This window comes from Trachemys scripta, chromosome 3, assembly GCF_013100865.1.
Source record: "Trachemys scripta elegans isolate TJP31775 chromosome 3, CAS_Tse_1.0, whole genome shotgun sequence".
NCBI classification, from domain to species: Eukaryota; Metazoa; Chordata; order Testudines; family Emydidae; genus Trachemys; species Trachemys scripta.
Window position 1 is genome coordinate 194,334,441 of NC_048300.1, and position 72,089 is coordinate 194,406,529.

The 72,089-nt window shown below is 44.0% G+C and overlaps 1 long non-coding RNA gene across 2 annotated transcripts; it reads left to right on the forward strand.

Annotated features, from left to right (window-relative positions):
• Positions 1 to 5,938: 5,938 nt before the first annotated feature.
• Positions 5,939 to 44,197, forward strand: LOC117875413. Of its 2 annotated transcripts, none has more exons than XR_004645269.1 (3): positions 5,939 to 6,125; positions 36,826 to 36,940; positions 41,969 to 44,197. It is a non-coding gene; the product is annotated as an uncharacterized LOC117875413 (long non-coding RNA). The 2 variants fall into 2 exon arrangements; XR_004645268.1 differs by lacking the exon at positions 5,939 to 6,125 and adding an exon at positions 34,251 to 34,401.
• Positions 44,198 to 72,089: the final 27,892 nt, after the last annotated feature.

Here is a 72,089-nt window from a genome sequence, read left to right on the forward strand (position 1 = left end):
CTTTGTAGCAGCAAAAGCCTGAACAAAAAATAAAAAAGGTAGTTTTGAGGGTGGAAATGTTTTGCCTTGAGCCTCTAATCGCAAGCAGGATTTCCAATTTCCTGTCTAAGCAACAAACTTGTTAAATCTTTCAAAACTGCTGTTTCAGGAACTCTGCTCTCCCACGGATACGTTTGTTTCTTGCTTATGTCCATCTCTTCGAAAACTAAGGTCGCAGTGGCACAACATGCGCGGTACACTGGAGAAGAGCTCCAGGTGCCCAATGCGGTTTGCTGTTGACACTGCTCAGAGTGCTGCATGATGCAGCTTTGTAGGGATGCCTATATTGTGAAGACGGTAACTTCTGCACATGCTACTATAGCGAGGTACCATGTGCTCCTGGATTTTGTGGGAATCTGCTGTGGCAGCCTGGACATTTTGTGGCAACTTTGTTTAAATGAATTAGTGAATTAAATATGAAAATAATTGATTCCATTATTCCAGTACTCCTCAGTTGCCTTGGTTGATATGAAACTGAATTTTTATTTTATGCTGTCCCTTCATTTTCTGTTTTAGATGTGCCAAAGATTTTTGCATTGGCAACACATAATTGTATCATAGGAGTGGGCAGAGGGAAGCTGGAAGATTGGTTTCTGGGGAACACACAATGAAGGTTGTGGCAGCTGGGGAGGAATGGGAGATGGTTTGGGGTAAGCACGTTAGCTGTATAAAATGATCAGCAGTAAAACAGTTAACAAGGTTAGAACTTAAGAATGGTCATATCGGGTCAGACCAAAGGTCAAGCTACCTCAGTATCCTGTCTTCTGACAGTGGCCAATGCCGGGTGCCCCAGAGGGAATGAACAGAACAGGGAATCATCAAGTGATCCATCCCCTGTCACCCATTCCCAGCTTCTGGCAAACAGAGGCTAGGGACACCAGCCCTGCCCATCCTGGCTAATAGCCATTTCAAGTGCCACCATCAGAGTTCAAGAAGTGAGAATGAAATGAATTGGGCAGTTCACACCCCTTAAAGATAGTGGGTGAAATCTTGGCCCCGTTGAAGTCAATGGGAGTTTTTCCAATGACTTCAGTAGTGCTAGAATTTCGCCTACTGTTTTGGGCTGTATTCCGTCTCAGAAAGACATCATGTATCAGTTTACATGTGCTGCTTCTTCGAGTGCTTGCTCATGTTGATTCCATTGTAGGTGTGCATGCCCCCACATGTGGCTGTTGGAGACTTTTGCCTTAGCCCTACCCATAGGGCCAGCTGTGGCGCCCTCTGGAGAGCCATGCTCATGGCGCGGTATATCAGGCGCTGCCAGCCCAGCGCCCTCTGTTCCTTCTTATCGCCCATGGTGGTCAGTCAGAGCGCTTCTGTCCCTTGCTTTGCAAGTGGTCAGCGGTTTTTCTTCTGGCCTGCTAAACCCAGGGTTGTGAGTTCAGTCCTTGAGGGGGCCATTTAGGGATCTGGGGCAAAAATCTGTCTGGGGATTAGTCTTGCTTTGAGCAGGGGGTTGGACTAGATGACCTCCTTAGGTCCCTTCCAACCCTGATATTCTATGATCTATGATTACATCCACAGGCAGGGCAGCACCAGGTCTTTGGCCCTCATTCGGGAAGTGCTCAATCTTTGGGGCTTTTGTGTGCGTCACAACATTCATCTGGTGGCCGCCCACCTGCCCGGAGCCAAGAACATCCTAGCGGATCGCCTCAGCAGGATCTTCTCGTCTCGCCACGAATGATCACTCCACCCGGAGGTGGTCAGCCTAGTCTTCCGAAGGTGGGGGACTCCCCAGATGGACCAATTTGCATCCAGATAGAACAGGAAGTGCCGCATGTTCTGTTCTCTGCAGGGCAGGGACAAGGGCTCCCTGTCAGACGCCTTCCTGATCGTGTGGTCAGGAGCGCTGATGTACACCTTCCCACTGGTGCCGCTGATCCACAGGGTCCTGCTCAAGGTGAAGTGAGACAAAGCTTTGGTCATCCTCATAGCCCCAGCGTGGCTTTGTCAGCACTGGTTGGCCATGCTCCTGAGTTTTTCGGCAGCCACCCCATTACAGCTGCCTCTTCGGCTGGACCTACTGTGCCAGAACTACGGCAATTGCTGCATCCAAACCTGGCAGCACTGCACCTGATGGCCTGATTTCTGTGTGGCTGAGTGGGGAGGAGCGGCAGTGTTCTGCCGGGGTCCAGCAGGAAGCCCTCCACCAGGGCTACCTACATATCAAAATGGAAGCGGTTCACGTGTTGGGCCACGATTCACCATATCCGAGTGGAGGAGGCCCCCCTGCAGGATATCTTGGACTATTTGCTACACCTGAAGCTCCGGGGCCTGTTGCTGTCCTCGATCAAGATGCAACTGGTGGCCATTTCAGCTTTCCATCCTTCGTTTCAAGGCAGGTCGGTCTTCGCCCATCCCATGACGGTGCAGTTTCTGAAAGGTCTAGAGTGCCTTTACCCGCATATCTGATACCCGGTCCCTCTTTGGGACCGGAACATGGTGCTCTCCAGGCTAATGGGGGGGCCCCCCTTTTCAGCCCCTGGCTTCCTGCTCCCTTCTGTTATCCTGGAAGGTCTCCTTTTTGGTTGCTATGACCTTAGCCTGTAGGGTGCCTGAGAACAAGGTGCTCATGTCAGAGCCCCCGTATAGGATCTTCTATAAAGACAAGGTCCAGCTGTGTCTGCACCCAGCCTTTCTGCCCAAGGTCATCTCCCATTTCCACACAAGTCAGGACATATATCTTCCGGTCCTTTGCCCAAAGCCTCATGTGACGGATGTGGAGTGCAGGCTGCACATCTTGGATGTTAGGTGGGCTCTGGCTTTCTACATAGAGAGAACAAAGCCATTCGGTGAGTCTATGCAGCTGTTTGTTGCTGTTGTGGACCGAATGAAGGGTTGTCCAGTATCCACCCAGCGGACCTCATCCTGGATCACGGCTTGTATCCGCTACTGCTATGAGCTGGCCAAGGTGCCCCCGCCATCGATTTGTGACAGCCCACTCCACTAGGGCGCAGGCCTCGGTGGCGCCTTCCTCACTCAGGTGCTGATCCAGGAAATCTTCCGTGCCGCGACCTGGTCTTCTGCTGCTGTCTACCTTCCCCTAAGCCCCTCCCCAAGCCACCAAACAGTTATTTGGCTGCGCCTCCAATCAGCTGTTCGGTGGCACCCCTGATTAGCTGATGGGGGCACCACCCAACAGCTGTGGCTGATGGGTGTTGAGCACCCACTAATTTTTTTTCCATGGATGCACACGGAGTCCACGCCTATGGTTGAAAACAACATTTTTTGTTTAAATGAAAGCATAGCTTCTAGAGCTGGGTTCTGAGACTGAGTATGTGGCCGGGATGGCAGACAACATAGAATGGAAGGGTAGTCTTTTAATAACGAGAGTGCTGCAGAGCTCCAAATGAACCGTTTCCCAGCCAGAAATTACTTGCTTAATGAACTCAAAGAGTGAGTTCCTGGCTCCCAACCCTGTTCTCAGACCTCTGGGCAATGCTGCATCTCTTGTGATGTCACTTCCTTTCTCTCCATATTTTCATCCTTTTTCCGCTTCCCAAAACAAAGAGTTCAGCCTCCTGCATCCATTGTCTGTGTAAAGCCCAGCGATATGATCGATCGCCTCAACCTTACACAGAATGTCCATCCTTGTCTTAATTGTTCTAGTCTGTCTCACAGTTTGGCTACCAGTGCAGGTTCTGTGTCCTATAAAATTGAATTACTGAGACTCCTTTGCCTCCCCTTTCTTTCTGCCCTCCTTGTCTGTTCTTCATCTTTTCTCAGTGCTTTCAGGGCAAGTATTCCTGTGCGTGAGCCGAGCCTAAATGGGGCTAATTAAAAACGATGTAGGATTTTTTCTGAGGGTAAACCATGGCATTCCCATGCTCCAGTGCCACATTTTAAACCATGGAAAGTACGGGTTTAGCCTGAAAGCCGGAGGGAAAAGGCACTGTTCAAACACATGAGTGTATAGCAAAATCTGTACAAATCCCTGACTACACAGTGCCCATTGTTCCAAAGAAATCACAAATATTTTCTTTTCAGTGTGTTAATTTTTTTTAGAAACGACTGTATTATTATTGCCGTAAAAATGCTGACATATTTTATGTAGCGCATCAAAGATGGTGTATTCATTTTGCAGAACTGAATAGCATTGCTCTGGCCAATTGTTCAATGCAGCATTTTGCTGCGTTCTCTGACATTGCTTCATAAAGATGTTTTCATGATGCTTGATTCAGTGTGAATCCCAATAAGGGCTGACTTCCCAAGAAGGCAGGAAGGCAGCTCATAATGCCAGACTTGGCAGGTCTTGTTTAGTAGCCATTAGATATGACTTCAGATCATTTAAATCCTGAAAATAATAAGCACCTGCGCTGGTTGAGGTATCCCAGGCTGGCATGTTTCTGTAGACCTGTGTTCTGTGAATTGATTTGCCCATCAATTAGGATAAGGCAGTGCTGGGGGACATGTAGGCAGGGAGTTAAGGAAGTAGGGCTGGCAGGTTCAGTATTCTGGCACACACAAAGCTGGCAGAGAATAGAACGAAAGAGTCTGCTGTCAGCCGTGGTTAGGGTCGTCGTGATATCCATGTGTTCCCTTGGCACAGTGTAAATCCACAGACTTGCATACCTTGCAGCCAGAACACGAAATCCTGTTGCCAGTCGAATGAGATTTTGGATAGAATTTCTTATTGTAATTGGCTTAGCTTGAATTCATATTTGTACATGAAAATTTTTCATGGTGAATGCTGGCAAGGAAAAGCAGAAAAGCAGTTGCAATCTGGAAATGTAGTGTTAGAATCTTCTCTAGAATTGTAGAGTCTATTCTTGAAGGTAAAGTTTTGATATATGGGAAGAAAATGGTCTCATCTTGTGACATTTCATCAGGATATTGAGTGTCACGTAATTGTCATTAAAAGCTACAATGCACCAAGGTTTTTCTTCTAGTATGGAGATAGAAATGTGATTCGTCTTTATCAATTGTATTTTATTAAGTTTGCAGATATCGTGGAAAGAGAATCTGTTAATGATGAAAAGAAATGGCAAGCAAATTAATGCTTAGGAGGAACTTGATTGGCATTTTTATAAAATATTGGTATAATTTTGTTTCAAGGAAAGTAAAACTAAGTCATACATGAGAGCCTAAAAAAGATAGCGTAAAAAAAAGTGTGAGGCAGTTTTGCACAATCTTTTAAAAAAGTAAATATCAAAATTTTAAAATAGAGGCTTGTTTACAAGTGATCTGAGAGTTTTCTTTACATGTCAAGACCTGAGTTCAGGGTTCTGTTTTTCCTGATGCAGCTGGTGACACCACTGACTCTGAAGTACACTAGCGTAAGGAATGCCACACTATGCATTATTTTAAGGTGCTTGTGATGCATTTGGAGTAGTCCTGTAGTAATTAATGAATACTGTATGTTGGGCTGGTTGTGATTTTCTGAATTATTGTCTTGGTTTAACTTAATAGGAGATTGTCAGGAAAAAAAACAGGTAGGAAGGACAAGAATGGGGAGACAGGCACCTCCCTGCAAACACTTGAAAGTCATTAAAGGACAAAGTCAGAACTATTAGTTTTGATTTTGCTTCCTCTTCAGCCAACCTACAAAACTGGTTTTGATCAGGACAGAAAAAGGCCCACAAACACAGAAGGTGAAAAGAACTCTGGCAGGATAAAAAGGGACTCTTTCTCAAAAGGGGCTGTAGTCATTTGTGCCTACGTTACATCACAGGATGGGAGGGTTTTAAGTAAGATAGATGTATGCAAATGGTTAATTTGAAAATCCTTTTTCTCTGCAAGCTTTTTTTTCCCTACTGCTAAAATAAACAATACTTTGGTTTAAAAAGGCAGTGTGATCCCTGGATACTTCTGGTCACAGAGCCCGGAAGGGAAGAACTACAGGTGCCAGAACTCAGTCAGACCTCGTGCAGGGTGAGAATGGTTGATGCGCAGGGTAGGGCTAAGTGTGTGTGAATTTCAGACTTTCACCCAGGAGAAGTAAAGGCACTCAGCCTAACACCTGAGGGGGTGTGCTCAGAGAGATGGGAAAGGAGACAGAGGAGCAGCTAGCCCTGTAACCATGACGGTGTTGATGACACAGTCTTCTGTAGCAGAAGAAATATAATCCTGAACTCTGATCTTGGCTGGTAAGTAAGCAGGAAACTGATTTTTCGGTGGTGGTTTTGTACATTTCAGGCATACTTATCTATAGTCTCAATAATTTGGGATTTTAAACTGGTTTGACTTTATTTATAATAAGGAATTCAGTGCACCGTTTCAAATAGAAAGGCTTTTAGATTCCTATGTATGAGACAAATTTAAGTATTCAAAAAGAAAGAGGGCAGGACTGGCTGTTTTAAAACCAAGCTCTCCTAACCATTGCAAGTGATCGTGTCAATTATTTCAAAAGTCTGGTAACAGTGAAGTAATGAAAAGGAGATTTGATTGCTGAGGCAAATGTAATTTACACAGCATTAAGTTCTGTCCAGAGTTGCATTCTAAGTCAGTAGATTGCATTCTTATTGTGGTTTCCATTGCTTTGCTACAGAGACATGCAGCCTTATTACTATTCAGGTCAAGTAGTCGGGGTACAATAATATACCACCTACTGCTCCCTGACAGCTATAATTTCCATCCAGATTAGAACAAAATGTCTGCATACAGAAGCATATAATTACTCTGGCTATTGATTATTAGTTGTTTAGAATATAGACAGTGAAAAATAGTGGTGGAGTTTGTATGTCTCCTATTCATTGCAACAGGTTTGGGAACTTGACCTCCCCTCCAGAAGACAACAAAGTTTGTCCCGTAGACTGAACAGTTCACAGTTCCTTTTAAATGACCCTGCTGCAGAGGGAGTTTCTCTCTCTCTCTCTCTCTCTCTTAATATTCTGAATCTGTGTTATCTTTCTTGGAAGAAGCTAATAGCAGGGTTAGGGCTCGTAGGATTTAGTGTCGCTAGATAAGTCATGTTTTATCTGTATATAATATATTCCATTTAGGCCTTGTCTGCAGTAATTCTCTCGCCACTGGTCTAGTACAGATGAAGCTCAACCAACGATAACTGAGCAAGTACTCAGGTAGAGGAAGGGTGACTTTATGAACATGCCGTCTAGAGCCCCTTTAGAGCAGTGCTTCCACTGTTACTAGATAAATGGCGAGAACAAAAGGTTCTGTAAGTGCAGCCTAAATGCTATAGGCCTAAAGAAGAAGGTTTTAGTAGAAGAGATCAGTAGGGCTGATAACTGAATTCTGCTTTTCAGAGTTTTATGTGCTTTGATCCTCACTCTGTTTCTGAAAACAAACTCCTCTTAATTCTGCGCTCACAGAACATTCCTCGTCTCCTGAACTTTTCAACAGTGTAAGTGGCTGCAGAGGACTGGTAGATTTGAAGTTGTTTTCTTTCTGTTCCAAAGATATGCTAGGGGAAAAAAAATCCCATGTTACTTTAAGCTTCTTAAGCTCAGCTCCTGACTATGGTCCTCAGCATTGTCTTGCGCACACCTTACAGGTACCCGTCCATCTATATTGTCTAACCTGTTAGCTCTCCTTAGAAATCCTTTACCACTTCCATGAGAGACTCTGTGAATTTACCCAAACAGTGTAAGAGCTCAAGGACTCTATTAAACAACATTTATTAGAAATAGCGAGAAAAATCACATTAACATAAAATAAATGGTCTGAAATCGTAACTAGTCTTTAATGGGGGGAGAGCTATTATGGCTAGGCATAGTCTGTGAAATTACACTGTAAAAGAAAATGCATCTGTCTCTTTTTGGTTTCAGTCACCCAACCTTTCAAGCCTTCTCTATGCCAGAGAAATGAACCAGTGGAGAAGCGCTGGCATACATACCAATGGGTCTACATGAGCCACTCTATTTTGGGTATAGGTTGTCTGCAGTTTTGCCATGCATCCAAGTTAGTGTTGAATGACACATGTCAGTTGAACTAAGGTCTGCATACACATCCCACAGTTCCTGAAAGCAGGGACATATTTAAACCGTAAAATAAACAAATAACATAGGCCCTGTCTACAGTAAGGAAATAGGCACCGGTGTAACTACACCAATGTAGTTACAATGGATCTGATTCCTAATGTAGACACACTGCACTGGCACAAAGCAGGGTTTACACCAGTGTTTCTTAATTTGGTAACATGCCAAAATAAACTGTGCCAATGCAGTATCTGCATTACAGGATTGCCTGGCCCCTGCCCCAAAGAGTTAAAAATCTAATTTCAGACACAATAAGTGAATGTAGCAAATCATAGGAAGGAAGTATAGGGAGGAAAGCAAGGGTAGTAGTAATAGGAACATGTGGTCGCATTGCCCTGTTCTCTGCATGACTTGATGGTTCTAGATCGGTGAAAAGGGTTTTTGTTTGTTAGCTTGCTTTTAAAATATAAGTAATTAAATAGCAGCAATCCCCGTAGTCCTCTCTGTAGCTGTTATCAGTTTCTAATTTTTTTTATAAGCATCATGGTTGTTGAGGAGGGACTGAAGGAGTGGCTTTATGGACTAGTTCCCTTTGCATCTTCCGCTGAAGAATTTTGGCCACTGTCAAAGGGAAGGGACTCGCCTAGATGGACCACTGGTCTATTTTGATATGGCAAGTTAGTCTCTGCCAGAATATTGCTGCATGTTGTGGCATTTGATAGGGTGAGATATAGAAAAGGACCAATAGAGGGGGCTATTTCTGAGTCTAAGTTTGAGTCCACCCCAATCCAAGTAAAATCTTCATTATGGCTATTCATCGTTTATGTGCAGCATAACATTACCATAAAAACCACCTCTGATGCTAAATAAGGTCAGAGATCAAGCAAAATTTTAGTATTTGCATTTACTCATTTATGTGAAGCATGTTAGTGTCACAGGAAAATACATCAATTACGTTGAAAAGTCTTCTTGTATATCCAAGTCCCCCATCTCATTTAGATAAATGACGGTTGAGTGTAGCAATAATTTAAGGCAATTGTAACCAAAAGTCCTGCTAAATATGATTTGTTTGCAGTGGGATGGTTGCAACAAAATAAGCACGTCGTTTATGACTAAAAAGATAGGATGAATGCAGCTTTTAAATCTCTGACCGAGGTACAGTTCGCTGTACTCTTCAGAAGTTCTCTAGCTAGTCACTGCTGCTCAGATTGTTGTCCAGTTTTTGTTTTTTGTCCTGGGCAGCTTCTTCTGAAGGGTTTTAAAGCAATTGTTTTCCCTTAGAGAAAACATTAGGGTAAGAGCTGCTAAAATTTATGCCAGTGGCTTTTGGAATTCATGCATTAGTATGTCGACCTAGGCCCCATGTAAATGTACAGAATTAGGGTGCAGTGTTTCTGTGTCATCTGAAAACAGACATATGCTAGATCATAAATTGGATCGAAAACCTTCTTTACAGGAAATAAGAGGCTTGGGTTATCTGGCTTCTTCTGTTTAAAATTTCATTTAATGGCCATAAAAGGTAGGAGCTTGGAGTAAATCTTTAAACTCTAGATTAGTGATTTCTGAGGTGATCAGTTGTCTCCTAAAACAATGCGGCAAAAACATTTGTTGGTTTCTAAGAGGGCTATATCATATTTTTGAATGTTTATTGCTGGAAATAGAAGGAAAACTGTAATCTTATTGCCAAGAATTACAGTACTCCAATTATTTCACACATAGTAGAGTTAATTTATCGAATTCACCTCTGCATGAGGTGGTCAAGTCAAATAATGTGACTGAGCTTTGAAAGGGAGTTGATAATTTTTATGACCACTAACGTTTGCAGTTCTGTATGCTAACCTAAGGTTAGTTAGATCTCCTTGTAAAAGGTTTTAACCGATCGCTTGCAGGGGTTAGAAATGAATTTTCCCTCCTATGTACAACTCAGTCCAAGTGCTTATGTGCATGATGTAGAATGGGGTTGAGGAGATTTTACCTACTTTTGAAACATCGCACATTGGTCTCTACCAGAGGTCAAATAGGGCTGTATGGATCATGGTGTGATCCGTTGTGGACAAGTCCTATGTTTCTTTTCACAAGACGAAGCGGCATTATCCAAATTTGAATGTATTTATTATAATAAGATATTGTAGCAGCACTTGTGCTAATAAGTAGCATGACCTTTGTCAGTTGTATCAATCTAGCTACATCAAAATAAGGGAGGAACCTTCCAGGTCTGCATTTCTACTAAAAACACTCACTGTGTCGTGTTCTCTCTCTTATTCTTCTTCTTCTTCCCCGCCCCCCTTCCTCCCCCACCCCCCCCGTGATAGATTTTACTGAATCCAGACCAGATAGCTGTATCCTCCACATAGACCTAAACAGAAATAACTCAAAACAATCTTTCACACCCTGGGTGAGAAGAAGGCATTTCTAGGCAAGCCAAATGAATAGAAGATTCTTATGAAGGACACTGGGGGAAATGTGCCTTGTGGTGGTGGTTGCTAATTTAGAGGCAAAGCACAGACTTAAACTTTGATTTAAATCCAGAACTATGTGCTGAATGCCCCCTCCACCCACCCACACTCTCAGCACATTAACATACTTTAACCAAGAATTTTTCATTTCCTACTCCTCTCTTTTTTAAAATCCGCTGGTCTTTCCTGGTTTGTTAAAATCATCCCAGAATGCATCACGGTGACATCCCTGATCGGATTGGTATCAGAGTATGCATTCTGGGATGTTTGTCGTGAACTGGAAAGTTCAGAAGTTTTCACAGAGGGATGAGAAATAGGATTTCCAGTTTGTAGGGATGTTTTATGAAGCAGACGCTCGTGTGGGGTTGTCATTTCTAAAGTAAGATATGAGAAGGTGACCTGACCCAGACAGAAGGGAGACGTCCCAGGGTTAATATATCACATGGTGAATTGAATGTGAAGTGCTGCTGTCAGGTTGGTGTGTATTTATGAGCCATACATGTACGTCTTGTTTCAGTAACTGTTTTTAGCCAAGGAAGCCGGCATGAAAAAGCATGGTGTCCTCAAAGCAGCTCAGGTCCGTGGGTTTGGTTGAGCTAGCACTTCTAGGATTGGGGGCAGGGTCTCTGATCTGGAACTTGATTTCCCTCCCGCTACGCTGCCAGTTGTCCTTTGTTGTGAGGCCACCCCTTGTTCCAGACTTCTGCCTGAGGTGGCTTATTGCGAGAGTGACATATCGTTAGCGAGGGATGGATTGTTCAGTGTTGACACTGGTCAGCAAAAATGAGTTATCGTTCAGCCTACGGAGACTTTTATACAATTCATAATGCATCCGAGATCAAAACGGTGGCGTTCGCTGTTAAGGAAGACACTTAAATTGGGAAATAAGATCCATGTGTAGCATGAGAGACACACACATCCACGTGTGTTTGTTTCACACAGTTTAGCAGCCATTCACACAGAGGGACTCTGCTTAACATTTCTCTGTGTTCTGGGTCGATCCGAAAGCACCACAGCTGAAAGCGGGGTGGGGAAGAGGATTTTATTTCAGCAGGGATGGAAAGAGAGTGTTTGGACAGGAGCTCTGAGCCTGATTCTCCACTGCCTTGCACCTGGTGTAGTAATTTCCATCGGCTATCAAATGTTTTTTTGCATCACTCCCACTCTGCACAGGTGTAATGGCAACACATGGTGGAAGGCAGTGGAGAATCAGGCCCACTGGTTGATTTTAATTTTTATGTCTAAAGACTCAGGGCCTGATTCTCATTTACTCTGTGGCCACTTTATGCTGTTGTGGTTGCATAAAGGGGCCTTAAATTGGGTATCAATATCATTTATTCCCAATTCAAAGCCCCTTTCAGCTGCCGAGTGGCATGAGTGTGAATGAGACTCAGACTCTCCATTTTCTTGTACTTTCTTGCACAATTGAATTTCCTGTTGTTTATGATCTACTGAAGAATGACACCAATCAGATATACTAGCCTTTAACCAAACACTGTAGCATTTTGCTCACTGGGACACCTGTTACAGAGTGAACAGAGAATAAAAAGGTAAGGGTAAAGCATCACTCTGTTCTTTTACTGTGATAATTTTAGTTTAGTTTTAGTTTTTAATATTTTAATGTAGTCTGTCCGCAGTGCTATAAATGTGCACTGGGCTTAACGGACAGTGAGCAGGGATCATTCCTCTTAAAAACTTCTTACTGCTAAATATACGATAGAATATTTTGTAAAAGTAGTGAAAGCTTAAATAATGAGACCTCACTATGAGGAGACATCACCTTCCGTGTTTGCAAATGATAAGGGGTGGTGATTAGCAAAGAATGAGCGTGTAGGACAAACTACAGTAATTGATGGGACAGAAGGTGGATACGGTGATTGAGAGCTTTTCTTCCATTTTCAGAGAAGCTTTCTCAGATATTGTTCATCTATGGAGGCCTCTAAGAATGAACATAGATTGCCTTTTAGCAACCCGTAATGTGCTTTCTTTACCCAGGAGGAGTATGTGATATTGATACTAAGTTGGTCCCAAGAGAACAATGTAGACACATTGTGGACAGCTCCATAGTTAAGGCTGCATTGAGTTTCTCAGTTAAAGTGCAACTTGAATTCCTTTGTTAAGGATGAAAAAACATGTTCAGTCACCAAAATTATGCTGCTTACTCCTAACGCCCAGGCTTTTCCGTAAAGTTAGAAGTAAATTGGTTCAGTTGTAGAGGAGTAAAAAACTTTTCCTTTTGGAAATTTCAAGGATGGCAGCTCCTGGATTTTTTTTTCTCTCTCTCTCAAATAGAAATGGCTTTTTCACTCTTGAATCTTCAGCAAGATGGAAATGGAAACAAAATCTCATACACTGACTATTTAAAATTCAAAATAAACTGACATTGAGACAATAAATGTCATTTTTAGTGAATACTTTTCAGAGAATAACTTTAAAGCAGTGAAAGGTTGTAAAACACCTCATGTTTTGTTAAGCAGACTTTTCCATGTTCACTAAGAGAATGTTATGCATGTTAGAACTTCTCCGCTCCAGACCTCAGTATTTTACCAATTATAGTGCAAACTGCTCTAATGGCAGAGACAGAAGATGGTTAGAAGTCAGTGTATAGGTTAAAAACACATTTTAGTTTTCAGAGCTCTTGACTTGTTCATCTGAGACAACCCCTAAAGCCAAGTAAAGCGTAGTGTTTTATCAGATGATAATATGGAGGTCTGTAAAATATATGCTAGGGCAATTAGAACATGAAGGTCACAGAACTATCACCCAACCCATTCCAGTAGCTGATTTAAAAAGTAAAATTAATTTAAAAAAATAAGTCTTTGATGTAACATAAATGGTAAACGCACAATTCTCCCTGCTTTGAAACAAAATGAATGCAGCAATGCTTTTGCAGACTAGCTTACCATTCTGACACGTTACAGCTCTGTTGTAGTTATGCATCATTACCCTGGGCTGTTCTGACATTCTCTATCTCAGCGCACGACCATCAAACAGTTTTAACAATTGGAATCAGTTGTTATGGCATCTGCTAGCACGGTTATGGTTAAGGTTCTGTCAGGATTTCCTTTGGGGCTAGAGAGCTCTGCTGCAAGAAGGGGTGCTTGTTGTCTCAGTTGCCAATGGATTGAGGGGCTGGCAGGCCTACCCCTGGTTAGCAGGATTGCTATTGATCCAAAGGATTGTCCTACAACTGTCAGGGACCCCCAAAAGTTTGTGGCATGTAGCATCAGCTCTTTTCCTGCTCCTAACCATTCATCATAGGAATACCAACATGCCTCCCTTGCAGTTAGCTGTTCAATGAGACAGGGTGAACTGTTGCCTGATTGCATGCAATTCTACCCTTTAACCACACAGCGAAATGTCTATTCTCTGGTTTGCTAACCTGGATCCATTTTTAGAACGTGCTGTGGATAAATGTGTCCTAGCAGGAGTTTGCCTCCGAGGCAGGCTCCTCCTCCCGCTCCTACCAGTGTGCTGTTTAGTTTTCAGAAGCACTGACAGTTTTTTTTTTTTTTTTTTTTTAAGAGCTGGTTTCAGGTGGCGCCTTTTGTAGCTCTACAGAGGAAAGAGGATATTGTCAAAAACCAAATGAATGAGAGGCTTGCTGTTGCTGGAAGGCAGGGGAAAAGGGCTCTTCACTGAAAGAGAATCATGCTTTTATTTCTCAAGTGCTCCGTTCGCCCCTCCTGCAAAGGCCCTCAGAGTGCAGTACAACAGCACTTCTAAAGACCTGCTCAAATATTAGCAAAACCCACATTCACTCACACTAGAACAAATCCGAGGAACTTTGAAACGGGAAAGGGGAATAGCACGGGTCCAAAAATGACTTTCTAATAGTCCTTCATAAGCAAAAATCCTGGGGGAGAAAACAAATTAAGAATTTTTTAAGAATGGGGGAGATGAACTTGAGGCAAATTTTATTGGTGTGAGACCCGCACTCTAGGACCTGCTGTAGCAGTGGCACATATGCCTGCCAATCTAAAGTGTTAATAGCAGATTCCTAAAATGTGGATGGGTTAGGATAAGGTGGGGTCCCTATAACATAGGCAGGGCCTCAAGTCTACAGTTAAGCACACTTGAAAAACCAGCAGGTCCAAGCTATAGTCAATCTATTACTTAAAGCTTTATAGTTAGCCAACATTAAGAACCTAGGGCAAGCATAATATGCTCAGAGGTGCTCATGGCAGTCAGCAAAAGGGCTGCATTCTCTAGAACAAGCTGCAGTTAATGGTGAGGGGTTATTAAAAGGGAGTTAAAAAATTGAAGCCTGGTGGTCCACTGTGTTGCTCTTGCAAGGTTGCTGCAGGCAAAACAATGCTACAGCCTTTGTAAATGGTATTGCAAAGATCTGATCTGCGATGTGGCTTCCCATAGAAGGATATGGTCAAAAATAGCACCCGGATTCTTCACCTGCCTTCCTACCTCTCAGTAAGCAGAAACATGAAGGACCAAGGATGGGCAAGGTATTAGTCTTAAATGCTCAGCATCCATATTGCAAAACGCACAAATGTAAATCAGCATTATACTTCCAGTGTCAGCACACACAAATCGAAGTGTGCGTGTGTGAGAGACTGAAACTCTGTCCTTATCTCCCCCAGTACAGGCTCTGGGATGCCCCCTATATTTATACATTGCAGCATATGGGGTACGAAAAATCATAGACTAACTGAGATCTGTTATAATGGACTCTATCCACGGCTTACTTTACCTAGGCAGCACAAAGTTTCAGCCAACACAGACTTTTCTGGTGGAATTTGCGGGTTGAAGTGTGATGTGAATATATTAACACACAAAGCATTGTGGACTCCATAGTTAGCATCTGAAAGCACTCTGCAAATACTATACACATAGTGCTACTCAAGTGCAACCACCTTTGGTTTGAAGCCAGGCATACTGCACGCTGAGCAACACACAGAGAGAGAATTTTGTCTAAAGAAATCAGGGCAGAGCTTTGCTCTGCCAGAAGAGTGACCGTTCAAGAATGGCGCAAGTTAGAGCATCTCTTAAGACATTCTAACAGTGCACAGGAAGAATAGCATGCACAGAGCCGCATCAGGATCAGTGCAGTGCAAAGGAGAGCTTTGAGCCCCTTTGCCCTCCCCCTCTTGACTTGTGCTCCAAAGCCAGATTCTCCATTACATTATATCTTCTTTGCACCACTCAGACAGCACAAAGGGGATGGATCTGGGTGTAGCTGGTCAGCAGGAAATTTTCCTGGCAGACAGGAAGTCCTCCAGACACAAATCATAGGCAGCTCCTGCACCGACTGCTTCTGCTCCCCACAGTGTAGGGGATGCTCCAGGGGGAGCCAGAGGGCAGGGTGCAGATAGCGTAGACCTTATGTTAGTGGCATAAGTTAGAGCAGCCCCAAGTCTCATCTGACTGATGCTGGGAGCGTGCTGGTGAAGGATCAGGGAACTGTGAGGTCGCCCTGCCCATCAAGTGTGGAACAGAGCTCAGACCCGGAGGAGAATTGAATCCTGTATATTTTGCCCACACCCATGGCCCAATTATATTATCAGGATTCAAAGATGCCGTTCCAGATAGACAAGGCGATTTCAACCAGATGCTCAGACCAGTAAGATATCCCATCTGGCTATACAGTAAACTCATTTATTTTATTTTATTTTAGCTTAAAGGAAAAGCCCTCTAAATATTGAGTGACGGTTGTTTAAATATGTCTCTCTTCTTGGAATCATTTGCCCACTAAAACAGTGTATTGTCACTCATGAGCCAAGGTTTGTTTCCGCAGATCAGCGGGATGCCTTTTCTGCTTTCTTTGCTGTTCCCTGATAATGGATGTGCTAAGAATCCCTGTAGCCCACCTGTGTTGGAAAGCATCAGATCATCTAAGAACTATGCCATTTCAACTCTTTGAAGGGACTGCTTTGCTAGTCCGCTTTCTCTTGCTGTATCTGTCTGCTCTGCTTCAGCCCCAGGAAGCAGTCCAGTGTTACAGAGGCGGCTGCTGTTTAAGAGGAAAAAACAGCCTCGTTTGCAGATCTCCTCTTGTTTCTCCCTTCAGTCTGCTGCTGCTGCAAGAATTCCCTCTTCCTGAGACTTTATTGTGTTCTTCTACAGGACATACCTAACAAACATAACTCTAGTGTGGGGCCCTATTTTCTTGCCTCCTTCTTTTGATATCCACTCTTTGTCAAGCTGTATAATAATATTTATTTGACTTACAAAAATACCCACTAAGATCGGGGCCTCATTGTACTAGGTGCTATATGGACATTCAAAGGTCTTGAGAACATGACCTATGAAGGAAGGCTGAAAGAATTGGGTTTGTTTAGTTTGGAAAAGAGAAGACTGAGAGGGGACATGATAGCAGTTTTCAGGTATTTAAAAGGGTGTCATAAGGAGGAGGGAGAAAACTTGTTCACCTTAGCCTCTAAGGATAGAACCAGAAGCAATGGGTTTAAACTGCAGCAAGGGAGGTCTAGGTTGGACATTAGGAAAAAGTTCCTAACTGTCAGGGTGGTTAAACACTGGAATAAATTGCCTAGGGAGGTTGTGGAATCTCCATCTCTGGAGATATTTAAGAGTAGGTTAGATAAATGTCTATCCGGGATGGTCTAGACAGTATTTGGTCCTGCCATGCGGGCAGGGGACTGGACTCGATGACCTCTTGAGGTCCCTTCCAGTCCTAGAATCTATGAATCTATATAGTAACATTCTTGGTCCCCCCAAAAAAATCTCATTTAGATTGTAATTATATTGTGGCTCTAGCAAAGAATTGCAAAACATCTGTCCTAACAAAAGCTATAGGTGTCTTGTATTGGACATTAACTAGTATATGAGAATACATAAACATATAGTGTGTGTATGCATATACCGTATATAGTGTATGTACATGGGAAAGTGTAACCCCTCCCCCTAGGCCAAAGTTGGGTGCTGCATCGGAGTTCTAGCTCTGTGCCTGGGAACATGATCCAGATGGTCGGCATGTCAGCGAGTTCTGTGGTGCTTGGGGCAGATGGAATAGTTGGAGATTTTAGCTCAAAGCCTGTAACAAGCTCTACTGAACGTGTGCACATGGCAATTTTCAGAGGCTTGTTACTCAGTCAAATGTGGCTGGATTTCCATGGGCGGTGGCATATGGCATTTCTCTGCCCCCTAGACTAAGGTCCTGCCAAATTTAAAGTTCCAGCTCCAAATCCTGGAAGAGTTAGAGCCGTTCAAAGAAAAGGTTGGGGATGCGGGGAATTGGTATCAGCTAATAGGCCAGTTTTTCCTAGAAATGGCTGAACCATTTTTGCAGAAATTTTCAAAAACAGTTTCTGCCTGAGGCAGAGAGCATACATGGGAAAAGTTTAGCCCAAATGGCTAGTTTGGCAAAGTTATAAGCAATCAAAAAAGGGACTTCTAGCGGCAAGGGTTAGGTAACATTAACTATAGGTCTTGCTGACAGTTCCATCTTTAATTCTATTACAACAGCACTCAGAAGCTTTATTAAAGTCGGGGCTTTGTTGGATGCTGTCCTAACAAAGGTAGACATGCTCCCTGCGTTAAAGGGCGTACATCAAAGATGACAAGTAATGGGAAACATGGGAAGGGGGAAGCAATCAAATATTTAGAATGTCTGTATACAAGTGAGATAGGTTAGTCGGTCAGTTACATAAATGCTATTGAGTTTGCCAATTGCCCTTCAGCCTAGCCACTGTGTATTGGCTGATTTCTTAGAGGTGTGGAAGCAGAAGTGGGGCCTTGAAGAGCGAGTTGAAGAAGGAGGGGTGAGCGAGCTTGTAAGTAGCTAGTGAATAACCATTTCAGTAATCTCAGGGAATGTCAAATTTGACTTATTTCACAGGTTGTCATATTTAATGTAAGCCGCTGTTGAGTGACTTCAGTTCTATTCCCAGCTCCCACATGTGTAAACATGTCACTACAAAATGTAGAACAATTTGAAAGGTTTCTTATTAAAGCAATCATTGGGGAGTTAATTAACATTTCAGTGTTTGGGCTCATCCCATTTAAATTGGCCTGAGTGTTAGGCTAAGGCCTACTGGTCCAGCTCCTAATGGAGAGGTGCCAGTTTGCATCACTGAGGATCTGGCATTTATTATTTCTCCCCTGCTAAATTGTACGTGGGATTGTGATGGGGTGTATAAACCCCACACCAGGTAGGAAGCAGTTTGAGGCTCAGGCAGCACCTGCAAAGCATGCCAGTCTTGGAGGAGGAGCTTAGAAAGGGAGAAGCCCAGTTCAGAGGGGCCCAGACTCATTCCCACTAGCTACTAGGAGGGAGACACCAGTAAGAGAAGGCTAGCTTGCTAGCCCAGGACTAACTGGGGGAAAGGAGCCCAGTTGCAGGAGCAGTGAACTGAGGTCCTACAGCCGGCCCAAGGTATAAGGCCACCTCCATGGAGCGGAGCTGGGAGACTCCTTCCTTAAGGGAGATACTGAGAGTATGTCTACCTGCAAAAAACCCTCCAATCCGTGGCAGCACATCTTAGAGCTCAACTCAACCATCTCCAGCTTGCCGGCTTGTGCTACAGGGCTAAAAATGGCAATATAAACATTCCCGCTTGGGCTCTGAAACCCGGCAGCGGGGGAGGATCTCAACATCCATCCTGCTATTTTTTAGCCGCCTGGTGATCCTGGGTCAGTTGATCCAGGCTTTGAGACGAGCTGCTGCATTTGGTGGTGGTGGTTTTGTGGCGTAGACGTATCTGCGAGACGACCTGAACTACAACCCCAGCTCCACAAGGAGAACTGGAGGGGTGGGTGTGGGGACAAGGAGGACTAGTTGAAATACAGCCCAGCTACGGCTGGAGAAGCTGGGAGCAGCTTTGCAGAAGTGCTTCAGTAACGAGCTGGGAAGAGGATGCAGGGAGCCACAAGCCCATGGTAGGAATAGTGGCATTCACAGTGCTGGGGAAGATGCTGACAAGCAGGGAAAGGCAGGAGCAGCCCAAAGAAGCTATGGGGGAATTGCTTAGCTGCCTAAAACAGGGTCCCTAGGCTGGAACGCAGAGGAGAGGATGGGCCTGGGACGCTGGAGCTGTCAGCCAGCGGGACCCTGCAAGAGCCCAGCAACAGGTGACAGCTTTGGGTGAGGGGGCTGCCTCGGGTGAGCTGCTGGGGGGTGTCTTGTTTTCTCTTTGGGAAATATGGTCACCCTGCAGCTTCCAGCTGCTGTGGACAGAGGGGGAACCCCACAACTCCAAGCTACCACGGCAGCAGAGGAAACCATGGAGCTGTGGCAGCAAAAGTCACAGACAGGTCACAGCTTCCTTGAATTTTTGTTTACTGCCCATGACCTGTCTGTGACTTTTACTAAAAATAACCATGACAAAATCTTAATCTTAATTTTTATTAGGGCTGTCAATTAATCGCAGTTAACTCATGCAGTTAACTCAAAAAAATTAATCGCACTTATAACAATATTATACTATTGAAATTTATTAAATATTTTTGGATGTTTTCTACATTTTCAATATTGATTTCAATTACAACACAGAATACCAAGTGCACAGTGCTCGCTTTATACACCTCTACCGTGATATAACGTGACCCGATATAACACAAATTCGGATATAACGCGGTAAAGCAGTGCACTGGGGGGGCAGGGCTGCGTGCACCGGCGGATCAAAGCAAGTTCGATATAACGCGGTTTCACCTATAACTTAGTAAGATTTTTTGGCTCCCGAGGACAGCGTTATATTGGGGTAGAGGTGTATTATTATTTTTATTATAAATATTTGCACTGTAAAAATGATAAACAAAAGAAATAGTATTTTTCAATTCACCTCCTATAAGTACTGTAGTGCAGTCTTTGTCGTGCAATTTACAAATGTAGATTTTTTTTGTTACATAACTGCACTCAAAAACAAAACAGTGTACACTCAGTCTTACTACTTATTCTGCCAATCGCTAAGACAAATAAGTTTGCTTCCTGCTTCTTATTTACAATGTCATCTGAAAGTGAGGACAGGCGTTCGCATGACACTTTTATAGCCGGCGTTGCAAGGTATTTACATGCCAGATATGCTAAACATTCGTATGCCCCTTCCATTTTTTGGCCACAGTTCCAGAGGACAGGCTTCCATGCTAATGATGCTTGTTAAAAAAGTAATGCATCGATTAAATCTGTGACTGTACTCCTTTGGGGAGAGGGGGGAATTGTATGTCTCTTGTTCTGTTTTACCCGCATTCTGCATATATTTCATGTTATAGCAGCTCGGATGATGACCCAGCACATGTTCATTTTAAGAACACTTTCACAGCAGATTTGACAAAACACAAAGAAGGTACTGATATGAAATTTCTAAAAATAGCTACAGCACTCAACCTAAGGTTTAAGAATCTGAAGTGCCATCCAAAATCTGAGGGGAACGAGGTGTGGAGCGTGTTTTCAGAAGTCTTAAAAGAGCAACACTCTGATGCGGAAACTACAGAACCCAAAGCACCAAAAAGGAAAATCAACCTTCTGCTGGTGGCATCTGAATCAGATGAAGAAAATGAACAAGCGTCGGTCCGCACTGCTTTGGATCGTTGTCAAGCAGAACCCATCATCAGCATGACACACGTCCTCTGGAATGGTGGTTGAAGCATGAAGGGACGGATGAATCTCTAGCGCATCTGGCACGTAAATATCTTCCAATGCCAGCTACAACAGTGCCATGCGAACGCCTGTTCTCACTTTTAGGTGACCTTGTAAACAAGAAGTGGGCAGCATTATTTCCTGCAAATTGTAACCAAACTTGTTTGTCTGAGTGATTGGCTGACCAAGAAGTAGGACTGAGTGAACTTGTAGGCTCTAAAGTTTTACATTGTTTTATTTTTGAATGCAGGTTTTTTGTACGTAATTCTACTTTTGTAAGTTCAACTTTCATGATAAAGAGTGCACTACAGTACTTGTATGCGATGAATTGAAAAATATTTTTTGTTTTTTTACGGTGCAAATATTTGTAATCAAAAATAAATATAAAGTGAGCACTGTACACTTTGTATTTTGTGTTGTAATTGAAATTAACGTTTTTGAAAATGTAGTAAATATTCAAAAATATTTAAAATAAATGGTATTATATTGTTGTTTAACAGCACGATTAATCACAATTACTTTTTTTAATTGCTTCACGCCCTAATTGTTGTCGTCGTCATCAATAATCACCACCAAGGGTTAGGAAGAATTTAACTTTTTTCTTTAGAAGTGAGGCCTGGAAGGGACAGGATACAAGGAAGAGGATGCACGGAGACGTGTGGTCAGGGAGCCAGGATTTCCAGAGCTCTGTTCCTGGCTGTAAAACCAATTGTGTCCGTTGTCTTTAGCTAGTCTTTTAGGCCCTCTTGTCTCTCCGTTTACAAAATGAGAGTTTTTACCTATGGCACAGAGGAGTTGTGTGACGATTAGTTAATATTTACACAATGCTTCTTATCGTCAAAGGTTTTTTTACATGTGCTAAGTACTATTTCGTAACTACTTTTATTTTTGACAGCAGAGGGTTATTAGCCCGCTCCCCACCAGGAGAGCCGGTAGGAGCCAGACAGGCAGACTACCCTGCAACCTCTGGCATGGGTGACCTTACCAGGAGTTATGCTCTTGCCAGCATAGCTCTTAGGGTCATGGTCTGCCACAAGCCCTTCCTGCCACGTCACCACACAGTCCATGGGGACAGACGTCATTGTGGAAATTTACACTGCTGCTCAGTTCAACAGATTCAGTCCAGCTCAACTCAATTCAAACAGACCTTGAAGAGAGATGATAATGCAAAGTGGCCAAACCCACAGGAAATCTACTACGCTGATGAATTTGCTCTCTCTTAAATCCATAACTAAAATTGGTATGTGGAATATGTGGACATAGTATGAACCCGGTAAAACAATCCAAGTAAGAAAAGAAATGAACAGAGATAAACTAGATGTACTAGGCCTAAGTGAAATGAGAGGTATCTTGAGGATACATAACTTTGTCAGCTGGACATATCCTACTGTATTCTGGGCTACTGAATATTAGTGACGTACAGGGAGATGACATTGGTCTGATACTATTAAGGAGGGCAGTCAATAGCCTGACAAAATTGGCACCAGTTTCTAAAAGGAATATAATGGTATGATTTACCTCAAAATTCCAGAAAATGTCAAATTTTCAATGTTATGCTCCAACAAATCAAGACAGCCGAGAAGAAAAACACAACTTCTACAAGCAGCTACAGAATATAAAAGACAAGGTCCCAAAAAGAGTTGTCTTCCTAGTAATTGGAGATATGAATGTTAAAATAGGGAGCAACTGGTAGGGAAGTAATTATGGGGAAATTATTGAAATATTTGTTGTGGTGTTTTTTTTGGCATAAACAATTTGGTCATTAGAGTAACTATCTTCTTCCACCATACTACTCATATGATAACTTGGAGGAGGTCACCAGATCACAGAACAGGAAACCAAATTAATCACATTGCGGTTTGGAGCAAACGGAGAAAAACTTTGGAAGATGTATGTAGCAGGAACAGATGTGGGAATGGAGCATTCACTACTGGTAGCTATATTGAGAATAAAAAGAACAACAAAGGAGTGATCTGAACAACAGAGATGCTCTCATTATAACATCACTAAGTGAAAACAGATGACAGCACAACAAGAGTTTAGAATTGTGCTAGCAAATAGATACCAGGTGCTTGAAGATGATGAAACAGTAGAAGGCAAAAGGAAACTTTTCCCTAAAACTTGTGGAAAAAGTGCTGGGATTCAGGAAAAAACATCACAGTGAATGGGTTATCTGATGATACATAGCAGGGCACAAAACGGAAACTAAATCAAGAAAGAACAAGAGCACAGACTCAAACTCCAGAAGGAATATACCATAAAGAACAAAGAGGCCAGAAAGAGTGCTAGGGAAGATAAATGATACTTTATAGACAAAATGGCAACAGATGCACAGGCCACTGCAGCACAAAATGACATGAAGACACAGTACAACATCATTAGATAGATAGTTGTCAAGAAGACAACGAGGACAAGCCAATATTTCAGTCAACTACTGAATGATGAACCAGTGGCCAGTTCCCCCATATCGAGGAAGGAGAAGATCTGGATGTCCAGCTAGGACCTATCACCAGAGTAGTAGTAGAGAGGGCAGTCAATGTGTTAAAAAGTAGAAAGGCACCAGGTCTGGATAACATTCCAATGAAGCAGTGGTTTTCAACGTTTTTTCATTTGCGGACCCCTAAAAAATTTCAAATGGAGATGCAGACCCTTTGGGATCCCCAGGGGTCTGTGGACCACAGGTTGAAAACCACTGAAATTGAAGTTCTTAAGGCATACTTGAATGCAGTAGACATTTTGATAGGCCTCTTACAAAAGATATGGAAAGAAGAAGAAAAAAATACTAAAAGAGTGGAAAAAGTGTCATATAGTGCAGCTTCCAAAGAAAGGAGAACCTCAGTCAGTGTAAAAACTGGAGGAGCATTCAGTTGCTGTCTATCCCAAGTAAAGTATTTATGCATTCTTTATTCTGTATAGAATAGTAAGTGGTAGATTCAAGGTTACCAAAAGAACAGGCAGGGTTTAGACAGGAGAAATCACCTATAGATCAGATAGAAACCCTACATATCATAGAATTGTTGATTGAATAGCAGTCACCACTTTATATGAATTTTATAGATGTCCAAAAAGCTTTTTATATAGTGTTTCCCAACCTTTTTGTGCTGACGACCCCCTTTGGACTTATAAAAGAAATCAGGATCCCCCTACTCAGACTTGAAAAGGTAGGAGGCTGCAGCCGGCAGAGCCTGAGCCCCACTGCCTGGGGTTGGGACTAAAGCCACCGGAGCCTGAGCCCCGCTGCTGTGGGCTGAGAGTCAAAGCCTGTAACCCCCCTCCCAACCCCATCCCATGCTTCCCCCCCCCAGGTTGAGAAACACTGATATAGTGGATCGAACAGTTTTATGGACATAGCTACACACCTATGGAATCCCTCAGAAATTCATTAACATCATTGAGTTTCAATGAAAGTACGACATGCCAAGTAATATGTAACAGTGAACTAAGCCATTCAAAGTTACTACTGGCATCAGAGAAAGATGTTATGTCACCCATTATCTTTTTGGATAATGAGAGAGACCTTGGAACAGCCAAAGGACATACAATGGATTTTCACACAGAAGTTAGAGGACTTTGATTTTTCAGATGACATCAACTTGTTGCCCCATTCCCATAGGGACATGCAAGCCAAAACCAATGATCTCCAGGCCTATGCACAGCTAGTAGGGCTGATAATCGGCACACAGAAAATGGGAATCAATATACAACAAGAAACATCAATGGCATTCTCTGGAACATACAAGAAGAGGTCCAGTATTCACATATCTTGGCATCATTGTGAACAGACAAAGACATTAAAGCCAGAGTAGTGAAGCCTTTGTTACTCTAAAGCCAGTCTGGAGAAATCTTGCCCTCCTAACTAAACTTTGAATATTTAAAACCATTATAAAGTCGGGCCTATAGGTTGCTGAAACTTGGAGACTTAAGACCTTACTATCCAAACTCCAGGTTTTCATAAATAGCTGCCTTAGACAAATCCTTAATATCTGCTGGCCAGGAAAAAAAATAAAAAATCGATAGGACGGGAAATTACAGAACAAAAATGGAGTTGGCTAGGGGACACACAGAGGAAAGACCCGAATAACATAACATAAGACAGGCATTCAACTAGAACCTCCAAGGCAAGAGACAATGAGGCAGCCCAAGGAGAACATGGAAATGGACAACAGAAGCAGAATGGAAAGCTAAGACTGCGGAAGAAGACCAGCAAAGATGGAAAGCAGTGTTGAAGGCCCTTGTCACAGGGTGGCTGGCTCCTGTGAATAAAGTAGGTCCAGTTCCCCTGTGCTAAGACAGCTGCTCTCTTTTGGCCAATTAAGAGAGTGGGGAAGCACCTGTGGGCTATCCAGGGCTAGAGAGAATCAGAGACAGGGAGAGACCCAGTGAGTCGGAGAGGCCTGGTGAATTAATGTTGGCTGAGTGGGAGTCGGGGGCAGCTGAGAGCTGCCAGAGATTGTACATTTGGGACCTGAGAGAGCAGCAAGAGGAGTTGGCTGGCTGGCATCCCCAAGCCAGAGGACTGAAGGCAGGAGGCGCAGCAGAGGGAGATGTTTGCTGGCTCTAAGCTGGAGAGCTGGAGCCAAGGGCCAGAGAGGGCAGAAGGCAGGGGAGCAGTAGAGTAGCTTATTCACTGATGTTTTCAGGGCCAGAGAGCTGGTCCCAGAAGAACCGTGAGAGGGCCGGGGGAATCAGAAATGCTTCCCTGGTAAAGATGATCTCCCAAGAAAGAAGCTGAGGATGCTCCTGCTAGGAAGTGTGTGATGAAATTCTAGTAGGAACAGCAGGGGTGGCTGTCCTGGTGCAAGGACAAGGGAGGTCTGCCAGAGACTCTGGGCCTGGTTGAATGTGCCAGTGTGTGATATGTGGGCCACTGTGGTACAAGATGGTGGGAGATCTTAATGACTTTTTGCACTGGGGTGAGAAATGAACTATCTGGGTTTAGGCCTTATGTTTTGAACCATTTGCACGATGTTTCATAATAAACCATCCCAAGAAGGGTGTTGTGTCAAGAGAGCTTGCCTGGAGTTACTGACTCTCTGAAAGGGGAAAATGAGGCAGGTGTTTGTCATGCTGCCAGCCTGTTGCAGGAGGGCGCCTCAGGTGGACGCCTCCCTAGAGAGGCATAAGAGAGAGACATTTTTATGAGTAAAATCTGTTGACAATAAAAGGCTAGAGGAATTTTTAAAAATTAAACAATGAAGACAGTAAGAGAGAGTTCACTTTTAGTTCAAAGTGTGCCATTCACAGGACTATTCATGAGTAGCACCAGCCCTCCAGTGAAACTCAGATTTCAGACACCTTCTCTGGGTTCAGTTGTTTTTCTCCGCCTTTAGATTTAAATCTTCTGTCTTCAGTGACTGACAGAGTTCCAGGAGTTGAAGTGGATCAGTAACCCAACCTATACATTGGACTTATAAGGCTAATAGAAAACTAGGTATGTCATGGAGATTTAAGTAGCATTTACTCTCAGATAATGCACTGACACACAGCACATCCCTCGGCCCGCGCTGCTCTTCCCGCAGCCCCCATTGGCCTGGAGTGGCAAACCACGGCCAATGGGAGCTGCGATTGGCCGAACCTGCGGATGCGGCAGGCAAACAAACCGGCCCAGCCCGCCAGAGGCTTTCCCTGAACAAACAGCGGACCGGCTTTGAGAACCACTGCTTTAAGATATACTGATGAAAAACTTTATATAAGAGCTTTCTATTATAATTATTACTATGTTTAAAACCAGTTTTTTCAAGTCACAAGAGTAAATGTCTTTGCAATGTCTTTCATATGTTTGAGCAGCATGTGACACAATGGAGCCCTGCTGCTGATTGGGCCTCTAGGTGCTCTCATAATTTTAACAATAATACAGAACAGCTAATTTGGGCCTTTTGTAAATGTAGTTAGGTGATACAAAGGCCTGGTCATTGACCTCTGACGTGGGTAAGAGAAGTTCTGGTTACCTAATCAGGCTGAAAATTTCTCCAAACATCCTCCATTTATAAATCCATGTTTATCAGTACCCTTTCTGAAGTTTTACTTATGAATATTAGAACTGGGCTTGTAACTGTTCTGTCTTGATCCATCAGTCTGCACTCTTCTTTTACCTTTGTGGGCCATGAATCTTTTCTTTGTGACACTGACACAAACAATAGAGGAACTTATCTGTAACTTGGCTGTTCCTAACATAAATGGAAAGAAATGTATGCACAAGTTATAAAAAAAACTCAGGTTATTTCTACAGTACCAGGCTGAACTGATGGAGATGGCCTGGTACTGTTCCCAAAAGTATAAGTGTGACCTTGTAATGGAGGCACTGGACATAAATAATTGCTTAAAGCAACTTAGCCCAAAGTCTGAATCTTTTCCCTCCCATTTGTGTTTCCTCTTGCTCCCCCCCCCCCCCCCTTCCCCCAGTCTGCCTCAGGAATGGTAAGGAGGTTTATATATAGATTTTCACATGGCTTCCTTTCATATCTTTTCAGCTAACTTCCCACTGGACTATCTACAAATATTAAAAGATGTTTGAAATTATCCAACCCCAGTGGTGCTTGAAATTGAGTCATGTTCTGTTGTGTCAACAAAATGTTTCAAGTGGTGATTGTAGAGACCGAAATAAAGGCTGCTAGTGTGATAATGCTTCCCACAGTGCTGACATACTAACAGGAGAAGGCTCATCTTCTGGTAGCGCAGGTGTGTCACTCTATTTACCTATTTGCAGTGTGACTTGGTTCTCCCGAACCTCTTTAGACACATGCTTTAAGCATTGCTCCAAAGTCATTTAACATCTACAAAATTGGTCATTTGCCAATTTTGCTTGAATGGCTACTTTTTTATTTGGCTACATTGTGCTGATTATGATTAAGCCAAGAATTTGGCTCTCTGTTAGAAATTGGGTGAACAGAACAGGTTCACACCCATTGAAAAACTCTAAAACACTGTGCTTAGTGAATTTCTCCTTACTTCCTATCTTATTGGCCTAAATTTTCCAGTGATTTTTGGATGCTTCTGTTTTTGAGCACATTGTGTGGCAACCACTCGACAATCTTTTAGTACTGACCCATCTCAGGATTTCTTCTTCCACTGCAATGACTTATCTGATATGGAAGAGTTGTGGTATTTTTTGCAGCGTCTAGAAATTTGAAACCACCTCTATTTGTAGGTTGATTAAATCTTAATGAAAGTTTTAGCTGTATCGGCATAAAAGACCCTTTGAAAAATGATTTATTTTTATTAAAATAGCATGTTGGCCTTTCAGTTAGTAGGGAGCTATTATGATACTGGAAAGATGCTAAAAAATATCCATCTTTGTTCCTAATTTCCTGCCCAACCCCTCCTCTTCCCAAAGGGAAAGTAATAATTGTCCCACATGTTTTGTCATGTCCAGTGGAATTTATTAGGGGTCTGTGGGCTATTGTATTTCAGTCCTGTAGATGTGTGGGATTATTCAGCATTTCTGAGTGCATAATTTAGTTTAGGCATATGCATTTTGTGATGACAAATTAAAAGTTCTAGTTCTCATATTTTGTAACGCTCCCAGGAAGTATTACAGATTTTACCAGTTGATCTTGTAACCTGACATCGCACTGAACTGGTCACTGTTTTTGTTTTTGTTTTTTAAAAACCTGGTTTTCAAGAACATGAAGGAAACACAAACGATAAACTATGCTCCTTGAAAATTGTTGGGGCTGTAGTGAGTTGCATTGTATCAGTTGTAGGCACATCATTATGCAAAAAGTCAGCAGATTGTCAGGAACATGTTCTGGTGCAAGTTTTTCAGGTTATTCAAAATATATTTGTATTTTAATTATGTATATGCTTCAATACATTTGCTATTTACAAAAGCTGGCTTATAGTTTGAGTTTGTCTGGTAATAATGAACAGATTTTCCTCATTAATTTCAGACTCCGTTATCTCTTAAAATTTCACATGCAGCAATATTCTCCTAGAGTACAAAAAGCAACGGTGGATTATACTCAACATTTCATTAGCAATAGTAGCCTGGGCACTAGTTTATTTTAAATTGGACATGTCTCGTGTGAGGAGTGTAAAGTAAAAAAGCAAAAGAGATCAGATGAAACAGTCAGAAGATTCTTTAACAAGGAGCGGATGTAGAAAGTACTGTGCTAGAGAACAGGGTAGGTTCTAAGACAAAGCGAAAAGAATAACAGATGCATTGGTTTCTGCACTATGTCCAACTGAGTGGACAAATGAAATTGGATTTAACAGTTCTTTGCTCAGAGATTAGAAAGTGGTGATTCTAGGGATGCATCATCCAAACTCACCATCAACAGAAGGGAAACGGACAGTTTTGCCATGCCCAGTGAAAGAGTACAAGGAAGTAGAATTACACTGTGCACATTTCTGCTATAGAGACCACCTCTCCCCTCTCTGTTCAGAAAGAGACCACAGTCCTGATGCAATGAAGCTCAAGTTTAAGGGCATAAAACCGCTTTTACTGAATGTGTCCAAGGTAAAGTGTCTGTCTAATGTGCCCTTGGAAGCATTGGGCCCCCTTCTTTGGTTCCTCCCAGGTAAGAACCTATCGGAGGGCCATAATCTTGCCAAATAAAGTATATCTAGTCCAACATCCAGTGAATGCGATTGTCTTGGGTGGAGAAATGTGAGAGAGAATACTTGATCAAAAATCCATGGAGTTTGATGGAAAGGCCCCTCATTGATTTCCATGGGCTGTGGATGAGGCCCAGAGAGTCAATTGGGCCAGATTTTTAAATATATTAAGGTACTTAAGATGCAGACAAGCGTCTAGTGGGATTTTCAAAAGTGCCTAGGTGTTTAACTACCATTGATATCAGTGGCTGCTATTCTCATGACTCATTGACTCTCGGGGGAAAATAGTGTTTCCAGCCCTTGATTTTTGTCATAGTTCTTATGATTGGTGTTTTTCTTAAAGCTGCAGCTCCTGTAGTGAGGTGAGAATATGAGACTATCAGGTAGGTTGCACCATTGGAAAAAGTAAGTTTCTGCTCTTGTGCTTGTGAGGAAAAAAGCTTGCAAATAGGAGAACTAAAGGCTCAGAAATCAGAAGTCAAATTGAGAGTGGCAGCAGTAGAATTCATGTGGCTATAATGTAGCCATGGTGGCATGTAGAATGGACATTCACTTCGAATGGTCCCTTGCAAGTCTTCTGCCTTCAGCAAGAGTCAATATAGGAGGGTTTTAGGCTTCTTAAATCCATCAGCATTGTATCTTCCAAGAGTGATCATTCTCTTGCTTTGCATCCTTTGACCTCAGCTCTATAAACCTTCTGTAAAGTATACCTTCTTCTGCACATTGGACGTGACCCCACCATGGCAGTTGTCTTGTTCTCAACTGGTGCAAGACTGAAACTTGCTGGGATCATCAAAGTATACCTTCATGTTTGACAAAATCAAACGAACGTATGTTAAGAATACACTGTAACTTTTGACACGGAAAACTGTTCAGTTTCCTCTCCTTGGCTGTTTTTAATGGCCATGTTTCTGCTCCATATAACATAGTTGTCATCAGTCCTGCATGGAACACTCGTATCTGAGTTGTCACACAGACATCCCGCCATCCAAAGATAGCACTGAAGTGCCATTGACACAAGACCAATCTGAACATCTTGCTGTTAACTGACTACTCAGATAGATAGATAAAATTATTCACCCATTCAGTGTCATTGCCATCTACATGCAGCGTTGGCAGGTCATTCTTTTCCATTTTATAGGAGGGATGCTTTTGTTTTATCACCACTGAACTTAAGTCCCATAGATTCAGCAGTTTTTCGTAGCTCTTCCAGCATTAGCTATAGTTGGTCAGTAGTCTCTCCAAGTAAGGCATTATCATCTGCCTACTCAAGATCCTCTAAAGATGAATCTTTAAATTTCACACCTCTTACTTTGGCCACAAGCAGCTTTATCATCAGATAGTCTATTAGAACATTAAATAATGTAGGTGAGAGAACGCATCCCTGGCATACTTCTGGTTTTCCTAAAAAAAAAAAAAAAAAAAAAAGCGGGTGGGGGGGACCCAGCCCCTTTTCCCAGTCTTACAGAATGTGACTGGTTTCCCAAACTTTTAAGACAACTCTTTGAAGCCAGTGAAATAAATCTAGGCCTCCACTCTTTAGTAGTATTGTCAAGACTAGGCACTCATTTTGTATCTGTTTGACCACAACCATCACTTCCTCTAATGTCACTAGCCTATTTTCTGCTGGCTTCATTTTTCGACTGAGTTGTAGTTTACATCTTGGTAGGGATCTGTTCATTAATTCACAACAGTACTAACACCAGCACTTAAATCATATAAGAGTATCCTGGCACTATTCTCCATTTTTGTCCTTACCCGGCAGAAGCCAAAAAATGGATGTCCAATTAGGACCTTCAAAGTCTTGAATACCCTTGTCAAGTCATGTCTTTCAGAGGCTTCCTCAATGCACCGCATGATATTATTCCACTATGGATTATGATCGTTCAGACAGACCCTCTTGACTGCTTGTTCAAGACATCTTTTCCTCCATTGCCCATTTCCTCCTCTTAATTGACTTGACTCTGACCTTCCAGCGCATCCATTCTGCACAGCACTTTTTTTCTTTCCTATTATTTGATGATATTGTCTGTAATCCAGTGTTACGTTTTCATTCTCCTTAATCCCAGTTCTTCTCCAGCAATCTCTGTGATAGAATCCCAAAATAAAGTGCACTCTTACTCCGAAGTAAACAACTGGTCATCCAATATAGAATATTTGTGGGAAATCATTACAGTGTTACTGTTAGCAATCTCTTCTTCATGAAGCTTATCAACACAAAAGCGGAAGAAGTCAAATTAAAAGAACCCCAAATGTATAATTTTTTTTAATTACACCTCTACCCCGATATAACATGAATTCGGATATAATGTGGTAAAGCAGTGCTCCGGGGGTGGGCAGGGCTGTGCACTCCGGTGGATCAAAGCAAGTTTGATATAACGTGGTTTCACCTATAAAGCGGTAAGTTTTTTTTTTGGCTCCCGAGGACAGCGTTATATCATGGTAGAGGTGTATCTTGATTTTTTTTTAAGACCATCTCATGGTTTTTTGGAGGTTGGGGGCCCTGATTAATGATTTTTGAATTCTTGGAGTTGGTAATGCTGAAATAGTGGAAGATAAAACCAGGATTTTTTAAGGATAGTTGTTAAGGAAAGCAAACTTGATTCAATATGGGACCTAACCCAGCGGCCAAAAATGCAAGCTAAGAGGCCAATGTCTAACAGGTCCAAGTTCTCAGATTCAGAAAAAAAATCTTAACAGAAAAACACACATTTTCTATTGGTGTAAGACCTGGAAAATTGTGTAGACAAGTAGAAAGAAGATGAGACTGCTAAAGATTCAGAGTTATGTAATTTATATTATAGATAGCTTTGGGAAAGAAGTGAAAATAAAGACAGAAATATATGTACTCCGCTTGTGAAGACCGAAGGTAAATAAATAAGAGCAGAGATATGAGTGCTAGCGTTTATTAAGATTGAAAGTAAGGGAAAAAAAAATCCAGCTTCATATGTACAACAGGTAAGGATGAAAATGACTTACAGAAATAGAGATCTGAGATTTGAAGATGAGCATGAAAAGTCTCAGCTGGAGCCAAAAGGAAAAAGGCATAAAGCAGTACTGTGTCTTGAGTCTCTACCTAAAAATGGCATCAAATCTGAGAAATGAATAAGGTGGTAGGGCTAAATGATAGATTATCTGTGTGGTGCAAGATAGATTTAGGATCTGTGGCTAAAAGAATGTTTGGGGTTTAGACGTGAATGGTGCATATTGTAGAGCAGGGCTGCACCTCCGCTGCGTAGCTGCAGACTCTCTAGTACTCCTGAGTGCTGTAATTTTTATAAAGTAGAGATTGGCGTAGGAAGGAACATAATGGAGACATTCAAAGGGGTGGGGGAGCTGCATGATAATAGATCTGTGAAAAAGAGAGACCGAAGTAGTAGTTTTCAAATGAAAAGCTAGGAAGAATTTTTCCAATCACTGGATAATTTTTTGTTTTGTAAGCAAATGCAGTGGGTACAAAAATCTGAAATAGTAGAACTGTACTTTCCCCTTAAATATCTTTGGAATCAGAGAGAAGAATGGTCTGCAAGAAAATGTCAGAATAACCTGGAGATGTTATAATAGCTGACATTACATACTCCAGAATGAATGCTTTATTCAGTCTATGGAGAAAATATTTGCTTATAAAGGAAGATTTTCAAAAACCCCAAAGGGATTTAGGAGTGAAAGTCCCATTGAAAATCAGAATACAAGAACGGCCATACTGGGTCAGACCAATGGTCGATCTAGCCCAGTATTCTGTCTTTCGACAGTGGCCGGTACCAGATACTTCAGAGGGGATGAACAGAACAGGGCAATTTATTGGGTGATCCATCCTGTCATGCTGTCTGAGCTTTTGGCAGAGGTTTAGGAACATCCAGAGCATGGGTTGTGTCCCTGACCATCTTGGCTAATAACCATTGATAGCCTATTCTCCATGAATTTATCTAGTTCTTTTTTTAATCCAGTTATACTTTTGTCCTTCACAGCATCCCCTTGCAATGAGTTCCACAGATTGACTGTGCATTGTCTGAAGAAATACTTCCTCATGTTTGTTTTAAACCTGCTGCCTATATATTTCATTAGATGACCCCTGGTTCTTGTGTTATGTGAAGGGGTAAATAGCACTTCCTTAGTCACTTTCTCCACAACGTTCATGTTATTATAGACTTTTATCATTTCCCCCCTTAGCCATCTCTTTGGGCTTGTTCAGCTTGGAAATCTTTTTAATCTCTCCTCATGTGGAAGCTGCTCCATACCCCTAATTATTTTTGTTGCCCTTCTCTCTACTTTTTCTAATTCTAATGTATCTTCTTTACGATGGGGAACACCAGAGCTGCATGCAGTATTCAAGATGTGGGCATACCATGGATTTATAGTGTGGCATTATGACATTTTCAGTCTTATTATCTATCTTTTTACTAGTGGTTACTAATGTTCTGTTAGCTTTTTTGACTGCTGATGCATGTTGAGCAGATGATTTCGGAGAACTATCCACAGTGACCCTAAGATCTCTTTCTTAGGATCTAACTTAGCTGTTAACACTTATCATTTTATATCCATAGTTGTCATTATGTTTTTCAATGTGCATTACTTTGCATTTATCAACATTGTGTAAACGTGCAACAAAATGGCAGATGTAGTTCAGTTTTATGAAATTCCTTTGTAATGTGTCATAATCGGCTTTGGACTTAACTATCTTGAGTAATTTTGTATCATTTGCAGACTTTGCCAACTCACTTTTTACCCATTTTTCCAGATCTTTTATGAATATGTTGAACAGAATTGATCCCAGTACAGATGCTTGGGAGACCCTGCTATTTACCTCTCTCCACAGTGAAATCTGACCATGTATTCCTACCCTTTGTTTCCTGTGTTTTAACCAGTTGTTTGATCCCTGGTGAGAACCTTCCCTTTCATCATTGCCTACTTTGCTTAAGAGCCTTCGGTAAGGGACCTTGTCAAAAACTTTCTTAAAGTCCAAGTGTGCTAAATCCATTGGATTACCCTTGTCCACATATTGAAGAATTCTAATAGATTAGTGAGACACGATTTCCCTTTACAAAAAGCCCTGTTGACTTTTCCCCAACATGTCGTGTTCACCTAAGTGTCTGATAATTCTGTTCTTTACTATAGTTTCAGCCAATTTGCCTGGTACTGAAGTCAGGCTTATGGGCCTGTATGATAGTCTGTACCCTCGTGCACATCCTCGGCATAGAGCATCTGAACTAGCAGCACAGCTATGTCGGTACAGCTGCTCCACTGTAGTACTGGTAGCTTTTAGGTTCTTAAGGGCCAGATTTTTAAACTTATTTAGGTGTCTAAAGGTGCAGCTAGATCCATGCATTTTTACATGGCTAAATATCTTAAAGAATCTGTCCCTAAGTGCCTAAGTCACTTTTGAAAATGTTTGTGTCTGTAGCGTGTCTCTCAGATATAATGGGTTAGATTCTCAGCTGCTGTAAATTGTCATAGCTCCATTGAAGTCAATGAGGTTTTGAGAACTTAGGGCAGCTCCTCAGCTAGTTTATCATCACTGTTTTCCTTTTCCTTTTGCACTGTGAGCTTTGAGCACACACTTAGCTTTTTGAGCATGCTATTCATGGGAGGCTTTCCTCAAGAAAGGGTATTATTATTATTGCACCTCAATGTACTATATAGCAGTGAGAGCAAGCCTACTTCTGGCCTTTTTTCAAATATGTACCACACATCACCTCACATTCTTAGTACAGTCTGCTGTGTGGCTTTACATCGGAGTTGATCTGTATGTTACAATAGAATTGTACTTCACATTAATTACTGGGAGACCCGTTGAATGTTACTGAATTTTGTGGATTAGTAAGTAATTCAATAATCACAATGTGGAAAAAAAAAAAAAAAAAAACCAAACCTTAAGCATAAGGCACCACAAAAAGAAATGTGTTGATTTATTTTCATAATTGTCATTTAGTCCAACTATTTTATAGTTTACTGGTAAATGACACACTATACTACGTATTGGAAACAGTACTATCAGAGTCTACTCTGCTATTGCACCTTTGCTGAGAAGTGGGGAGAGACACTGTGTGTGTGTGTGTGTGTGTGTGTGTGTGTGTGTGTGTGAGAATTAGTGTGCAGATCATTGAGTTTTCACTGTAATTCATGTTAATAATTAAGCCTATAGAAAAGAGCACTGCTGAACACTGTGAGACCAAAAGTGATTTCAAACAGTCAGTCAGCAGAATTCTGTTTTTCCGAGTTCTTTTCCCTCTTAGTAACCTCTGAATATTACAGTTTATCAAAGAGGAAAATAAACGGTTAAGAAGCAATTGCTATTTGTTTTGGACAATCATTACGCAGTTGTTCTGTCAAAATGTCATTCTCGTAATCATCCTATAAATCCCTACAGCAATTTCATTTGCAACTCTGATTCTTATTTTTGTGTAGTTAGCCAGAATGTCGGCCATCTGACAGTGGTGTAAACTGGGGGAGGTGTTGTGTAGTGTTTGTATTCCCTGCACTAAACTTGGTGCTGGAATTTTTTTCTAACCTGTTGGAATGTTTGTTCTTCTTAAACAGAAAGGTCTACAAACGTTCATAACATTTTTGAAAGATTTGACTGTCTCAAATCTCAAACTTGAAAAGAAAGGATTTTGTTCCATTAAATCCCAGTTGGTAGGAAAAGCAGCTTGAGAGCTGGGTAAGTGAATTAACGTGGGTTAAATTTACAATAGAAAGGAGAACGTGGGAGATGCCTATTCAGACTCTGTTAAGGAAATAATAGGATTAGTTCTTGTAGTGTCAACGCAGAAAATTTAAAATGCAGACTTCATGCTGACATGAAAACATTATATATTGTTAGCTGGATCTTTGCGTGAAATCAAGGAGAATGACCATAAAGATGACTTTGCTTTGAGACAGTCCATTTGAATATTTTAAGGTGGCACTTTTGCGCGCGCACACACACACACACACACACAGAAGATGAATTAAGTATGTTAAATAGCCCACTGATGATTCCAACCAGATGCTGCTATTTGCAGTCAACATGATTTTGATTGGTACAACATAACTGGTAAAATGTCTCATAACCTAAAAGAATGATACATCAGTGTCAACCTCAGATGTTAGTGCATGTAATGGAAATATTGGGCCAAAACTTACGCTATATTCATTGCAATATTATTTTTTGTTAAATTAAATTACACATTCATTGTTCATATGTATGTACTGTAAATGTGTATACATTTTTATCCATCCTTCCGGATAAAAATGTCTTCAATTCTTCGTATACAATGTGCATTAGTCGAGCTGCCAGATACAGAAAGCATTATTTTCAGTTTCATGTTTGTTTTATCATTTCATAATCATTCATATGTACCTTTATTTTTAGCTTAAGTGAAAGACATGAAGCATTAAGACTGAATTGAGGTTATTTTGAGATCGTCCGATTCCCTGCTAGAAGTTACTGTGAGAGATCATCGCCCTGAACAACTTCACACAGAATGGTAATGAAAAAAGATATAGGGCTTTTTGTTGTTCTTTCATTTCTGTGTCTTCATACCCCAATTCCTCCTCCGTTAGAGAATTGGTCCTTATTACCATGTAGGTTGTAGTTTCGTGAACACAGCATTTTACTGTCATTCTGTAACTTCCCCAATAGCAATCGCTGTTGGAACAGGAGGGAAGGTAATGCAGCATTTTACCAGACAAAACAACTTGATTAAGATTACTGGATGAAGTGTGTGTTTAAAACAGAGTTTACTGAATTTGGCTTGTAAATAACCAACAGATTTAGGCCTGTATTCAGGTAAACGCTTAAGCACAAAAGTGAGCCTAGGCCCAAAATTTAGGACATGCATATGTACTTGTCTGAATTGGGATCTTAGTAATGAAGTAAAAAAAAAACTGTAATTGCTCTTCAGATTGGTTTGTAACAAGCACACACAAATATCTTCTTTGCTGCTTTGGGTATTTGGTAAATTTAGTATTTGTATGTGAACTTTTTAAAAGAAATAATCTCACTTTGGGGTGAGAGTCTCATAGAGCTAATGCTGCTGTCCGTCTTGAATTGCAGCTAAACTAAGCATTCTTTTAAATAGATCAGTGAGCATAAATCTGAGATTATTTCATACCATTTGAAATGCTGTCCTCAGAAACTCAATGGTCTTACGATCCTGGAAGACAGTAATATATAGTAGTGAATAGATTATAATTCAGAGTTTAATACAAATTCCTATAAAAATAGGAATTCATTCATGATGACCATGCTAAGTTTTTATTTTTATATATATAATAAAAAAGTATTGTATACTACAGATTACAGCATTGTACACCTTCTCCACTATGGCATTGCACGTGCCTGAACCGCTACGCTCTAGTCTTCCCTCTGTGTTTATTTCACTTCCATTATGGCTAATGGAAGTTAAGCACTTGGAACAGGAGGTGATTATCATCCATATATATGTATTTAATCCAGTTTATGGTTTTGAAGTGAACTGGTCTTTATATGTAGTTAATTCTTTGTGCCTTTGCCAATGCTGACCATGTTTCCAGAATAAGGCCAGGAATCTACACTCAAAAGCATACCAGTGCAACTCTATAGTTTGGGGGCAGAGATCTTGTCCCACCAGAGTTATATTGGTATAACACCTAGCATGGGCACAGTTATGTCATATAAAGGTGCCTTACACAAGTATAGTTATTCCCAGTTTCATATGGGAATAGCGACACTGGGCTATGTCTACATTTAACATGCTAGAGCGGCACCGCGGCTTACTCCTGGGGACTTTTGTACCCAAAAATTAAAAATTCTGCAGACAATATTAGAAAATTCTGCATATTTTATTTGTCCAGTTAACACCATATAATCACGCTGGTTTCAATTATTTTGGTAATTTATTTGAACTATAATACAATGGATGGAGAATGGGTTTGGAGACTGGAGGAAATCCCCAAGTCCCCTCTGTCTAATAGTAATGTAGCAATGTTGACCCTTTACTTCTAGTTATTAGTCAACAAATATATGCAGCCATACACTCAGTGTTACATCATACACAACTGAAGAGCAAGTGAGGGCTGGGGACTCAAACTCACAATTTATATTGGCTACTGACCATCTCCGGAAAGGTAGGGTTACCGTATTTCCACAATCAAAAAAGAGGACACTGGGTGGGGGAAGCCCCACCACGCCCTCATCCACTTCCTCCCACTTCCCACCCCCCTGACTGCCCCCCTCAAAACCCCAACCCCCCCTGCTTCTTGTCCCCTGACTGCCCCCTATTGAGAACCCCCCCACCCTAACTGCCCCCCCAGGACCCTACCTGTCCCCTGACTGCCCCAACCCTTATCCACTTGCATGGGTGGCAGGGTTGTAGAAATTTTGGTGGTGCCCAGAACCCCCCGCCCCCCAACCTGCCGAAGGCTCTGGGAGGAGGGTTGGGTTGGGGGAGGAGGTCTGGGGTGCAGGTCCTGGGGATTAGGGTGTAGGAGGAGTGCAGGTTCTGGGATAGAGTTTGGGTGCTGGGTGCAGGCTCCGGGCTAGGGCAGGGGGTGGGTGTGCAGGAGGGGGAGAGGGGTGCAGGCTCTGGGATGGAGTTTGGGGGTGGGAGGCGGTGCAAAGGGTGGGGGTGCAGGCTTTGGGAGGGAGTTTGAGGGCAGGAGGGGGTGTGTGGGAAGGGGGGGAAGGGGTTTGGGAGGGAGTTTGGGGATAAGAGGCAATGCAGGGGTGAGGGCTGTGGGTCTGAGGATGAGGGGTTCATGATGCAGGAGGGGATTCAGGGCTGGGGCAGAGGATTAGGGTGCGGGGGGATGAGGGCTGGGGCTGACGGGTTTGGGATGTTGGAGAGGCGTGGGGCTAGGGTAGAAGGGCAGGGTAAAGGCAGCCTGTCTTCCCATTAGTGGATGGGGGGCGCTAGGACCCGGGGGCAGCAGACAGCAGTTGCTGCTGGCTCTGGCAGTACAAGCAGGCAAGGGAACGGCAGGCAGGCTGCTACATTCTGCTCTGCCTGAGGTGACAGCCTGCCCCGCGCTTGCCTCCCCAGAAACAACCCAAAGTCCTGCCCCACCACGTTGAACATGCCGCAATATCAAGTGAGAGGGACAGAGTGTCTCTCACACATTCATGACTGCCCAGCCCCCCTCTTCTTCCCTGGTGGTGATTTATGTCTCTACCAATCACTCTGGGCACCCAAACCAACCTGCTTGGACTGCCAGGGAGGGGTGCATGACTGCTCTTGTGGCTTCCCTTTGCTTCCCCTTCAGAAGTCATTTTTCTGTGGGGGCCGTCAAAGAAATCTGCGGGGGCCGTGAATTCTGCGCACACATAGTGACGCAGAATTCCCCCAGGAGTAACAGCTGCAGCACTGTACATGTTCATTACAGCAACAGGAGAAGTTCTCCCGTTGCCATAGGTAATCCATCTTTCCAAGAGGTGGTAGCTGGGTCGACAGAAGAATTCTACTACTACTTCACTCAGGAGGATGGATTTTTTACACCCAAGTAACGTAACTGGGTCGACCTAACTTTTTAGTGTAAACCTGGCCTGGTATAAAGCGTCTTTATTCCAGTATAACTGTGTCCGCATTAGGGGATGTTCTGCCTTAACTATACAGGTGTATAAAGCGATACAACCTACTAGTGTTGCCAAGTTTCAGAGTGGTAGCCGTGTTAGTCTGTATCAGCAAAAAGGACGAGGAATCCTTGTAGCACCTTAGAGACTAACAAATTTATTTGGGCATAAGCTTTCGTGGGCTAGAACCCACTTCATCGGATGCATGGAGTGGAAAATGCAGGAGCAGGTATAAATACATGAAAAGATGGGAGTTGCCTTCCAAGTGTGGTAAGGCCTTGGCTGAGGGGAGATTTTCAAATGTACAGAAGGCAATTAGCCACTCTGTTCCCATATGAAAGCAATGGGAGCTGGCCTTCCAACTCTCCTTTGTGCTTTTGAAGATCTTTCCCATGATCCATATAGCAAAAGTACAATTCACTGATAGCTACAATTCTCAGAACTCTTTCTATCCACCTGCTTCAAAATTTATAATTAAGCCTGTGTTTGGAACCCTGTCCCAGCACATCCTTGACCTTTGCCACAGATAATTTCATATGCAGATACCAGTGTGGCCCATATACCTGGGCATATGTTATAAATACAGAGGATGGAGATGGATGGCAGGAGAGAGATCACTTGATCATTGCCTGTTAGGTTCACTCCCTCTGGGGCACCAGGCATTGGCCACTGTCGATAGACAGGATACTGGGCTAGATGGACCTTTGGTCTGACCCAGTATGGCCTTTCTTATGTTCTTATATGTATCAATATTTATTTTAATCAAAAGCATCTGCCAACATCCTAGAGTCACTGAAGACACCTTGTGACTATCACTGTGGATTTTATCTTTTTGCTGAACAAAAGCTATTCTCTCCATGAAAGCCTTAATTAAAAGACATCCCCAAACAGATTGGACCTTTGAGGGCCTGGGTTCCATATGGAAAGCACTACATCCTGACTACTAAAAGTCATCGTGAGTTGTGCCAAGCACTCAGGGACACCATATGATTTTGCTGATGTCTGGTTAAGCAACCACAAATTATACATAGTTGGAGCTAACAGCTGATTTCAAAATGCTGTTTTCAATCATCCGAAAACCCCAGGAGCTCCCTCAGCGGTGGTGATGTTTTTCTTTAGCAGTAAAGTCCAGCCGCAGTACAAAGAACTCCTTCCGCTTCCTTCAGTTAGGACCAAAATCCTGGCCCCAGTGGAAAAACTGTAGTGGAAGTGACTTCTTTGGCTCTTTATCCTGCTGTGGGAATCACTAGTCAGGACCCCTGCACCTTTGCAGAGTACTATGGGCAGGAGCACCCGGATCCACATGCTAGTGGATCGCAGGGCAGGACCAGGGCTCCACTACTGGAGTTGTTCTAATCAAATCCCACAGGAAAGTCTCTAAATCTAGGCCGATGGATACCGACTGAGCATCTGGCCATTCGTGCCTCTGACACTTGAGCTCTTAGCTGAAATCTCTAAATGTCCTGTCTGCAGCATGTATACAAGGCCATTTTAATTTACTTTCTGTAGAAATTCATTTAAAAAATGAATCGAAATGTAATGCCAAAACCCAGGGAGCATCTGTTGAAAGTAGGGTGACCAGACATCCCGATATTTTGGTGTCTGTCCTGGTCAGGATGCATTTTGTCCCGATATCCGCTGGCAGCACTTGCTCTGCCAGCGGGCACCCCCCCGCCTCACCCCGCCATGTGTCCCGATATTTTCTTCCCCTCATCTGGTCACCCTAGTTGAAAGCCAAGAGTTCACTAGTTCTGTTTTGGAGAGGGCATACTTTAAGCAGCTTCAGTCAAGTCATGTAGTAAATGTCCATGTCCTGAAGCAGGTTATTTCGGTTTTTTGTAGGTTTGAAGTATCATGTTGATCTTTATTTTACAAGTTTAATTTTTTTACTGATGGTGTATTAATTCATTAATGTTTGTCAAGTATCATTATTATTTATTTAATTCTTTTCTTTTCTTTTTTTTAGGTCTGAAAGGTTTTTATTTGGTGATGGCATGTTCAAGAACTTGGATCAATACATTGTATTTAATGTTAGGAGATGTTTCTAAGTTTTCATATTTATAAAAGTGACTTTCAATCTAGAGCGTCACAGTGTGCTTTCAAACTGTCTCTACATAGTCACAACACTGCACAGATGCACAACAAATGCAGCCACCTCTGGGGTGGGAGGGCAACCAGGAACTACCATGTTGACCTAAGGGGGGCTTTTGGTCAAGGACCCAGGGGCAAACTTGAGTCTTGCCAGTTGTGCCATGCGATGTGTTAACAGCCATGCAGAGCAGACAGGACCTCTTTTATTTTACCATCTCATCCCAAAAACAGACACACAGTAAATGGACTGGTTCATAGTTTATCTGTCTCAGAAACAGGAAGAGCCGAGTCACCACGGCCCTGCACCAGTTTAGTATGAGCTCCAGGTTTAGCGAAAGCTCCAGTATGAATTGAGTGAAATTAAACAAAAGAGAAGCTTATGCTCCACCTTACAAGCCCAGGCCAGGTTGGGATGTGTAGGGGCTCTATACTCACTCACAGCAGTAAAGTCAGCCACTAGAAACTTCGGGTGGAATTCCAGCCCTGTGGAAGTCAATGGGAGTTTTGCCATTGATTTCAGTAGGGCAGGATTTCATGCCTCCAGTCCACAAGCTTTTAAGCATGTTGCACGTTAACCTCACGTTTAAGACCATCCCTATTCAGCAAAGCACTGAGGGTATGTCTGCACTGCAGTCTTGGGGCGTGACTGCAGTTTGTGTAGACATACCCAAGCTAGCTTTAATTTAGGTACTAGATCAGTGAACCCACGGTAGTGCGAGCTTTACAAGCCTCCCTGGAACCCTGGCTAATTACTCTGGCAGCTAGCAGAAGCCCACACCACGCTTTGATTCTCCTAGCTGCACTTCCGTGTCGCTCGGGTGTGCCTGCGCGAGCTGCAATCACACTTGATAATTGCAGTGTAGACGTACCCTTAATCACGTGCTTAACAGCTTTGCTGGGACAGGGCCAGAATTGGCCCGATAGTTGTCACGTGCAGAGTAATTTCTGGTGTAATGCTGAATCCCTACCACACTGCAAGTGGAAATTATGTGAGCACAGGTGAGAAAATGAACTTCATGAAGGTTGATTTTAGGGTTCCTGCACTGTGATCAAGCGTCGTGTGCCATGATCAGCATCGTTCTGACTGCACGGGATAGATAGGCCTGTGTAGTAAAGATGAGGAGAAAACCGAAAACAAGCCCTGTGTGCATTTCTTGTAGGGGTGTGATTCTCCCTCTGTTGGTAGCCTCTCTCCCTCTCCATAGAACTCTTTTTTTTTTTTTTTTTTTAAAGCAACTTTTCTTTTAAAAAGCCTATTAAAGGCTACTTTGATATTTGAGTTTGGTTCGGCCGTATATAAGAAACGTATACGGTCTGCTGCCTCATAGCCCCACCGAGGTGCAAACTGCTGTGAGATTCTGACGGGAGAGATTTTCATTGCTGAGCCTTATAAAAAGGACAGCTCAATTAAAAGCAGAAGTCGCAGGTTTGGGGTGGGTATCTAGGCTGATAAAGCTTCTGCTGAGATTTCTGAACTTAAAGATAGAGATGACCTCGTATCCCTTTCTGCCAGTGCAGAGTTATTCCACACTGTATCTGTTTGAGGTCTTTGTGTAATCCAGTTTCACAGGTCTCCAGTGATTGGGTTTCTACAACTTCCCTTAGGAGACTAGTCTGTCGTCTGGCTCCCACTTCAGAGTTTTACGTGATGTTAGACACCATTTCCAGTTCCATGATTCATCCCGTTTCTTCTTATATCAATATAAATAATGCCTCTTCTTTGTTAGTGTTGATGGCTTTCAGAGACATGGAGGCTGTTCCCATGTTCATGCCCTTAGTGTGGATTCAGCCAAGCTATATGTCATTAAGCTCCAATCCTGCGAACACTTACATGCATTACTTTCTACGCACGTGTAGTCCCATTGAGCTGTTGAATGGGACTACACATGCACCTAGTCACTCACATGCATAAGTGTTTGCGGTATCAGCTAGTGAGTCCAGCAATACCCAGGTTCAAGGAAAGAAGAAAGTTATGTTTGAGTTTCCCATGCAGCCGCAGAATGTTTAAATTGTCAGTCCTGAGCCTTTTCAAATGCACAATTGCATTTCTAGTCAGATTGAGTTTGTAAAACCATTTTTTGTTACTTTAAGCCCCCAAATGTAGGTTTATTATTTGCCTGTGATCCTTTGACATGCTTTTGATGGATGTTAAGTGCTGCCAACGAGCTCAGAGCTGCACATGCTACGGGCTCAGTCTGGTAAGGAGCTGTGCACTCTGACCACAGTTCAGCTTAACCACATGCTCAGAAGTTTTAAGCATCTGAGTTCTACTCATGGGTTTAAATTAAGCATGTACTTAGCTGGATTGGACCTTGTAGAACCCTGTCTGTCAAGAGATACTTATGACTCCTATCGCTGTAATATCTGAGCACATCACAATCATTAATGAACTTATCCTCACATAGCCCTATACAGTAACGAAGTACTATTAACCCCATTTTACATATGGGGAATTGAGGCACAGAGAGACTACGTGACTTGTCCAAGAGCACGCAAGAAGTCTGTGGCAGATTCAAGACTAGAATCCAGGTCTCCTAAGTCCCAGTTCAGTGCCTTAAGCACGAGACAATCCTTCTTTCCTACAGGAAACAAGCACACAACTCCCATATTGAGAATATTGCAGTATTTTTTTAAGGGTGGCAGACAGTACGATAATTATGGATGAGTACAGTAGGTGGTGTATCTATTAAACTGTTTACATTCATAAAAGTCTTGATATGGTCCTTACCAGGAGGATTTATTATATTACAATAAATCAGCACATCAATACCCATTATTTTAGAAGGACTGATGAATTTCAGGCATTTTTGAACAGCGTGGAAGACTCATCCTAATATGTTCTTTAGTGTAGTATATTGTTCATCTTCGTTTTCAGAACAGTATTCCTTAAATACAAATGCTCCCACACTTGATCAAACGGAATAAATGTAATCAGAAAATCAGCCGCTCATGGCGATTCCATGCATATGTTACGTGTCATCTCCCATGAAGGAGAGTCACTTTAAGAAACATCCTCATCCGTTTTAGCATGTGATTGGCCAGGTCTTTCTATGTCATTTTGCTCATCTAGGGGTATCCTCTCTAAAGAACTGAGGCATTTTGAAGTGAATTACAGGACTGTGAAGATTGCAAGACTGTCTGAATGGCTTACCTTGGAAATGGTATTTCTTGAAGATTACTTTAGATACTGAGTAGCTGCACACTGTGTATGTACCCCCAATAAATAATCTACCTGGCTGGTGACATTCTTTAAACAAAAATTCAGATACATGGGCTAGGCTAGTTAATTTAAAATGTTTGGCTTATTTTTTTTTTTTACACTTGTCCTTATTTTTAAGTAAAGTTTTTTGGCCCTTTGGGTATTACATGCTTTTATAATCTTTCCATAATTACGTTTACAAATCTGCTTTTGAGCTGCTGATATATTAAACCTTGCAAACCGAATCCCTTTATGTGTTAACCTACATTTGTATGTTGTCTTCATTCCTTTTGGCTGTAATTATCCAAGTTCTCGTATCAGGATTAATCCAAGAGCTGCTGAATTATGCTTGTCATTTTTTTTTCTCTGTAGCAAACTTTCTCTTCTTTATAAACCGGCTTGGCAGAATTTAATTCCAGTGTTTTATAATTTCAATGGATAATATTGATGAGTTTTTAAACTTTTTTCTATTTTTACCCATTTTAAATTTTCAGTTATGCAAAATTATGAGTTGTAAGCAATTTTTATGTAAATGTTTGCAATTGTGGGAAATTCTGGGGGTGGTGGCAGACAGTGAAGTGGTCAGACGCTACCGTATATACTCGTTCGTTAGCTCGTTCGTTTATAAGCCAACCGCCCCCCCCATGATTAGTAAAAATAGCAAAAACTGTATAACCCTTTCATAAGCTGACCCTATATTTCAGGGGTTGGAAAACTTTGGCTCCCAACCCCTTCAGGGTAAGCCATTGGTGGATCGGGACATTTTGTTTACCTGGAGCGTTCACAGGCATGGAGCCCCTCAACTCCCAGTGTCTACAGTTTGCCGCAGCTCTCTTTGGCTGGGAACGGTGAACCGCGGCCACAGGGAGCTGAGGGGCTCCATGCCTGCAGACGCTCCACATAAACCAAACAACAATGTATTAGATACTCAGTTCAATAATTCCATAGAGTTTTAAATCATCAAATTTTGGTGTAGACCCGTTTGTAAGCCAACCCCTGCTCTTTGATGCGTCACGTTTTTACCAAAAATATTTGGCTTATGAACAAGTATATACAGTAATTATTTAATGCCAGTAGACACTGAGACTCAAAGTTAAAGCTTTATACCCAAAAACAGTTTTGTATATTTTGACATGCAATGTTGACAAAGTAAATATCCTTAAATCTCTAAACATTCTCGGGCAGCATTTTTCTTACTTTGCCTGTCGGTAAATTTTGATGATCATCGATGGAAATATTGTTTTCATTGGTTTGCGTGTCTATGGTGAAATCAATGTTTATGGACATTTGCAGATAAAAATCGAATCCTTCCCCGCCTCTGAGAGCCGTGTTCATTTGGAAAACGCCTGCCCATGAAGCAGTTTTAACTGGTGCCCCTCAGAAGTGATACCCAGGAGTAACAGGAAAGGTTCATTAGAATTCGGGATTGTATCCGAATGGGAAAGCTACTGGAGGGAGACAGCCTGAACCAAATCCCACTGAAGTCAATGGAAAGATCCTGACTGAGCTCAGGGGGCTTTTAAACGAGGCCCCTGTGGAACTCGCAGGATGAGGTTCTTGCCGAACCCTTCCATGTGCTGGACTTGAGTGGGACTGCAGGGGCCTTCACCCTGTCGTGCACTGGCAATGGCTGACCTGGTTGGAAGTTTCCGATAAAACCGTTAGTAACCCAAGCCTATCCCGGTACCCACCAACGGCACTTCTGAGTCAGCCTGAACGGGAGGAAGCAAGCCCATGAAGGTGGCCTTTTTTTTGATACTAGGAGCGTCAAGAGCTTCACCATGTGTGTTTGTAATGTAGACCTGTTGGTGCCTGTAATGGGCATTGCTGCTGCAAGCCAGTTCCAGCTATTGTCGGAGGATGGCTGAGTTACAAGGAACTTGTCCTTGTAAGTTGGGGGAGGGAAGATTTTTGTGGGCTGTATAAACTGCTGCACTTGAGAATGTATTTACGTATCTTGTAAGGACACCTGTCCTAGAGCATACCAATAAGGTTCCCTTTTTAGCCGTCTTATGAACCTACGGTCCAGCCTGATTTCCTTACTTCTAGTGAGTAGCCCCTTTCTCCACAAACAACCCTACTGGTTTCAGGATTATTAATTATTTATATTACGATAGCAGCTCGGAGCCCCATCGTGGACCAGATCCCATTGGGCTCGTTGCTGGACGAACAGACAACGAAAACATGCCATAAGGCACTATTCAGTGTGAGCAAGAGCATCACAATCTGGCCCTACTTAAGTACGTTAAGGCCCTACTTAAGCCTACTTGACTTCTTTGGTCCTCTCCTTAGTGAAGCAGATTAGTTTTTGGTGCGGGTAAGGCTTTATACCTACAAGAGGAGGAATATTAAATGGCTTGTTAAGAGTTACTGTAACTTGTCAACCTGCATTATTATTTCAGTGGCCCAAAAGCACCCTCGGTGCATTACAGAGCAAATATCCGCATTCCCTCCTCCAAAGAGCTTAGCACCTAATATTAGATGCTACCGGACAAGTGTGGAATAACAAACGGGATGGTGCAAAGAAGAACAGGCTTTCCCGGGCAGGATCGATTTGTTCTGGCCCCACTTCAGCAAGGTACATAAGCACAGACTTTAACACTGGGGAATGGAGTAGTCCTGTTGGAGGCAATGGAAGTACTCACATGCTTGAAAGTGAGCACGCGCTAACGGCCCCAATTCAGCAAGGTACTTAATTATATCTGTTCTCAGTACCTGGTATAATAGGACCCTGGTCTCCAATTAGCACCCAGCTTTGTTACCCCCCAAGCTCTTAAAGCTCTATGTAGCAACCCCTCTCCCCTCCCCCTTTGTCACATGAGGCTGAGATGTTCCAGGTTTGGCTGTAGCTGAAAGCGCAGTCAAAGCATAGACCGGTCCCGGCCGTACCTGCTTTACTCAGAGGAAAACAGGCATGGCTAATGTCCATAGAATCATAGAATCTCAGGGTTGGAAGGGACCTCAGGAGGTCATCTAGTCCAACCCCCTGATCAAAGCAGGACCAATCCCCAACTAAATCATCCCAGCCAGGGCTTTGTCAAGCCTGACCTTAAAAACCTCTAAGGAAGGAGATTCCACACCTCCCTAGTAACCCATTCCAGTGCTTCACCACCCTCCTAATGAAATAGTGTTTCCTAATATCCAACCTAAACCTCCCCCATTGCAACTTGAGACCATTGCTCCTTGTTCTGTCATCTGGTACCACTTAGAACAGTCTAGATTCATTCTCTTGGGAACCCCCTTTCAGATAGTTGAAAACAGCTATCAAATCCCTCCTCATTCTTCTCTTCTGCAGACTAAACAAGCACAGTTCCTTCACCTCTTCTCATAAGTCATGTGCTCCAGCCCCCTAATCATTTTTGTTGCCCTTCGCTGGACTCTTTCCAATTTTTCCACATCCTTCTTGTAGTGTGATATTCCAGATGGGGCCTCACCAATGTCGAATAGAGGGAATAACAAAGAGTCTGGTGGCACCTTAAAGACTAACAGATTTATTTGGGCATAAGCTTTCGTGAGTAAAAACCTCACTTCTTCGGATGCATAGAGTGAAAGCTACAGATGCAGGCATTATATACTGACACATGGAGAGCAGGGAGTTACTTCACAAGTGGAGAACCAGTGTTGACAAGGCCAATTGGCAATTGACAATGTTTTTGTAGATACAGACTAACACGGCTACCCCCTGATACTTGACAACATGCAAGGCACTAAATTTAGCCGTATGGAGTGGAAATCCATCAACCTCAACAAAAAACTTGCACAGATACAGACAGACATCATCTTCCTCTCCAAATGCAAACAGATGGACATCATACCAAAAGGACTGAAGGTAAAAAATCCATTGCAATCAACATACTACACTGAGTATGGTGAGAGACTGTGCCACACACTCTCAAAGAAACTGAGGAACCATCTGATCAGCATCCTGTACAGCAGACAGGAGAAGATCAAGAATGAGCTCTCAGAACTGGAGACTCTCATACTATACCAGCCTTCTACACAAACTTCAACGTGGCTGGACTTTACAAAAATGAGACAAGCCATTTACAATGCACATTTCACTTCTCTACAGAGGAAAAAGGACTGTAAGCTATCTAAACTAATACCTGCCACTGGGGGCTATAACAATGGTACCCTCAACTCATCTAACAACATTGTCAATCTTTCCAACCACACACTTAGCCCAGCAGAAGAGTCTGTCCTATCTCGGGGACTCTCTTTCTGTCCCACCATCCCCACGAACATGATACAGTTCTGCGGTGATTTGGAAGCCTACTTTCGTCGTCTCCGACTCAAGGAATATTTTCAACGCACCACTGAACAGTGCACTGACCCACAGGAACCTTCCTACCAACACTACAAGAAGAAGAACTCTGCGTGGACTCCTCCTGATGGTCGAAATGACAGACTGGACCTCTACATAGAGTGTTTCCGCAGACGTGCACAGGCTGAAATTGTGGACAAACAACATCACTTGTCCCATAACCTCAGCCGTACAGAACGCAATGCCATCCACAGCCTCAGAAACAACTCTGACATTATCATCAAAGGGGCTGACAAAGGAGGTGCTGTAGTCATAATGAACAGGTCAGATTATGAACAGGAGGCTGCCAGGCAACTCTCCAAGACCACATTCTACAGGCCACTATCCTCTGATCCTACTGAGGAATACCAAAAGAAACTACACCATCTGCTCAAGAAACTCCCAGCTACAGTACGGGAACAAATCTACATGGACACACCCCCAGAACCCCGACCAGGAGTATTCTATCTGCTACCCAAGATCCATAAACCCGGAAACCCTGGACGCCCCATCATCTCAGGCATTGGTACTCTGACAGCAGGATTATCTGGCTATTTGGACACGCTCCTCAGACCCTATGCTACCAGCACTCCCAGCTATCTTCGAGACACCACCGACTTCCTGAGGAAACTACAGTGCATTGACGTTCTTCCTGAAAACACCATCCTGGCCACCATGGATGTAGAAGCACTTTATACCAATATTCCACATGAGGATGGACTACAAGCTGTCAGGAACAGTATCCCTGATGAGGCCACAGCAAGCCTGGTGGCTGAGCTTTGTGACTTTGTCCTCACCCACAACCACTTCAGATTTGGGGACAACTTATACCTTCAAGTCAGTGGCACTGCTATGGGTACCCGCATGGCCCCACAGTATGCCAACATTTTTATGGCTGACTTAGAACAACGCTTCCTCAGCTCTCGTCCCCTAGTGCCCCTCCTCTACTTGCGCTACATTGATGACATCTTCATCATATGGACCCACGGAAAGGAGGCCCTTGAAGAATTCCACCTGGACTTCAACAATTTCCACCCCACCATCAACCTCAGCCTGGACCAGTCCACACAAGAGATCCACTTCCTGGACACTACAGTACAAATAAGTGATGGTCACATAAACACCACCCTATACCGGAAACCTACTGACCGCTATACGTACCTACATGCCTCCAGCTTCCATCCAAGACACATCATACGATCCATTGTCTACAGCCAAGCCCTAAGATACAACCGAATTTGCTCCAACCCCTCAGACAGAGACAAACACCTACAAGATCTTTATCAAGCATTCGTAAAACTACAATACCCACCTGGGGAAGTGAGGAAACAGATTGACAGAGCAAGACGGGTACCCAGAAATCACCTACTACAGGACAGACCCAACAAGGACAATAACAGAACACCACTGGCCATCACATACAGCCCCCAGCTAAAACCTCTCCAGCGTATTATCCACGATCTACAACCTATCCTGGAAAATGATCCCTCACTCTCACGGACCTTGGGAGGCAGGCCAGTCCTCGCTTACAGACAACCCCCCAACCTGAAGCAAATACTCACCAGCAACTACACACCACACCACAGAAACACCAACCCAGGAACCTATCCCTGTAGCAAACCTCGTTGCCTACTCTGTCCCCATATCTACTCTGGCAACAGCATCAGAGGACCCAACCACATCAGCCACACCATCAGGGGCTCATTCACCTGCACATCCACTAATGTCATATATGCCATCATGTGCCAGCAATGCCCCTCTGCCATGTACATTGGCCAAACCGGACAGTCCCTCCGCAAAAGAATAAATGGACACAAATCGGACATCAGGAATGGTAACATACACAAGCCAGTAAGTGAACACTTCAATCTCCCTGGTCATTCTATCACAGATTTAAAAGTCACTGTCATTGAACAAAAAAACTTCAGAAACAGACTTCAAAGAGAAACAGCAGAACTAAAATTCATTTGCAAATTCAACACCATTAATCTGGGCTTGAATAGGGATTGGGAGTGGCTGGCTCACTACAGAAGCAGCTTTTCCTCTCCTGGAATTGACACCTCCTCATCTATTATTGGGAGTGGACTACATCCACCCTGATTGAATTGGCCTTGTCAACACTGGTTCTCCACTTGTGAAGTAACTCCCTGCTCTCCATATGTCAGTATATAATGCCTGCATCTGTAGCTTTCACTCTATGCATCCGAAGAAGTGAGGTTTTTACTCACGAAAGCTTATGCCCAAATAAATCTGTTAGTCTTTAAGGTGCCACCAGACTCTTTGTTGTTTTTGTAGATACAGACTAACACGGCTACCCCCTGATACTTGAATAGAGGGAATGATCACGTCCCTCGATCTGCTGGCATTGCTCCTACTTATACATCCCAAAATGCCATTAGCCTTCTTGGCAACAAGGGCACACTGTTGACTCATATCCAGCTTCTCGTCCACCGTAACCCCTTGGTCCTTTTCTGCAGAACTGCTGCCTAGACACTCAGTCCCTAGTCTGTAGAAGTGCATGGGATTCTTCCGTCCTAAGTGCAGGACTCTGCACTTGTCCTTGTTGAACCTTATCAGATTTCTTTTGGCCCAATCCTCTAATTTGTCTAGGTCCCTCTGTATCCTATCCCTACCCTCCAGCGTATCTACCACTCCTCCCAGTTTAGAGTCATCTGCAAACTTGCAGAGGGTGCACCCTTGGTGCACTCCGCTTGATACCGGCTGCCAACTAGACATGGAGCCATTGATCACTACCCGTTGAGCAGGCAAGGAGGAGTGGCAAAACAGCCCCTACCCCTCTGTGCTACCGGTGAAGCACCTGTACACTGAGTTGATCCTTCCCAGGCTGGATAAGCCAATTTAGTAGTACAAAGCAACTGCCCCAGAGATTTCAGCCCGATGGCTAGAAATGGAAGTCTTTCCCAGAGCACTACCAGTCTCCTCCCACACGTGCAAATCCTCCTCAACAGGGTTAGATTAATCCAGGCCATTTGTACAATGGTTGACATTTCCAACTTTTAAACGGCCCCAAATCAATGCTGTGCTGTATGCTCTGTCGTGGCGGGGGAAGGAGTGGCATGTCCTTCAGAAATGTTTCCAATTGGGCTCCCCCACCCCCTGGGAGAGACTTTCTGCAGGTATTCATTTGCAGCCTATTAAAGTTGAATGATTACGTGTGGAGCTGCACAGAGCTGAGTTACCAATGTCGACACGCCTGCTGTCATCATTAGAAGAGAATCTCAGGGATGAACTTGAGTGCTTTGTAAAACAGAAGTTGATTTCAGAGGCTGTTTCATTCGTCAACTGTAGCATCTCTAGAGATGTTTGCTATGCGTCGGGGAATGACCCTGGGCTTCTAGCACTTCCTCTTCCCATGTACTAAGTAGGTGATCTATTCCGTCTAAACATAGACTCAAAGCGAGGCTTTTCAAAGGAGCATGACGGAATCGGGTGTCCAGCTTCCCCGGGTGCCAAAATCTGTGTGAGATGCCTTTACACTGGGATTTTCAAATAGTATCTTTTAAAAATCAGTTACCCCAAATATTATCAAACTATATGATGTAAAACAAAAAACTGTAGTGGAGGAAAGTATTAAAACAAACTCTCTCCAAAATAGCCCACGACTGCATCATCGCACTCTTCACTTCCACTGAAGCCAGTTGGGGATCAGTACCTTTGAAAAGAGAAAGGCTTTTAGCTAGAGCCCTAGGCTCCGAGATCCACATTTAACTTTAGGTGCCTACCTTTAAAAAATGTACCCTATGCTCCTCTGGAAGCAGCAACCTATTGCATGGCACATCTTGTATATCAACCCCAGAAAGGGTAACGCCCTGTAAAGATGTACCCTTTTAGCAGGGAAAAAGAAATGGGAAATGTTGCCTATGTACATCCTGAGGTGCATTAAGAGAGTCCTTTGCATTTAATTTCCTAAATGTTTTCAAGAAACCAGACCCCCATTGCCTACCACGTGGCTGATTCATGCTTATCAACAGTTTCTAAACGGAGTGCTTGGAATAGTAAAAGGCAGTGGCTGTCCAAACAGTTAAGGCACCTGTGAGTTATTGAAGTATCTTTAAGTGCAAGTGGCTCACAACAGTTCAAATCCGGGGATGGCTGGCACCCTGGGGTGGGAGTGGAGCCCTCCAGAGCCAAAACGATGAGCCTACAGCTTTAGCTGAAGAGTCATGCCTTGTAGTTAGGGCTGTAACAGACTTGTGTCCTCCGCGGGCGAGGCATTGTTGGGGCTGTGTGAAACGTACATTGGCCAGTGCGTTGCATTAGTGTCTAAAGGTCCCATCCAATCTCAGAGCCCAAATGTGCTAGGTGCTGTACAGCTAGAGGCAGTCCCTGGCCTGAAGAGCTTACAGTATAGTAGCTAGGTCTCACAAAGGGTGAGGGCAAAGGAAGAGAAGATATTTTATGACCGAAAATGGTTCAATCCCGTTTACTTGAATTTCGCTTTTCTTTTCATCCCTCCCCAATCCCCATTGGGCTGAGATCAAGCTTGGGATGTTTCATGTGAACAGGAGAAATTTTCAGGCAGGCACGAGCTTCAGAAAATTTGTGAAAAAAGCTTTGCAGCATTAACTTTGGTGCTTGCTGCCTGTGAATTCTACCCAGGCCCTGTTAAACCAGATGGCTCTGTCTGGAACCTGCATCATGAACCAAATAAGGCTAGTTTAAAACAAAAACAAAAAACGAATCTGTCTCAGGCACAAGTTGGGTCAATTTAAAAACGTCACTTCACTCAATGCCTAGTGGGGGTGGGTTCTTTGGTACTTTACTGTTGGAGACTGTCAGGTCCATGCACAGCTGCAGAACCACGAGGGAATAATCTAGCCCTACGTCTCATCTTTCTTCTGCTTCCAGACAGCCACGGTCAGACATAATGAAACAGAGAAGGGGAGGCAAGGTAGAAGGGAAGGAATAAGAATTACTTAAAGGTTATTGCACATTTTGTTTAAGACCTTGCCTTGATTTATGGCATCATCAAGCCAGTGGGGAAATCATATCTGCAGTTTACAGCAGACCACTACAGTCCAGATCACAGAGTACAAACTGGGCTTTGTCTTCTTTGCGTGTCTTCACTCAGTGGGAAGCAGCGTCGGGGAGAATACCAGTGAAGGAAGCAGAATGACCTTACGCTATAATGTATTAACTTCGACATCTTCCTACAGGCAGATGAAGAGCTCGTTTGCAGCACTACATTTCCCAACGCTGCCTGGGGGCGGTTATTTCAACTGGTTTTTAACCAATGTTTAATTTATGTTCACGTCGGTAGCCGTTTTCACCCTAAATCGTCTCTGTCGCCTCTCTGGGTTTGAAGACTCTTGCTGCTTTTAAGGCAACACCCCTTTTGGCAATACTTGGTGTCCCGTGTACCCTAGAACAGGCTGGCCTAATTGCTGTAGCCAGACCCGTGAAGGGCCCAATCCTGAGTGGGGTTCTCATGTCTGCGGCAGCGTGCAATAGATTTGAACACGTTTCCTACTAGGGCAGTAGGTTGTAGGGGTGTCAGATTGTGCTGGTGAGTTCCATAATGGTTTCCATTGGAATAAACTTTCCGAGTGGAGACCAATCGGTAGCGAGACACATCCCAGCTCGGAAGAACAGCCATGTTATAGGGAGGGCCTACTTTCAACTTCCAGATCAAGCTATTAATAAAGCGCACAGTAGTGAGAGAGATCAGAGATCACCTGAACAGTACCGAACAGCACCCAATATAAGCTGGCCATGGGGATGCATTTTGAAGAAGCAGTTTCTCAACCCTGTACATGACTGATTCTGGGAAGAGCTGCAGTAAGACCGTGTCTACACAAAGAAGTTGTACCAGATGAACATAAATAGTTTTTTTAAGGCAAAGGGTGCAACCCCTTGTGTGGACACTTACATTTGGTTTAAGCTAAACCAAACTGAGAGTCCACATGGGAGATAGCGCTGGCGCGGGATATGTCTTCACTGTAGAATGAACTGGAGTCATCTGCACTTGAGTTAGCTTATCTTGAGGGAGAGCCGCCAGGCTACGAAATTACACTAGAGTTGCTGTCTCTACTCGCTAGTGTGGTGCTAAGACTTTCAGGGACACATCCCTTGGTTCTTAGCAATGCGGGACACTGAGCTACTCTATGAATTTTTTCCCTGTGAAATGTGGTGGAACTTGTCTGTCCTTGCTGGTCTCATGGAGGGGATTGTGCGAAAGCATTGGAGGGCGAGCGTCCCTTAAGTAGCCCTCGCCTGCATCTGCACTACAGAGCAGTTGTTTCAGCAGCTCACTTGAGTTTTAGCCTGGCCTTCCTGTTGTGCCAGCCAACTTGAGTTGGATGAACCACCACTTCTGCTTTGCCTTCCCATTGGGAAGCAGTCTGTACCTTCTCTCCCCACATCCTCATGAGGTCCCTCATTGTCTTCCCTGCCTGGCAGGGGAAGAGTCAACTTCATGTGGCTCCTTACACACACACACACCACGGAGACAGGGGACTGCGTGGGGAGTTCATCCCCCTCCTCCACAAGCAGGCTTTCTATCTGACTCTCTCCAGCTGATGAATCAGCTGCTGCCTCACAGAATTCACAGCCTCCCTGTGCTTTTATTTCTCCCCCAGTCTTGGGTCAAATTATGCAGCATTTCACTGAGATCCTAAAGAGGCTGAAGAATGAGCTCATCTTATTCCATGGAAATTCATATTGTTTACAGCCAGAAGGGATCATCAGACCATCCACTTTGGCCTCCTGTATAACACAGGCAGGAGAATTTCACCTGTGTTTTGAGCCCAGTAACTTGTGTAGAAGTAAAACATAATTAGTGTTTGGCTAAAGCACATCTCCCAGAAAGGCAGCCAGGCTTGACTTGAAGTTGTCAAGACATCAAGAAGCTACCCCTCCCTTGGTAGCTTGTTTCCCACAGCTAATCGCTCTTGCTGTTTAAATCAAATCAAAGTGCCATACTTCTCATTTGAATTTTGCCTGGAAATCAGTGGCATACACCAAGGGTAGGGAACCTATGGCCCATGGGCTGGATCCAGCCTGCTGCTTCATTTCATCCGGTCCATGGCAAGTCTCTGTGCTGTGGGCTGGAATCCCTGAGCCTTGGCGCCCCCACGTGGCCGCAGGGCTGGAGCCACGAGTGCCGGCTTGCCCCACTGCTGGGGGAAGCTAGAATCGGCTCCAACTCCCATAAGTGACTGGCATGTCCCTGTGGCCCCTAGGAGCAGGGACGATCAGGGAAGCTCTGCGCGCTGCCCCCAGCACCGGTTCCACAGCTCCCATTGGCTGGAAACCATGGGCCAATGGAAGCTGTGGATGTGGCGCCTATGGGTGTGGGCAGCATGCACCACGCAGAGCCCCCTGGCCCCTCCCCCTAGGACCCAGATATAGTGGCCGCTTCCAGGAGCAGCGCAGAACCAGGGCATGTTAAATCATAATCCAAGAGCTAGGGGTCACCAAATGAAATTAATAGGCAGCAGGTTTAAAACAAACAAAAGGAAGTATTTCTTCACACAACGCACAGTCAACCTGTGGGACTCCTTGCCAGAGGATTTTGTGAAGGCCAAGACCATAACAGGGTTCAAAAAGGAACTAGATAAATTCATGGAGGATAGGTCCATCAATGGCTATTAGCCAGGATGGGCGGGAATGGGGTCCCTAGACTCTGTTTGCCAGAAGCTGGGAATGAGCGACAGGGGGACTTGATGATTACCTGTTCTGTTCATTCCCTGTGGGCACCTGACAGTGGCCACTGTCGGAAGACAGGATACTGGGCTACATGGACCCTTGGACTGACCCAGTAGGACCATTCTTATGTTCTTATCCAGAAGGGGCAACAGGTGGCAAAAACATCTTTGCGCTCTGCCCTTGTTGTCACCAACACATCTGCCAGGACCATCTCCACAGCTGTGGTGATGAGACAGGTGTCGTGGCTTCACCTCTCGGGATTCCCAAAGGAGGTGCAGACCACAGTGGAGGATCTCCCTTTTGAGGGTGTGAAGCTCTTGGCTGAGAAGACCAATGCCTCTCTCCACTCCTTAAAGGATTCCAGAGCCAGGTCAGGTCACTGGGAATCTACACACAGGGGCAGAAGAGACGTTTTAGCCCTCAATATCAACAGAGGTAAAATTCATCCCAATTCCTGTCGCAATGGAACTATGAGCCTCAGAGGAAAAAGGGAAAGTTCTCAATGTGAAAGCCTTTGGGATCCCAGTCCGCCACCCAGCCACCTGTCCCTAAGAACTACTTTTGATGGGCAGGTTAAGGAACTGCAAGACCACTCCCCACTTCTGTTTGTGACCATGTACCCATTTGGCCACCATTTGGCAGCTTTCCACAGGGCTTGGGAGTGCATAACCTTGGACAGATGGGTCCTAGAGATCGTCAGACACGGCTATTCCATCCACTTCACCTCTCTACCCCCTCCACAACACCCTTCCCCATCCCTCTTCAGGGACCCCTCTCACAAGAGTCCATTATGGCAGGAGATAGTGAGGAGCCATAGAACCAGTACCCACGAGGCAAAAGGTTCTACTCTCGCTACTTCCTAATACCCAAAGGAAGGGAAGTTGGAGACCCCCCTGGACCTCAGAGCTTTCAACAAGGTTGTCAAGGCTCAGAAGTTCAAGATGGTCACCTTATCGACTATCCTTCCATCACTGGAACAGGGAGACTGAATTTTGGACTTCGACCTTCAAGATGCCTACTTTCATATTTCAGTATTATTGGCTCACAGATGTTTCCTCAGGTTCCTGGGGCACGACCATTACCGATAGAGACCCCCTCCCCTTTGGACTTTGATCAGTCCTGAGAGTATTGTCCAAAGTTCTCTCAGTGGTGGCCGTCCATCTACAATCACAAGGGATCATGATCTACCCTTACCTGGACAATTGTCTCCTCAGAGCCTGGTCACTTCAGGAGGCTTATGAACCCGCTGAGGACGTGATACGCTTGCTACAGATCAATTCCCAGAAGTTGACCCTCACACCAGTGCAACACCTAGAATTCATAGGGGCCGATCTAGATGCACTACAGGCCAAAGCCTTCCTACCTCAAGACAGGTTTCAATCCCTGGTATCGCTTATAATCATGGCTCAATGCAGCCCTCGAGTTCCAACCAGAACCTGCCTCCAGCTCCTGGGGCATTTGGCAGCTGGCACAACGGCCATTCCACATGCCAGACTTCACATGCGATGCCTACAGCTATGATTCAGCTCAGTGTATAGACCAAACAGGCACAGTCTGGACAAACCCCTGTCACTGCCCACCAGGATCAGGAGCTCACTGGAGTGGTGGAAGAATCCGGCCAATGAAGGAAAAGGGAGCCCCTTTTTTCAGGCTCCACCTTCGTCGCTCCTTACCACAAACACATCCCTCATCGCATGGGGCGTGCATTTAAACAGCCTCATGGCGCATCACAAATGGTCACCCACGGAGCTATCCCTGCACAGGGGCATGCGCAGGAATTTAAATTTGACCTCTTTTGGAGGGCACATTCTGTGCCCTGCAGGGGATCACTCTCCGCCCTCCCCCCACCCCCAGCAAGAGCTCGCTCTTCCCTTCCCCCCTCCCCGCTCAGCCCTGGCAGGAACTCGCTCTGCCATTTCCCAGGCCCCGGGAGGAGCTCGTTCTTCCCCCAGCCCTGACAGGCGCTCGCTCACTCTCCCATGGCCCCAGGGCCAGAGAAGTTCTGTGCTCCCAACGATTATTGGGGGCGGCATGCATGCCCCTGTCCTGGCATTTCAATCTCTCGATTTGAGAGTGGTCAGGAATGCCTGCCTGCTGATAACTTCTTCCCGCAGATAACAGGATCACCTATAAAGATCCTAATGGACAACATAGCCTACATGTATTATATCAACCATCAAGGAGGAGACAGATCACGCCGTCTTTGCATGGAGGCAATGAAACTGTGGAGCTGGTGCATCTCTCACAACGGCAGCTTTTTCGCAGCTTACTCCCGGCAAAAGGCAATAGTGGACAACCTCAGTCGCACATTCCCATGTGACCCTGGGTGGGAGATGCACCCGTCAGTACTTCACGACTTGTTCACATGATAGGGAACACTTTCCACAGATCTATTCATCCCTTACCAGAACAAGAAGAGTCCGCGATACTGTTCCAGGGCGGGGATTAGACAGCACTATCTGGGCGATGCCGTCCTCCTCTCGGACCTTCTTTACGCCTTCCCTCCATTTCCTCTTCTGCTGAATGTTCTGCTGAAGATAAAGTCGCACGAGACAGACCTGGTACCCTTACCTGACGCAGCTCGCAGTGTGCCCACCGATCTCCCTTCTGGCCACTCTGCATCTTTTCTCTCAGGACAAAGGGCGGAGCACATATCCCCACTTCGGGTTCCTCCGCCTCAAAGCATGGCTCCTATGTAGTTCCAGCACCTAGAGAGCTCATGCTCAAAAGAAGTACAAGAGTACAAGAAAGTCCTCCACACGACGTGCTTACCTGCAGAAATGGCCCAGGTTTCAGATTTGGTGCATGTCCCATCAACTGTCTCCAATGTCGGCAACTCTTCCACATATTCTGGAATACGACCTAACCCTTAAAAAAATCAGGGTAATCCCTGAGCTGTCTGAGTCCACCTAGCAGCCATTACAGCATTTCACCAACCCATAAAAGGAGATTCAGTATTATGGCATCTGACCACTAAGAGGTTCCTTAAGGGAATAACAAACCTCTTCCCTCAATCTCTACTTCCTACCCCTCATGGGACCCAAACCTAGTGTTGAAAGGGCTAACTAGGCCCCAACCTGTGGCCGCCTCTGGACTTGATCCGTACATATTCCACAAGATTAATCTCATCTGTCGCCTTCCTCAAGAATGTCCCCATCTCAGAGATCTGCCATCAGTCCACACCTTTGCAGAACATTATGCCATCGGCGGAGACTTTGGCCTCGGATGCCATCTTTGGCTCCACAGTACTGTCATCTGTGACGAATCCGACTCCCAAGTCCCAGCCCTCCAGAGAGGGTACTGCTCGGGAGTCACGTACAGTGGAGCACCCATAGGGACCTTGTGCAGTAAATTAGGTTCTTCGAGATGTGTGTCCCTGTGGGTGCTCCACTACCCGCCCGCCTCCCCTCTACTTCATAGTTCTCGCTATGACTCTGTGGTAGAGAAGGAACTGAAGACTGTTATCCTGCATGCACTGACTAGCCTTGTAGCACAGCACAGGGAGAGACAGTGCATGTGCAGGCCCAACGGACACTGCTACCGAAGTTCTCCAATCAGCAGCACAGGGACACAGACACACCTATAATGGAGTATCCATAGGGGGACACATCTCGAAGAACCATCGTTACTGCACAAGGTGAATAACTTCTTAGTATAGAAGATCTGGAGTTCAAACACTATTGATGGCCCATGGTGGGCAGTGTTACCCTAAGAAAATAAGAACATAAGACTGGCCATACTGGGTCAGATCAATGGTCCATCTAGCCCACTATCCTGTCTTCCAACAGTGGCCAATGCCAGGTGCTTCAGAAGTAAGCTGTTCCATGCCCCTAATCATTTTTGTTGCCCTTTTCTGTATCTTTACCAATTTCAATATATCTTTTTTCGGATGGGGCGACCAGATTTGCACACAGTATTCAAGGTGTGGGCATACCATGGATTTATATAGAGGCAACAGGCTATTTTCTATCTTATTATCTATCCCTTTCTTAATGATTCCCAACCTTCTGTTTGCCTTTTTGACTGCAGCCACACATTGAGAGGATGTTTTCAGAGAACTACTTTTATGAAGCAGTGCAGAGGTCTGTGACCACAGCACTGAGCAGCATATTAACAACTGCAAATACTTCCACCAAGCAATTTTGTTTCTGCCTTTTTTTTTTTTTTTTTTTTTTTTTTTTTACTGTCACCTCTTTTTTTGATGCTGGTGGGGAAGCAACTTGCAGCAGAATCAAGCTCCTTCTTCTGCTCCTGAAGTGATGGGGATACATGTAGCTTTTACAAAACAGTGAGAGGGCCAGACTGCTCTGTCACACTCATTACACTGCCCAGCGTATTGGGGCCCAGTCTATGAGTAAGACCCACCATCCCCACCCACAAACCTAGAGGTGTGGGGTGGTGGTGAAGTGGAGAGTGGGATGGAAACTTCCTCAACCTGTTAGCTGCAATCCAGCCCCGCCACATCTCTAGCTGCCCCACTCTGGGGCTACCCATTTTTGTCCTGTAATCTGCTCCATTACTACTGGCTCCATCCCCTCTCTGCTCCCAGTTCATATTTTGCACTCCGTACCCAGGGTCCACTCACTTTCTTTGAGTTACTTTCTCTAGGCTAGATCTTGCATCGTTCATGAGCCCATTCATAAATGCAGTTCCATTAACAAACTGGTGTTATTCAGATAATCAGAACATCAAAAAAATCCATCCCGATAATGCAAGGGAACACACTCTAGGGAAATTTGGGTATGCAAATTTCTTTATGTAAATGAAGCCTGCCAGCAGCTAGACTTTCCTCTCTTCTCCTGTAGTTGGAACCAGAGAGTTCTGTTCTTCTAAGTCTGGCTCTAATGCAGGGGTAGGCAACCTATGGCACGTGTGCCGAAGGCGGCACACAAGCTGATTTTCAGTGGCACTCACACTGCCCGGGTCCTGGCCACCGATCCGGGGGGACTCTGCATTTTAATTTAATTTTAAATGAAGCTTCTTAAATATTTTAAAAACCTTATTTACTTTACATACAACAATAGTTTAGTTAGATATTATAGACTTATAGAACAAGACCTTCTAAAAACGTTAAAATGTATGACTGGCATGCGAAACCTTAAATTAGAGTGAATAAATGAAGACTCAGCACACCACTGCTGAAAGGTTGCCAACCCCTGCTCTAATGCTTTATTTATTTAAGTTGAACATTTTGTGTGGAATCTTTATAAGAATATGTGCCTCAACGTTTATTTTTTTTTTTTAAATAAACATAGGAATTGCAAAACTGGATTAGGCCCGAGATATCATCCAGTCCAATATCCTACCTCTGACAGTGGCCAGAACCAGATGCGTCAGAGAAAGGTATAAAGAACCCTGCAACTGATGATGTGGGATAATCTGCCTCCTACTTTAGGTCTCTTCCTGATCTCTATTAGTGAGAGACCGGCCTGTGCCCTGAAGCGTGAGGTCTAATATCCCTTCCAGAACTTTTGTTAGTAATTCTAATAACTGTGGATTCTGTTGATATCCATCTAAATATCATCCCGTCCCTTTTTTGAATCTTGCCAAGTTCTTGGCCTTGGTAGGTAAAGTATTTCATAAACAAGATGCTTATTTAATGTCTTTTAAAATGTCTTTCTTTTAAAACTTTGGAATTAAGAAAAGTCCCAACGTGTGATTGAGCCTCCCTGCCCACCCCAAATGTTTCTTATTTTGAAAACGGGAAATGGAAAAACTTAAGCTTTTAAAAAAAAAAAAGTGATTTTTTTATTTTTATTTTTTATTTTAAAAAAATCTTCTGCCAACCTTTTTTCCAACTGGCTGTGAAACCAAGCCAGGCTCTTCTCCTTTGCTCTGAAAGGCTCTTTTCTCTGGACTCCTTCAAATTCAAAGCTGAGCTGCGCCTAGCATTGGTCTGTCCGTATGCTGCCTTTTAAATAAAGAAAAGAAAACTGGCCAACCACTTATTCCCAGGGTAAAACTCACGACGACTTGTGGACTCTAAGAGGATCGTCAAAAAGTTGCAGCCAAAATAACGGAGGGGGAAAAACTTCCAGACTTAATTTCGTGAAGCTGCTTTGATTCAAAATCCCATTGCTGTCATCAAGCGGATTAAGACATGAGGCTGCCTGGATTTGTAACTGGTGAAAAAGCCACATGGCCGATCGTTGTCAAAAGAAGAACCCCAACAGCCACCTTCCAGATGGTATGTCAAAACCTATACTGCTGCCGCTGAGAAACCTGAGCCACTTCGTGTCTGCAAAAGCCTGTGATTAAACTTGGCAGCGAGCTGTCTCTCTGCTTGGCTGCAGATTTTCATACAACAATGGGGAACTGCTGCGTGCTGAGCTCGTTTGGAGAACTCTGTCCACTATCGTTCTGATTCTTTTCGATTGTGCTAGTGCCCAGAGGCTGAGAGAGTTCCGGCCCCAGTGAGTTCACACTCTAAACTGCGAAAGAGTGGGAGGAGAACTAGAGCCTGGCCTCATGTCCTCCTAGTTCTCTAGCAGCCAGGTTTGGTGGGCATTGAGCCATCTCTAGTAGCCTCTATCTCCTCTGAACTCAGAGAGGCCACTGGGATGTTGAGAGGTCTATCCCTGTGGCAATGGAGGTGTCTAAAACACACTGATGAATCTCAGAATGTTTTCAGGGCTAGGCGGGGTGAAAGCCAGAGAAACTCTTACAGGCAAAGCCACTTCTCGCAGGATAAGAATAGCTGTTACTCAGGGTTAGAACAACCACATGTTCCATTTTTAAGTCCTCCTTCAGGTGTCCCGACATTATCTTTAAAATGGGCAAATTGTTCCCTATTTTCTCTCTTCCTCCCCCCCCCCAATCAGTACTGGTGGTCCTGCTGGCTGGATCCCTGCTTGCCAGCCGCCCACCCACCCACTAGTGGGGTGGGGGTAACCAGTGGCCCACGATGAGGGTGGTTATGCAAGGCAGGTGGTGGGGTCAAGATGCAGCGTGCGGGGCTGGCCGATCCGTCAGCTCAGCCCCCACCGTGTGCCGGCTCTCAGCCCCCACCGTGTGCCGGCTCTCAGCCAGCAATGCCCTGCCCCTTGTCCCATTTCCAGCCGGCACTGGCTGCGAGCTGCAGTGGCCGGTGAGTGCAGGCAGGCACCAGGCAGTGGCCGGTTACGTGTCACCTCTTCGGCCCACCCATTGGCCCTTTATGTGCTCCCCCTCTCGCTGTCCTCTCCCTGCTTTGTCCCTTCGCCTGCTCCTCCATATCCCCCCCCCGGTGTAGCGCATCCCATTCCCAGCGCTGTGCAGAGAACCAGCCCCTGGTCTGAGTGCTCAGCTCGCCAACCGCCTGGCCGGCAGGCTCCTTCCTTTGCCCACTGCCTCTGGCTGGGCTGGTGCCCCAGGAAAGCCCAAGACCCTCTGGCCTGGGGCATTGACCAGGAGGAGCCGAGCTCTGCATATGCCAACGCCCCGCACAGCACTGGCATGGGGAAGCCTCTCTGCCCCTCAGCTAAGCTCGCGAGGCGGGAGGGAGGGGACGCAAGTTCCAGCCTGTAGTTTTTAAGTGAGGTGAAACTTGGGGTACGCAAGACAAATCAGACTCCTGAAAAGGGGACTGTAGTCTGGGAAGGTTGCGAACCACTGAGTCACATGCGGGGCCCAAGCAGCAGCTGTGGTCAGAGGTGCCTACCAGCTCAGGTCCCTCAGCAGAGGGGGGAGGAGGCAGAGCTCCCATCTTCCTTTTAGCCCGGTGGTTAGGACACTCACCTGGGACTTGGGAGACCCCTGGTTCAAGTCCTGATGGGGAGAAAGGAGTTGAATTGGGTTCTACCACCTCCTAGCTGACTGTCCTAGCTGTGGGGTATTCCGATTCTTTGTCCGTTACATTGTAGCTGAACAAAATGAGGCAGAGTGACTAGTCTTCTAACGTTGCAGTGAATCAGTGTCCGAGTTGGGAAAAGAACCCAAGAGCCCTGGGGTGAAATTGTGGTCCTGTAAAAGTCAACGGCAAAACTCCCATTGTTTTCAGCGGGGCCAGGGTTTCACCTATAGTGCCCATTTCTCCCATTCAAGCACCACTCTCTAGCTCCCCATAAGGAATGACAGAGAACAATAAGAGTCATTTCTGCTGCCAGGTTTCACTTGAGCTGATTGCTGCAACGGCATCATCTGCTTCCATGAGGGGTTCTGTGCAAGGAGAGGAAAATCATCTAAGAACTATACACATCTCATTAGCTTTGTGTAGGAAATAGTCATAATTGCAGCTCTAAATGAGTCTTAGAAGCTGCGAATCAGTATCACAGCAAGTGTGAAGAATCAAATTAAACATCTAAGTGGGGGTTGGTTTCCTAGTAACTCGTGATTCGGACGTGTGTGTAGGTATTGTAAGTATAGTAACACTGCGATGCAGCCTGCACTTTCATTTTGCACTAGGAATTGTTGCTGCTAAAAGGGATTGTTTTTTAATCTCAAAAGTTAGTCCTTACTCAGGGGACATTCATGGGGTGATACTATCAATAGACAGTATTGCTCTGAATGCCAAAGGCCGGGCGGTGTATATTACATTTTCTAAAGCTAGAGTTTATGCTAGTTTATTTACAAGCGGTAATAGTTTTTTACGTGTTGCTGAGAGAGGCAGCGTGGCCCCATGGATGAAAAGGCACTGGACTGGGACTCAGGAGATGTGGATTTGCCACTGACCTGCCATGTGAACTTGGGCAAGGCCTTTGGGGCAGGGACTGTTGGTTATTACATGTTTGTACTGCCCGTCGCACAATGAATTAGGGTGCTACTGCAATAGAAATGATAACAACTTTCCCTCTCTCTTACTCCTCCTGCTCTTTGTCTGTCTTGTCTATTTAGTCTGTAAGCTCTGTGGGGCAGGGATTGTCTCCTCTATTCCTAAAGGTGGCTCTAGATTAATCCTGCCTGATTACAGTCATTCCAACACCCAAATCAATGGAGAAGAGGGGTCCCTAACCCAAATGTGAAGAGATGGGGTGGTGTAAAAGGCATTGCAGTGGCTCTTCTCCACCTGGAGACAACCCCTACACCCAGGGAATCTTGAGAAGACCAGAGAAGCATGAAGCAGACATAGCAAACCTGTGATTAAAGTCTGCTATTCCTCCGTCTAATTTGAAATGCCCTTAAGAGTGGGGTTCCACCATTTCTCTGCTTAAATATCTATTACCTATTTTTGCCCCCAAATGATACCAGCACAATTACTCACTGTGTGCACAAACTACAATAACTGCCTTTGTAAATGGCCAGTTCGATGTTTCACTGGGGATTTGCCCAGAAACCTACCCAGTTTGTGCACCCAGTCACAATAGCTGCATGTATAAATTAGGCATGCAATTGCATGTGTGCATTGACAGGCATAGGTGCATGCACAGTGTTGAAAATTGGGCCCTCAATCCTGCTATCTGCAGGTGCAAAACAAAATCTGAGTTTCTACAGGCCTGGTGGTTCTAGTGCAAAAGACAGAAGGTGAAATTCTGAGGCTAGGTGATTGCCAAGGCTAGGCCTTTGAAAATCTGGCTTGAGAGGTTAAATATCAAACTCCAAAACACTCTCCCATGTGCAGTGATTGTTACCTTGGTAGTCACCAGAGATTGAACTCAGGACCTGTAGCGGTAGGAGAGTGAGTTTAAGGACAAAGATATGTCTATAGTACAATCATGGGGTGTGATGGCAGCTTGTGTAGACATACCTAAGCTAGCTTTAATCCACCTCTCTTGAGTACCAGAGCAGTGAAGTCTCATCAGTATGAGCTTCAGCGTGGGTTGTAAAAGCCCGCCTGGAACCCTGGGTAATTACTTGAGCAGCTAGCCCACACTCAAGCCCGCCCTCACAGCAGGGTCCCCAGCAGTGAGCAGGAAGGAACAGCTGATGCCCAGCAGGCCAAATGGAAGGCCCCCGAGGGCTGGGTCTGGCCTGCAGAGCCTCCAGTTGAAGAACACTGGAGTATGCCCACTGCTTGGTGTGGATGGAGAGCTAATAGATGACTCAAAAAGACTCAGATGTTTCATGTCTGTTTTGCTTCAGTCTTCACTAAAAAGGTCAATGGTGACCAGGTACTCAACATTATTAACAGCCAGGGGGAAGGGACAGAAGCCAAAATAGGGAAAGAAGATTAAAGGTTAAAGAATGTTGAGATTAAAGGTTAAATAGAGGTTAAAGAATATTTAGAGAAGTTAGATGTATTCAAGTCAGCAAGGCCTGATAAAACTCACCCTCGGGCACTTAAGGAACTAGCGGAAGCAATTTAGGAAGTGTTAGCGATTGTCTCTGAGAACTCATGCAGAATGGAGGTCCCGGAGAACTGGAGAAGGAAAGCATGGTACCTGTGAAAAGGAGGGGGTGGAGGAGAAGGGAACAAAGAGGACCTGAGGAACTATTGACCAGTCCACCTAACTTCAATAACTGGAAAAATACTGGAATAAATTATTAAATAATCAATTTGTAATCACCTACAGGACAATAGGATTATAAGGAATAGCCAACATGGATTTGTAAAGGACAAATCAGGCCAAACCAACCTAATTTCTTTCTTTGACAGGGTTACTGGCCTAATGGATGGGGGAAGCTGTAGCCATGATATATCTTGTTTTTTGGTAAGGCTTTTGACACAGTCTCCTATGACATTCTCATAAAGCAAGCTAGGGAAATGTGGTCTAGATGAAATTACTATAAGGTGGGTACAAAACTGGTTGAAAGACCATACTGAAAGAGCAGCTCTCAATGGTTTGCTCTCAAACTGGGGAAAAGTATCTAGTGAGGTCCCACAGGAGTCGGCCCTGGTTCAGATACTTTCATTAATGACTTGGATGATGGAGTGAAGAATATACTTATAAAATGTGTGGATGTCACCAAGCTGGGAGGGGTTGCTAGCATTTTGGAGGACAGGATTAGAATTCAAAATGACTGTGACAAATTGGAGAATTAATCTGAAATCAATAAGAAAAAATTCAATAAAGACAAGCGCAAAGTACCTCACTTAGGAAGGAAAAATACAAAATGAGGAATAACTGGCACGGTGGTAATATTGCTGAAAAGAATCGGGGGGTTATAGTGGATCACTAACTGAATATGAGTCAACAATGTGATGCCATTTTTTAAAAAAAGCTAATATTCTGGGGCGTATTAACAGGATTGTCATATGTAAGACACAAGAGGTACAATAACTGATCGCTTAACGTTGTAGTTATGTTCTTGAAAAATGCGACTTTAGGTGAAATGATGTTAAGTGAATCCAATTTCCCCATAAGATTTAATGTAAATGGGGGGGTAGGTTCCAGGAAAAAAAAATTCGCCAGACAAAACCTATTTTATAAATATGTACACACACATATACCCAGTATAAGTTTTAAACAAACAATTTAATACTGTACACAGCAGTGATGATTGTGAAGCTTGGTTGAGGAGATGAAGTCAGAGGGTGGGATATTTCCCAGGGAATACCTTACTGCTAAATGATGAACTAGCCCTTGAGGGTTAACACATTGCTGTTAATGTAGCCTCACACCCTACAACGCAGCACGAATGGAGGGAGGGGAGACAGCATGGCAGAGAGAGGGACACACACAGTTTTTTTTGGAGAGAGAGATACACATTGCCCTTTTAAGTATGCTGACCCACTCTAAATACACTGCCTTTTTAAGTAGCTCGGCAAGTTAAGACAGCAGTCCGTCGTTAGCCATGTTGTGTCCCCACACTCACATTCTGTGGAGATGGGGTAAAGGAGCAGGTGGCAGGAGCAGGGGGGAGGGAGACACCATGACATTAGCACCCCTCTTTTCCCCCACCCCCTGCACAGCAAGCAGGAGGCTCCCGGGAGCAGCTCCAAGGCAGAGGGCAGCAACAGCACACAGCGGTGGAGGAGGGACACCTGAACTGTCTGCTGGGCAGCTGGGAACTTAGGAGAGTGGGGAGCTGATAGGGGGGCTTCCGGTCCACCCTGGTTCCAAGCCCCCACCAGCCAGCTCCAATGAGCTGTTCTTCCTGCAAGCAATGGACAAAGCAGGCGGCTGCCAAACAACGTTATAAGGGAGCACTGCGCAACTTTAAACGAGCATGTTCTCTAATTGATCAGCAACATAACAATGGAACAACGTTAACCAGGACGACTTTAAGTGAGGAGTTTCTGTAATTGTCCCATTCTCCTTGGCATTGCTGAGGCTTCACCTGAAGTAATGTGTCCAGTTCTGGGGACCTCACTTTAGGAAAGATATGGACAAATTGGAGAGAGTCCCGAGGAGAACAACAAAAATGAGAAAAGGTTTAGAAAACCTGATCTATGAGGAAAGGTTAAAAAAGCTGGGCATGTTTAGTCTTGAGAAAAGAAGACTGAGGGGGACCCGATAACAGTCTTCAAATATGTTAAGGGCTGTTTATAAAGTTGTTCTCCATGTTCACTATAGATAGGACAAGACATAATGGGCTTTATGTGCAGCAAGGGAGATTTAGGTTAGATATTATGAAAGACTTTCTAACTATAAGGGTATTTAAGCTCTGGAATAGGCTTCCAGGAGAGGTTGTGGACAGGGCCAGCTCCAGGGTTTTGGCCGCCCCAAGCAGCCAAAACAAAAACAAAAAACAAACAAACAAAAGCCACGATCGCGATCTGCGGCGGCAATTCGGCGGGAGGTCCTTCGCTCCCAGGCGGAGTGAGGGACTGTCCGCCGAATTGCCGCCGAATACCTGGACGTGCCGCCCCTCCCCGGAGCGGCCGCCCCAAGCACCTGCTTGAGAAGCTGGTGCCTGGAGCCGACCCTGGTTTTGGAATCTCCTAGCAGCTTGGTGTCATCTGCAAACGTTGTGTGATGCAAATGGCTTCCAGTGCGTGGCTCCTTACACAGAGCTCTTAGCATGCCGCAAAACTAAACGCTAATGGAATGTGAACTAAACAAGGTGAAGAAGCAGCAGAGGCCATGCCAGAGCTTTTGCAACTCTGGAGGAGTGGGGCGGATAGGGAAATTATTAGCGGATAGGCTTAATCACAGGGATGTTGACTATCCTGGCTGCTAATAACAACAGGGGTGCGGTTACAAATGAAGAAATACATCATGCGTTTTAAACCTTCTATTCAGGAATTTCTACAGTGGGGAGGATAATAGTAGCATGAGTTTGGTGGAATACAACAGGGTTCGTTTGAGGCAACTGAACTCCCGCAGATAACTGAAGAACAAAAAAACAAACAAAAAAAACCCCAGCTGGATAGGAGCATAAATGCAGAGGGAATGCTGGAAGCAATCCAGTCCTTGAAAATCAGTAGGATTCTGGGCCCTGATGGATTCCTAGAGGAGCTTAACAAAGAAAAGAATATAAAGATATGTTAATGCCTTTTCTCAGGGAAATGTATGAATGAGCTGTGGACTGTAGTATTCCTCCAAGCCTAAAAATAGGGTTAATTGACGCAATCCTAACGCTAGGGAATGCACGGATTGACTGCACAAATTATAGATCCACTGCCTTAAGAAGTGGAGATTGTCAAGTATTGATATTTGGTTCTGGATAGCAGGTTAACATATGGCTATTTCCCCCTCATCATCAAGACTATTTCTTCCATGATGCACCACTGTCTGTCCTCTTGGACAGAGGATGTGGGGCATCATGGGAGATGTAGTCCATCTGGGAACCCCGGTCCATAGAGAATGGGGACGTGAAGGAACCAAACTACAACACCCATGAAGCACTACGGCAGTATATCAAACCAAAATATTTTGGTTTTTGATGTTTGGTTTTTTGCTGAATAATTTAAATTTTTCATGGAAAGCAGACGATTTTCATGGCGATTTTTGTTTAATCAAAAACCCAATTTTCTGTCAAAAAGAGGTTTTGATGTAAAATGTTCAACCAGACCTACTAATAATAATTTATTTGTCTGGCTTGTCTATTTAGATAGTATGCTTTTGAGGGCAGAGCTATATTGTATATATCTACAGTGGCCAGTTTTGCCAATCGCATGGATTTTTAAGAAATAGTAAATGTTCAGTTCTCCTTATTATCCTTCTGGTATTTCAGTGTTTAGGATGCAAAAAATTTTCAAGTTTTTTCTCCCCAACTATGTAAGCTAGAAACATCTTTTAAAATGTTCAGTGAAAGTTGAGATTCTTATGGAATGAGATAATTCCAGGAGCTGGAACTGTAAGAAAAATATCAAAGACCGGGAGAGTTGGTAACACTGTCCTTGCTCAATGGGCCCCTGATTGCAACTGTGTCCTCAGATTGTTACTGTTCTACAAATCATTGAAATAAGTCCATGGAAGAACTAGAACCTTGCAGTTCTGACACGTAGATGTTGCTCTTGCAACTAGATAAGAGTCCATCAGGTCTAAGGACAAAATGCCTGTGGTGGCCGATTCTTTAGATGCTCAGAAGGTATTTTGACAGGGTAGTGTGGGATGGCATATTTTACATGTTGCATCAGTATAGGCAGGGTAATGACTTCTGTGCATCGGACAAATCTCCAGACAGTGGAGCAGAAAGTTGTATGAATGGGTTAATATCAAAACTATATTGCAGTAGGGTGAGGCACTTGCTTGAGGTTCCCCCCTCCCTCTCTTCTGCTCTATCTGATGGCCCTGGAGCCACTAAACCGTAGCAATTCGCCCAAATCCCCAATTAATGGGGTTTGCAATAGGAGGGCAGAGAGCTCTTACCTCATTACAGCTCATTTCTTTTTGGAGGGGGGGTGGCATCTGTATGTAGTCACAAAGCTGCTTAAGGGAGGGAAATGGTGGGGCTTAAGGAAGGATCGTAAAAAGGCAAGAGGCAAGGGGAAATGCAGATGGGAGAAGGGTAACTATGAGAAATAAGTCTGTGATATAGTAATGAGAATTTGTGAAGGCCTTCCAGCTATGTAGGGAGCAGCCT